This window comes from Pleurodeles waltl, chromosome 12, assembly GCF_031143425.1.
Source record: "Pleurodeles waltl isolate 20211129_DDA chromosome 12, aPleWal1.hap1.20221129, whole genome shotgun sequence".
NCBI lineage: Eukaryota > Metazoa > Chordata > Amphibia > Caudata > Salamandridae > Pleurodeles > Pleurodeles waltl.
The window spans coordinates 283,434,646-283,506,734 of NC_090451.1; positions in this window are offsets into that span (position 1 = coordinate 283,434,646).

The following is a 72,089-nucleotide window of genomic DNA, read 5'->3' on the forward strand; positions in this document are numbered from 1 at the left end:
CCTTTCCTTTCACATCCAATCATCATCTATTTCACTCTCGTTGTGTAACGGGAATTGGTGCACTGTGTTATTACTTTGATAAAGCCTCTGACCTGTGACCTGTTGGGAAAGCATCATCTATTGCTGTTCCATTGTGGCTTGAGGTATTTGAGTTTGCTGTCTAGGTACCATAGGAACGTCCTGTTGCATTGTAGGCATGGCATTTGCACCTGCTGCATGGGTGGACAATTGTGTATCTGATTCACATTATTTTAAAATTTTGGATTAGGACCTCTCACTCTTGGCACTCATGTTCTGGAACGAATTGATGTCATTACTTTGCTGAACGACACCTTCCTGCACCATCATTGGACACTCCCATTTCCAATGTCCAACGACTCCGCAACCATGACATGGCAGTTTCTTAATTCCCTGCTCATCATTCTGAACCCCTACAGTACTAAGTCTGGACCACGATTCACATTACCTCCACAACCTCTACCTCTCATCTGGGGCTGAAACATCATGTTTCCCTGCTGCTGCTGCTGTGGCGGAAAATTCATTTGCATTCCCGTTTGAGCTGCTTTAATCTTCATCACCATTGCATTCTCTTTCAGCTTTCTCTGCTTCAACTCAATCTCATCACTGCAGTATTTCGCATACTGCAACACCTCATCAGCTTTGCTTGCCAGCAAATCAAATGACTCTTAATCATTTGGCTAATTTCAGGTCTCAATCCTTCCACAAATCTGAACACAAAATTAATCATGTTTCCTGCCTCAATTGTCTCTGTACCACTGTAATGCTTGAACGCCTGCAACAATCTCTCATAATACGCATGTATCAACTCCTTTGCTTCCTGAGCTGTCTTGTCAATCCTCTGTCAATCAATATTCTTGGGTAAAATTCGCATTTTCAAAAACTCAATCACCTTATAGTAATATTTCATTACCTCAGGAGACAGTGCGCCTGTATTTTTGTCTCTCTCTGGTTCGCTTGTTGGCCAATGTACACTCCTCTTACACTCGATCCACAGATCAGCTGGAACCACTATCTCTAATAATGTGTTCAGGTTCTCCCACAGGCACTTCACAAGTTTCACAAACCTGTCTGTCTGCTGATACCACTCTACTGGCTTCTCTCTCAGTCTTGGATAATCATTTGTAAACAATAGAATGTCACTTCTGCTCCAAGGGACATGAACAAAATTCCCCCCTGGAATCTCTCTCATTGGTAAAATTTTCACTGGAACTTTATCCTGCTGCACATTTGCAGTCAGCTCCACAGAATCCCTTTTTCTTTTCTCTTTCATTTACCCATCTGCCTTCCCATTTATCTAAAGCTCCCCAAGTCTGGGTCCCTCTGAAGCAATTCCTTAAGGTGTGCCTTCATTCCAGCAGATCTCATGTGCTCAAAATCTTTAGCCTCAAAATCTTATCTGTAACTACTTTTCAAATGCTTCATTTTCTCTATTTCTATGCCGTACTTTTCTGCCAGGTCTGCTAGTTTCTGATGCACACTGCTCACTTCCCTCTTAATCTTCAGGCGCAAATATCTCAATTCTGCCTCTGTGTAGGATTCTAACCTATTCACCCCCATAGTTCCCTCAATGAGTTAATCCGCTTCCATGCTTAGTCTAGCATAATTCAAACACTCCTCTCCCTTAGGAACACTCTGTGGGGTATTCAACTTGTCTAACCAGTCAGTCAACCACTGAGCTGTCAATCCTTGTAGCGCAATGTTATTGGGTTGGACTGGTGGCACCTGCTGTGCAATTGCATTTGGGGTCTGCGGTGTGAATAATTTCAAACTCTGGCCAACATTTAACCCTACCATATTATCTGGAAGCGCTACAAATGGACTAAGGTCTAACAATGATCTTGATCCATCAAAAGTCTGTCCCACAGGAGAGACTCCATGAGCATTTTCGTTATGTCCTCCCCTCATTATTCTTTGGGGCATTGCTGCCTGTTCACCTACAGTAGGTTTCTTCTGTGCAAATAAGGGTACGGCTGGACCAACAGTAATAGGTAGTAATATAGCATCTGGGGTTGGTCTGGCACTTACGCTCTGTGGGAGAGTAACTCCCATGTTCTGATTCGTCATTGGATTCATAATCTGACAGTGTCCCTGTTATTGGAGTAAATCATGGCATTACCTGTGACTGCACTTGGGGGCAGTAAAAGTGGAGTTGGTTCAGTCTGAACCAACATCGGTCTCAGGAAAGTCTGTTCTGTAGGCACCATTAAGTTTGAAGTTGTTTCCGTGATGGGCACATCAGGATAAAATCTCTAAACCTGTGGCGGTTGCATCTGTTTTTACACTACAGGAGTAGTAGGCACATTATGACCACTCTGAGTCCAATGCAGGTTAATGCTAGCCTGACACAGAATGCGATGCATTGTCCCATTAAACTGTGTCAGAGCTGTCGGATCAGCACTGGTACTTGGACCACTCTTGTGCTGTATATGGTGGTGGGCACTTTATCAATAACTATGTAATAAACTCATCATCCTCTGATTCCTCCTCCACAGTTGAAGACTTTCTAGACTCCCTACTTTCGAGCAGACTTCTGTTAGTCTTCCTAATAGCTTTTCTTCCTTCCTTCTCATTGTACTGCTTAATTCCGTGCAAAGTCTCCATCCTCCAAACTCTCTGAACACTGTCCCACCTAGCCTCTGCTAAAGTCTTTTCTGCCTTTCTCATCCTCCTCTCGAATTTCTGTTGCTGTTGCTGTCTGGCTACTAGCTCCCAAATCGCTAATGATTCAAACTGTGATGGTCTCGGAAAGGGCTTTGATTCATATAGCACCATCCTTAAATGCACCAAAACCCTCAAATTGAACGCCCCATTTGTAGAAAATACTAAGTTCCCATCCTTCTGTCACTTTGCACCACTGCTTGAGCCAAAGACATGGTGCGACATCCTTCACTTCTATTACAATGTAAGCTGGTGTACCCTCTGGCAGTGTAGCCTTTCCTATACTCGTTGTAATATATGTATCTACCCTTAAGGCACTCTTTAAGGCTTTGAAAAATGTAATCGTTTCAACATTTTTGTTATTCAAAATCAAATGAGGAAGTGACTTTCAGAATACTTTTCACCTACTTTCTCAACCAATTGCCTCTCATGGACGGCTGCCAATCCGTGCGTGACCCTTCTCACCAACCGACCTATCAAAGCGCTGCTCCAATGACGTCACACTCACACGTACTGTGGCTGACAAAGTCTTGGGGCTTGTCCTCCCAAACTCCAGTTCACACAAACTAATGCAAAAATTGCGAGCGCTAATCAAAACCCAAAATTAAATCTGCTGGTTTACTACAGGAAAGGTAACACAATTGCTTCAGAAACCTTATGGATTTTGTTCACTGACGGCTCTTCCCGCACTTACAGCTACTCCATCTTTCTGGGTCTCCCAGATTCGCAAGCAAAATTCAACTCACAAATTTTACTCTCAATTGATCAGTGGGTTTGGCCTGGTGCACATAGGACTTGCCAAATCTCAGTTGAAATTTTCTTTCACTCACTTTGACTCACACTCTGACTTGTCGATCACGCCTGATCAACCTACTAAACAAGACAAATTACAACATAAACCAAGTGTCTCATAGACTCTTCAATATACTCCGGAGTCTTAGACCATGCAGGGTCCATACATCAACAACCACAAAGCGCCACACACATATGAAGTTTGATGACTTCCCACTCTCACACTGCAACATACGCACTCTCCTTCTACAACTTCATTTGGAGTACACAAACTCCCTAAACCTCACAAACCTCACCCTTCACCTGCGATTTGCATAAGCGCAACCTACTTCATTCACACTGTCACTAGAACGCCAAGAACATCCTCAAACAACCATTAGGAGGATCTGAGATTCTGGGAAAGTCATTTCTGGGCCTAAGGGAATATTTTCTTTCCAATTAGCAGCGTTGAAAAATAAAATCCAAATCTCAATAATAATGAACCTTCTCCTCTGTTACTATCTCTGGACATCTAGTATGGGCTCTTGAGGAGACTAACCATTACCTCTCTTTACCAAGACTGTTAACACCTGTTATTCTGTACCGACGTCTATGATAAGCTCTTAAGGAGATTAACCATCAGTCTGCTACCATCTCTGTTAGCGCGTCTGACCTTAATAAGTAAACTTACAAGGGGACGCGAATAGGTCAAAGAGCCTTTTCACTCGCAATTAAGGTGTTCTTACCATAACTCTAGTACATGCAGATCAATAATCAACAACCAATACACAATCAATAATCACCAATAATCAATAACATCAAGAGTCAGTAATTGTCACACACCATGACCTTTCAGTCATGAATAACCACACCTTTTAGTAAAAGTGAGAGTATTTATTTTCTATATTAACAATGTTAAAGTCATTTCGATTAATCTCAAAATCAAATGAAACACATACAGAAACAATACTGGCTGTCCAAAGTGGTGGAAGAAACGTAATCTAATCAAGGCTTGAACTACAACACATTCTAAGGTTATAGTGCAAATTAATAACAAAGTCAACTGCATCAGAGTGATTACATACATTTGAATTCAGCAGAGAAATTCATCGAGCAATTTTTTCTCTATTAGCAGATTTTCATTTGTGAGGATCCTTAACTAACACCAGATTAGCATCAGCATGTGGGGGCTTCATGCAAAACAATTTAGTAATACGAACTTGGAAAAACATCTAACTATGGCTCTATCAAAACAGTGCAGTTGGTACCTAGAAAGAAAGAACCAAAATGCATGACAATTAATATTCTAATTCATAATATCTGTCCTCAATATGGATCAGCAAGCAGAGTCAGCCTTTGTTGTCAGGCCATCAGCCGATCAGCAAGGCATCAGGATTCAGCATCAAAGTTCAGAAAATTCAAAGTCATTAAATAATAAAGTTAAGCATGTCTCTTGTCAAAATGCAAAAAGAGTAAGAATGAATTCCCCCTTCCCTGTGCAGTCTCGTTAAATTAAAACTACTAAAACTATGTCTCAAATCCCTATTGGTTAATGAATCGCATGTTCACACTTTGTCCAATAAAACAAAAACTCCAAATCTATGAATTCTACTATTACTCTGTTCACATGTTGTTGATTGATTGTCCTGCAATGTCTCATCATCTGGCTTGTCAGTTAACAATATTGTTGCAGCTTTCAACTCCAGTCCGTGTCTTCATTGTTCTTCTCCTGAGAAAGTCAGTCTCACACACATTATACACATAATGTTACATTTAGCAAGAACAGCATCTTCTAGCAGTCGATTCTCATGAGAACTTCTCCTCTATGAGCACATTTAAACAATGCAAATGGAAAATCACAGTTTAACTTTCTAGGACAGTAATTTATTAAACGTTAAGAAATACAGCTTTGACATGAGGCCTGGTAACTAGGCCTAGGCCTTCGCTAAATTAAGGCCTAAAATTAATAAAGCTAATACATAATGCATAACCTTTACTATGCCACATTACTACATGAGTCAAACATATACAACATTTCATAGTGTTAGAATATTAATAAGTACGCTTCCTGAACATTGGCGGCCACTCATCGTAATCACATTTTCAAATGCGTGCATTATTTTTCTACATTTTTATTTTCTACACAAACCCATTATTCAGAATACATGAACACTCATTAATAATTTTTATTAAAACACCTGCGCTAGCAACGCTCACATCAAAACCTCCCCAGATGTGCTCCAAAGAATCAGCCATTTGTACCTCCACAGAGCGCTCCTCCGTGCACCGCTTCACAGGTTCTTCTGGGTCCTTTTGTAAATGCTGAGCCAGGTACTTACCACTCAGATGCCTCCCCTATGCCCGGGAAGGTGTTACTGCCTGAAGTAGCAGCAAATGACATCCAGCCTGCATTCCGCATTATCCAGCACTGTCTATGAGCGCCGGATGCTGATTGGAATCTGAAAATTCTGTGACGTGGTCTGTGGCGGGTATGGGCACAGTGTTGTGCTGATGTGAACACAACCATGAGGGACGGAGCAAGCTCCACGAGTCGAGTGCTATCAACTGCCTTAACAGTTGAGGTTTTAGGCTTCATTATGTCACCCCAAAAGTTTCGAACAGTCAAAACGTTAATGCAATTTTGGGTTAGACAATACTTCAGACAGTATGTTACATTCAGTGCTTCCTGTGATTTTCCAATTTATCAGTGGCGGCTGCTAATAAATGGTGGGGGTGGGGGGTTTAAGAAAAAAAAAAAAAAAAAGAACACTTAGCTGTTACGTCAGGGGACTGGTTCCATTTCTCCTCCGTCTGCTTCCTGACTCACAGCAGCACATAGGCTTCTGGACTCCCATAAGCCAATCACGACGGTGCTGTCACCAGCATGACAGTAGCGTCTTGATTCATCTGAGTGGCCTGGTTTGGCACCCCACCAAGGAGTGGGAGCCTGTGCACGTTCTCCATCTGGCTGTGCAATACAGCTGGGTGGAGAAATGCTAAGTGTGCATGTCTGTTTCGCCTGCAAAACACGGCAGGCCAAACCGTCATGCACGCTCATGGTGCACATACCCCTCCTCCTTGTGATACAGCCCGGCAACGGTCCCCCTAACCTGGCTCCTCGTGAAAAATAAAATGATAATGTCATTGTGTTATTATCATTTTATTTTTCCTTTTTTGCACTGATCAGAGCAGTGGGGGGACGCGTCTCTGCCTCTTTATATTGTTATTTTATTCCTTCTAAATTAGTGAAGAAAGGAATTCTACTTAAATGGTCCATTGAGGCTGATGAAGCCTTTTGGACGCTAAAGAAATGTTCCCAACAGCAACAATATGCGTCATCCAGTGTCCCGTCAACTGTAGTTTATAGCAGCGGATGATTTTAATGTTACCATTAGAGCTATCAAGTCGCAATGTCATCCTGAAACAGGTCAGTGGCATCCTGTGGCCTGTAATTCTAACAAAATGTACATCTCGAGATAATCATAGCATTTCAGACAAGGAACTTTTAAATATCAAGCCAGCTTTTGAGGGATGGAGACCCTACATTTTTGCAGAAAAAAAATCCAGAAGCAGTGTATATTGATCATTGTAATCTTACATTTGTCAAATCTGAGAAAGCTTTAATGAAACGACAGTTGAGATAGATGGTCATTGTTTTTGCAGAGTACGATTTTGTCGTTACATTCAGAATGGGAACAGATACCCTCTCTTCTTTCTCTAAGGTAGTAACATTTTTTCCCATCATACTAGCTGTCAAAATAATAGGTGTGAATACCAGTGAAGTAAATCTATACATAATAAATCTGATCAAGAAAATGTTGATTCTAGCGAAAATGAAACAATAGATGTCAGGAGACATTCATAAAAACTTTAATGGCGGATTACTTTAGTACAAGGAGTGTATTTACACAGTTGAACTACATCATCAAGAGATTCATGAAGCTCATGACATCTGTCGCTGGTAATTTTGGCTCAAACAAGACTGAATAAACGATTAAAACACATTTCAGTGGGAAAATCTACAAAAGATGTGCTACGATATGTGACCATCTGTGCCACGTTTATAGTTAAAAATGACAAGATGCAACCTATAGCGTCTCTGTAACCTCTGTCTGTCTATTCCACTGTATTCATAGCATGCAGTATCTATTGATTTTCTGGCAATAGATTTTCCATAAACACAGTAGTGTTTGAATCATTCACCAAGCTATGCCACTGTAAAGCAGCAGGATCAGAAGTACATCTTTCTTCCCTTATCATCCACAGTCAGACAGTCGGGCTCTTTGAATAAATCAAGATTGAGAGAAGTATTTGTGAAGCTTTCTGCAAGAACAATCCTCCTGGGTACATCATCTTTGGTTGGAAGAATCTTGTCACAACAATTCAGCCCATGTTTCATTAGGTTTCTGTTCATGAAGAATATGAAATGCTGACTTTTTGTCAGGAAGCTGTGAAGTTTGATCTGCAAGAAGTAATGGCCATTATCAGAGCAATCATGTATTTTCAAATGCATTAAAAGGCTGATCTGAAAGTCCCTTAATTAATGAAACTATTCTATTATACCAAGTTTCTAAGGACAATAAGACTAAGCACTGATGATGAAGCCAGATTGCATAAATGTATTCAGTCATTGTCCTAGCGAATCATTTAGGTTTAGCAATATAAATATATTAAGCGTTGAAGAAGCAAATAACCAAATCCACAAAACATGTTTTGCTGACATATATCAGAAAAATAGCTGTTCTATGGATCAAAGGTACTTGGAAGACAATCATGAATATCTCCTGACCTTGGATTATAGGTTGTGGTGAAAACAACCCTTGTAGTTTACTCCTTCTACCTGATATAAATTGCTGTTCACAACTGATAAGCTTTATAGTCGGTGGAAATAGGAGACAGTTTGCTGAGTTAAGCGAGCCTTCTTTGTCTCATAGGACCGAATTATCTAACTGCAGCTTGAGAGAGGATCCATTGCACGTCCAGTTGAGGGAGCCACATAATACTTGTCATGTATATCACTTTCCAATCCACTTTCCAATCCTCTTTCCTCCTTAAGTGATGCTTTGAAATAGCAGAGCCTGAAGATAAAGGCCGGCAAGACGATGTAGCATGAGAGCCCTGATGTCCCTACACAGGAAATCTGAATCTGATAATGAAATATTTTGCACAGGAAGTGGAGTTCAACTCTGGAAAGACAGCATAATTAACGGGGCAAAAGGAGTATATACTAGGACTAACTGAAAATATTAAAAGTAAACAGACAAGAGGCTGGTGGGAGAGTTGTCACAGTCTCCCAATAGCTGTCGACTCTGAGGTGTGCCACCTTCAAGTACAGGACTCCTCTTTTACCAGCATCTATATATCTTGTGTGGTTTGTAATCTAACTGGTAGAGTTGAGCAGTGTGCAGGGGCATACCCATCACCAGCTGGATCAAGATGCTCTAGCCAGATTTCTGGCCTTTGAATGTAGCACCAGTGTTACACTGTCGCACCAACTACCTTTAAGAATGGGACTATGCCCAGATTTGGCCCTTGTGGCACCCAGCCCACTATGATTTTATGTAGGTCAGTGGAATGTGGTGCTCCGATGACACTCCTACGCTCCTGTCTTAATACTCAATCTAAAAAGGTGCCAGAGCCTTCAGCATCCTTAATGCAAAGCAGTCACAGGCTTATGTTGCCGCATCACACCACACTGATGCTACCATATATAAGTTGGTATATAATGTTGTTGGGCCTGGTGTTTTCAGGTGCAGTAAAATTGCTTAAATTAAAGATTGTCACAATCATGATGGAATGTATTCAACTGCATCACTTGATAGCACCACCTACTTTTGGGGACAAGCTGTGTGCTAAAGGGGTCCCGTATCAGGATAATGGTTTGTGAGGACACAGTCGACACAATAAGGATTTGGTTAGGAGTCAATGACCTACTAGTTTCCGCCTTTATGAAGTTAAGAGCCTGCATGTTTCCCGCCAGCTAGTTAAAGGCCATGTCTTTCTATTGCTAGCTTCAAAGTGACTGACGAGTGTACGTCTATTTCCAAGATCATGCTCTGTCCTATTTCGGTTTGTTCACTTTGTGTTTGACAGTGGCTCACCTGATTTGTAGATAAAAAGGTTACAATTAATTAATTAAATGTGATCAAACAAATACATTTTACCACATCACCAAAAATGAATTGAACAGTATTATCTAGAACTGTAAGTGTGGCTTCAGACAGTTTTGACACAATATTTCGAGTTTTTGGCTCTTTCCACAAACTTCACACTTTCGAGTTTGTTCCTGGTTGAACACATAGATGGATATGTTTGATAATGAAATGAGGTTATAGTTTCTGGTAAAGGTAGGATGCGGTAGCTCGGTACATACCATGATGTTGTCCCATCACATCAGACCATACGGACAATGGACGTCTTCCCTGTCACTAGGTATCAACATTTTGTTGCTTCAAACTTAAGTAGACTGAGCAGAATATCATGTTTGTGTGCTGTGTCATGAGAGCAAAAATACATGTCAACCCTTGGAGCGTGGGAGACGTACCCTCTATGTCCTCTGCACTACCTTTACAGTACCTAGGATGTAGAAGTCACATCCTCACACCCTGGGCAGATAATTCCCCTAGTCATCAAACTAGAGGGGCTTTCCCATACAGGCCCGTCTTAGGGAACAGGTTCCCCTGAAGACAACTGTTTTTATTGTGATTGACATGCAGTGTGCATAGCATGCTGATGTAATTACGAATTATTAATAAGGAATACGCCCACTCACACATGTAAGATTCCTTCTTTACTGGACGAAGTGTGGGAACACAGAATGGCAACACATATGTTATTATCAAAGGAATTTCTCTATATTTTGGGATTTAAATAACATCAGTGTGCACAAAATGCATATTGAAAAAATACCCTCAGAGTAATGTCATTGTGGCAAATCAAACCGCACAGTGGTATAAATTGCCCCACCCCTAAATTCAGAATCTTGAGTACATTACAAAAATGTATGGCTCTCATTCACTCTTATTATTCATTCATTAGATTTTCCCTTATGAAGTAATTAATGGTCGGTACTCAATGAAAAACTATTGTAAATCGTGGTTTGGTTACTGCCACAGAGTTTCAAATGTTTTTGGCCAACTGACAAAATCTGTATACCTCTGCGACTGGGAAGGTCTGATGGACATAACAGTCTATTACTTACATAGATTGGCCTTCAGTAGCAAAACTTATAAATTAAATCCTTGTCACCTCTTTCTCTTTGTTTGCTACTTGCTTTTATTATTTTTTCATTTGAAATATTTTGGGATGGTTTAGAGTGTGGCGGATGGAGGGTACTCCATCGGGATGGTGGAGGACATTGCCCTCGCAGTCCTAAGGACCTCCGCCTGCCAAATCTAGAGTTTTTCACCAGCCTACAGTGAATCACTGTCACATGCTTTCAGCCCGCCTGCCTCTGACAGGCATACAGTGAGTTTAGTGGATCGTGTAGTCCGTTGATGTTGCTACGGACTACCATCTCTGGCAAACTCTAAATCAGACCCTTAGTTTCTTTGGGAAAACCTTGAATGAACTACTCAAGTATCCCATTGCAGAAACATGCATTTTTGCCTAGTTTTCAGAAATATAAATCTTTCAGGGTACATCAAAAGTTTTCACACCTTATTTCCTTAAAAATTGATAGCAAATAGAACCACAAAAATAGGAAATATTGATCACTGTGTAGGAAATAGCCAAATCAACGCTGATAAAAAGGTCTTTTTCCCACTCTAACTAATTCTAAAAGCTGGGTAGATGGCGATCTTAGCACAGCAAAGCCTTTGGTAATTTTATTTTCAGAAAAAAAAAACATACACTTTCTTGCACAATACACAAACTCAGGGTACCTTTACAATCACCAACAGGGGGGAAACATGGTTACAAATTTGGCATCTGGAAGTCTATTGTCTAAAAAAGTTATGAAGGCTTAACCAGGAACCGACCTAAATGTCAAAATTGAGCTAAGCACTGGAGATGGGGAGGTGAGTCTTGTTGGTGACAGGCACCGGGGTGGGGCGTTTCCCTCAGCAGTTACAAGGGAACAAGAGCATGTTTGTGTTAACCAGTGAAGTGTGTGCAGTTGTAAATTTCACTATGTCACAGTGTGATGGTGAATGGGTAGACTTTCTTCTTAAAGAAAATGGTAGGCATTGAACAGTGTGCACACCCTGCACTACAGATGGGCTGTGTCCGCCTTGGTTATTCACATGAAAACAGAAATCGTGCATGAAATGTGTGCTCCTCAAACAACAACTTATTTGTGTAGTACTATCATGTTTTGTTTCACTTTAAATTTCTTAAATTTAAAAAAATAGTGTTTGTGGACCTGAAACGTGAAGCAAGGTTGCATGTTGAGCTGTTATTTCTTATGGACCTTAGAAAAGGAGTTCCTCTAACAACAAAATAATGGTTGTGATTATCAGTGGCTTAGAGTCTGCATTCTTCCTTCTCGAGATGTACGGTTTAGGAACATACTGGTTTATTATACCACTGCATACATCAATCAATTGACAAATGGTATTGCATTCTGTAGGTAGGGCTAATAACTCCTCTGCAGTTATGGTTGGAATTATGGTTCAGTGTGTGCCTGCTACACCTCTGTGACTAGAGTGATATGACCACTGACAAGTGGGCATACGTTTATGTATTGCTAGTTTAAGAAGATGTGTTTGTGTCCGTGTAGAAAGTGGTCTGCACACGTGAATCTGCAATTCACCTAACATGTTCCTCACTCTTTTTGCTGCAGCTTTCCAATCACTGGCGGTGGATGTCAGCCCTGAGGCAGTAGCAAGGATGCCAGCCTTCGAAGGAGTGAGAAACCATGACACTGTGTGACATCAAATGCGTTTTCGATAAGCCTTCACTGTCAATTGCATTAGCAAGTGTCTTGCAGCATCTGGTTTTGTTTTGTTTGTAGACAACTTCGAAAGTAAGAGATTTTAGGTTAAATCTACAGATTAGAAATAAAGATGGTGGCCAGGCTTTCTAATTCCTGGGTGAGTCAAAAACAGAGGCCATTGTGAAGACAAGGTTAGATTTAAAGGAATAACCAATCAGAGTTAGAAAGGGTTAGAAAGAGTTAAAAATCCAATGTGAAAGGTGAGAATTTAGCTAGACATAACGTTCCCAAAGAGTGAAGAGACGCAAAATGGACAGATCACCATATCTGTTTTATTTGCATTACGGGACTGTGATAAAAGCAAGAATATCCTGACCGCTGATGACTGCAGGACTTACAGCACATTTGAAGCCATCTACAAGTCCTTCGAAAAGAGGGGCCAGCTTTCTAATGAAGTTCAGTGAGTCCGAAGCAGGCTACTTAAAGAACCCCCTGATTACCAAGAACAAAAACGGTAAGAGCTGCTGAAATGAAGCAGGCTTTGTTTCAGGCAAACAAAATATTTCTGAAATGAGAGGCATCTATTTTTGCTCCTGCTGCGTTATCCGCCAATAACATTTCACGACAGTGTGTGACTCCACACACTAACTCATGACAGCCTGTCAATCTTAGTATAATGAGTTCCACAAATAAGATTATTTAAGAAAAAGTATTATTTCGTGTTATTGGAATCAACGTTTGCGTGGTGTCACTTCCTGTGATATTAAGTTCTGTAGGTATATGATGTTCCTTCCAGTACTCCTATGCTTTAGGTGAATTGACAGCTACAGTGACATATGAAGGCCACTTGTCAGAGCAAGGTCAGCTTGTTCTCCATCTTTCTTACAAATAAGATATGCTGCAACCCAGGTCATAGTTCATATTCGTTTGGAATTAGTCTCTCCACTCCTTTCATTTTAAGCTCATTGCATCCCCATGTGGCCTTCGCAAACTGTAGAAACGAGTCCAAATTTCAGGTTTAATGTACGAGCTGCTAGTACACATTGGAATATTTTCACAGACGTTTCTGGGCTAGTTTTGTGCTGTTACAGTGCCCTATCGATCCGCTAGCTTTGCACAATAATGTAAGAATCTCATTGGTATTTCTCATCTTACTTACACCCATGGCAGGTGTAGCTCTGTTTTATATTTAACTTTCTTTAAAGTTGATACAAAACCCACAGGAAACCGAGGGAAGGTGCTGTTGACCTATCTTGGTTTGTTCTTCATTCTCACAAGTATTCAAGCTTTTGTTATTTCCTTTCGCTGCCACAATTTTCCGCTCATGCTGGAAACTAACTTTCAGCAGTGTGGGCCTCTGCTAATAGGCTGAACGAATCCACCAGAAACATGGCCTCCCTGGCAGCACCTCTGGAGGAACCACACTACGCAAAATGTAAATATTTTCGAGAATGTACACGGCACAGCACAACATGCCAAGCTGCACAGCACAGTGAAGTTAAAGTGAGTCTACATATATACATATCACATTCTCGGAAATTTCAGACATATGGACAAAATGAAAACCAAAGTTGGTTTTGGTACTCCTTAGTCTGAAATTAAAAGACCACCGCTGTGGCTCTCCCTTTCTCTAGTCGTGTGACTGCTCACCAATCTTGGGAAATGGGAAGTGACAATATGGCAGCCAGGGACCCACCTAAATGGACAAGCTCCTGGTACTCCTACGCCTGATTGCATCAAGTCGGCATTGCTTCTTTCCCCATGTGCAGCTCCCCACTGGCATTCCAACCTCCATGCTGCCACATTCAGTTGCATGCACCGAGATGATGATTTGTAACACTCGCCCTCAGGCTGCATTCCTAAAAGGAGCTGAGATATGGTCTACCTCACTGGAGCAGTCCAGACCTAGGGATAAGGGTTTGCCTGGTCTTCAGCCCAGTTGCTTCCCGTACCTTAAATGAGTCATGCAATGTTTTTCATGTTATTTCACAAGATGCAAGGAAAGAGTTAGCTCACTAGAACGAACTTGCCTTTGGAATGCATTTACTCTGGTGACTCATAGCTGTTAGGAGCGAAATACGTTTTTTTTCTTTGTTTGTGTGAGGGCTTTGTCTTTAACTTCCCGTGAAAAGTATAGGACAGCCATTACTTGGACTGACAGAAAGCCAAAGCAGCCCTCACTACTGTGCATGGGCTTGTTGGAAGTGCATTCAGGGGGAGTTGCTGTGTAATGCATTTGTCCAGAGTAAAAACACATTGCTCATTCGAAGGTGACAGGCTTTATGATGTTTGATGCCTTCTGGAGAGCATTTGGAGAGTAGTGGATTGGTGTGTTATCATCAGAAATGAAGTGCGTGTTTTATTTTATCCGCTTTGAACTGCGTGCTGCTTGATTTACACACATACCAAATACAAATTCAGGGTACCAATTGAGCTCTTGCTGATATCTATGCAGCCAACTGCACCAGTAGCCCCATACTGGCTGGAATATTTTCTCATATTTAAAGTACTTCCAAGTTGTCATAGCCTTCATTACTTGTGCTGAATGTTCTGTCCTAAACTTTAATTGGAAATGCACTCTTCGTGAGGCCCGGATGGTATAGGAACACAATTTGAGAGTTTCAATAGCAACAGAAAAAAGCTTTCAAATATGTGAGTAGAATAGAGAAACTCAAACACCACTTTTTAAAGCAATGAAAAACTGGTAATTTTTCGAAAGAATTAAAAGCAATGTTGTTGCATGGGTTTCATTTTTTTTTTTAACGCCAATATGTGTCTAGTTCACCTCGACACCATGGGAAGGATTAGTTATCTGAGACCATGTAAGAAACTAGGCTATTGGTGAGGGGTTGAAAACCTTTCTCAAGCACCAACCACTATCGTTGCAAGAGTGAACCACAATAGTCACAAAATTAACGTGGGCTTAATCCTCTGCTAGCTTGGCTCAAAAGCATAGGGAATGTGAAATGTATTTATGCAGCAAACAGTAATAAAGTTAAAACACGGCATTTGCAGGGGCGTGGCTCCCGGCGTCAAGATGGCGGTCGCACTCTTAGAGTGTTCTGGACCCCTCCGTCATTCGCCCAAATATGTCACAATCTGATGGGTTAATGGCACTACCTCGAGCACTCCAATGGACTCCCTTCCCCTCGGGGAGCATGCAGAGGTGAAAAAAACGACTCAGAACGGCCCCCGTGGCCGCCTTGCAACCCGTCTATTTAAACAAAATGGCGGCCGGGCTCGGGCCGCCTCGCGAAGGCTGAGACCCGGAGCCCTGAACGCGACCGCCCCGGACCGGGGCCCCCGCTGAGGCTGGTGAAGAGAGTTGGAGGGGTGCTCCTGACACGGACACCAAGAGGTACCTGGATTATCACCGGCAGGTAGGGCGCCGGCTGAGGTGTGTTGCTGCCGCACCCCCGCCGGAGGTGAAGCGGTGTGACCGCGGCAGTCGGGGGGGAAGCAGTGGAGGTGCGGCAGACGGTGAGGAGCCCCTCGGAGGTAGGAGGACACGCCCTGTCGAACGAGGACCATGGCGCGCTGATCTGGGGACACAGCGCTCGGGGATCCTGGAGGAGCCGGAGGCGCGAGCGGCCCCTCAGAAGGCGGCCAGGCACAACGAGACCGCGTGGATACCTAGAGGAGGTCCGCAGCGCATGGAAACAAGCCTCCAGAACATATGCGGAACGGGGGCATACCCATTCCGGTAAGAGGAGGGGAGGTGTGAGGAGCCAGGCGGCCCGGGCAATCCCCCGAGGTGCTGAGCCTGCGAGCCACTTCCTCAACTCCCACGAGGATTAAAGCCGAACGGAAACCAAGCGAGGGGAGGAATGACTCCCTGGTCCCTCGCAAGTGCACAAGGCTGCAGCGCAGGCAGCGAACACCCACCGGCTCCGGGGATAGACACCAGCAACTGGGCTGAAATGAGCATAGGCCCACCGCAGAGACGCTGATGCCCGGAGGTACCGAGGATTGGCCTCCGGGGGCTGGGAGTTCCCCCTGGATCCCGAGGGGTCGCGACGGTGCTGGGAGAAGGGCCCCGACCTAGTGGCCCCGCAACACTCAGGCGTCCGTCGCCGGGACCCCCCCTCTTTCTTGTTGAGTTGGCCCGGCCGGTGGGGGAGACAGACACTGGACTGCTGAACCTCAAATAAAGAACAATACCCGCTCAATCCAACCCGCGTTGTTTGGGGCTCCTGCAAATCCGTGGGGGTGCTCCCTCTTGGTTCCTGGACACGGGGAGCTCCATGCATGTTTGAGACTCGAAAGAAAACTCCACATGAGATAATACAATCTGTTCCCTGCTTGAGCAACAAGATGGGAAGAGACAAAGCGAACAAATAACCTCCTGCCTCCCAGCAAAAGATTGACCAATTCACAGCGCCTGCGGGTCCGCGGAAAGACGGAGACACAGCCAGTGGAGGTCCGGCTCCTGATGGAGTGAATGCCATCCTCCAGGCGATTCAATCATCGCAGACCGCCGTGGAGACCAAGATCGGAGAGGTCCGGGCGGACATGGGATTAATTAGGCAGGACCTCAGAAATGCTGTGGGCCGTATTACTGAGGTAGAAAACCGAGTCTCTCAGACAGAAGACGAACTATCCGATCTCAGAACCAGGGTGGCCCAACTCCAAACTCGAACTAACGAATTGCACCGCCGTGCCGAAGATGCAGAAAATCGGTCGAGACGCAATAACCTGCGCTTTGTCGGATTTCCGGAAGGCGCGGAGGAGGATAAACCTTCCGACTTTATGGAGCAGTGGATCGAGAACTGGATCCCAGATCAAACCCTTTCGTCTTGGTTCGCGATCGAACGTGCTCACAGGGCCCTTGCTCTACGCCCACCACCAGGCGGCCCCAGGCGCCCTATGATTGCACGCTTCCTTAATTTCAAGGACAGAGACAATATCCTTAAGGAAGCCAGGTGTGCCGAGAACCTTCAATGGGAGAACCATAGGATCTTAATATTCCCTGACTGCACCCGTGAAGTGCAGATTCGCAGCCGTTCCTATGAGCATGTCAAACAAAAGCTTAGAGCAATGCAACTCTCATACATGCTATTATTCCCTGCCAGACTCAAGGTCCTAATGGCCGGAAAGGCCTACTTCTTCGAGTCCCCGGAGGAGGCATGGGACTGGCTGACTGAAGAGGGCACTGGGGCTCGGTGGGGTCCCCGGGGCCCGGTGGACGGCCCCTCCCATGGGGTGCCCCCCCCAGTGGGGGGGCCCCGGAGTAGCAGACGACGAACTAGATCCAGAAAGGGTAGACAGAAAGATTTGGACGCCACTGCGAACAATGGAACACCCTCGGGCTCTGGTGTGCAGGAGGGGGGGCCTCTGGCGGATCGCCGGGGCCTCGGGACGCGGCCCGAGCCACGGACGATATCGACCTGAGCCAGTCTCCGGTACTCGGCTGAGGCGGGACAGGCAACCTCTGATGGAGCGAGAGCGTACGGCAGAGGTGCCCACTCTGGACATGCGGCCAGGGGAGGTGACACCACGGAGGGCTCAACACCTCCTTAACACACGTTCCGTGTGATTTACTTAAAAGCCGTTAACTGCATCTGATCCGACTAAAGGGAGGGGTCCACCACTCCACTCCAATAGCAGTCCTTCTGGCTGTTTTGTTCCAGTTGGGTAATGGGGCGACAGATGCTTCCGGGGTGGGAGTATGGGGTAGGGGGTGGTTGGGGGGTAAAGAGTTTGACACAGGTTTAGATAGTAATGTGTTGATAAGCTCACCTTGTTATTTTACTATTTCACTGTTGCAATTGAAACGGTCATCCCAAGATTCACAGGCAGGCACCCAGCAAAATATAGCAAACACGCAGCTCACGGCTGGCCCTTACTGACTCAGGTCATCTCATGGAACGTAAATGGCATGCTAGATAAAATCAAGAGATCCGCTGTATTCAGCACTCTCCGCAGATACTCCCCCTCTGTGGTCCTATTACAAGAAACCAACCTCCTTGTAACTAGATGCCCCATGCTCTCACGGGGAGGTTACGATAGAGTCTACCACGCAGGCTTCTCCAGAGGTTCGAGAGGGGTGGCCATCCTGCTCCACCGCTCACTACCTATGGTAATTACAGCCACGCAATCGGACCCGCAGGGCAGATTTGTAGTGGTCAATGGAGTACTTCACGGATCACCACTAAACCTGGTGAGCATATACGCCCCTCCGGCAGGGCTCGACGCCTTTTTAACTTCTCTCCGCCAGGTAATTGCTGGGCTCCCTCAGGGAGCCACATTATTAGGAGGGGATTTCAATGCTGTCCCTGATCCAAACCTAGACGTATCAGGCGAGATTACTACTAGCAGATCCAACCGAGCATCGAGTCTCACGGGCTGGGCTGAAAGCCTGGGTCTCTGCGACATATGGAGAGTCTGGCACCCTAGGGAGCGTCAATACACACACACATCGGCCGCCCACCTGACACAATCCAGAATTGACCTTGTATTTATGCCCGCCCTTGACGTCACCAGCGTCACAGGAGCGGATATACTACCGCGTGGAGTCTCCGACCACGCACCAGTGAGGGTCTGTCTGGTGGGGGTGGATCCCTCCAGACGACCGGTGTGGCGCCTTAATGCATGGTACCTGCAAGACAACGACTACACCCTTGAGGTCAGGAACCATCTCACTCACTACTTTGAAATGAATCTGGGATCAGTCCGATCCCCAGGCACACTATGGGCCGTGTGTAAGGCCACTCTGAGAGGACACGCTAAGCATCTTCTTCGTGTCCGCGAACGCGCCCGAAACTCGCAAGTATCTGCTCTAGAGGCAAAGGCTTTAAGCCTGGAGCGACAATATGGGATCTCTAAATCAGCCTCTATTCTGAGGCACCTCAGCATGGAGAGAGATGAAATTAAACACCTAGTGCTAGAATCAGCAAAGCGTATTTGGAGGGCCTCAGCTGCCCGAGTGTATGGATGGGGAGATAAGAATGGGAAACTCTTACAATGGCTGGCTACTCGCCCTCTAGCCAAAAGAGTCATTCCCGAAATTATGGATGATTCAGGCTCCCTTTCTAAGACTCCCACCGAAATCGCACGAAGCTTTGCTTCCTATTATGCTCGCCTATATGCAGAACACCCTCGGCCCATTCCCGAGAAAGAGTCTCCTCTCCTAAACGAAATAACCCTCCCCAGAGTCTCCCCGGAGACAAGGAACAGACTGGATGAAGCCCTCAATCTTCCAGAGATTACTAACGCAATTGCCTGCCTGACATCAGGCAAAACCCCAGGGCCGGACGGGCTTCCGGCAGAGCTGTATAGCAAATGTGGCGACATCCTAAGCCCCCACCTGCTTGAAATGTACACAGAAGCTGAAAAGCAAGGCCGCTTTCCTGATGGGATTGACCAAGCCACAATTGTGGTAATCCCTAAGACGCAACCCCTGTCAAAATACTGCTCGGCATACTGGCCCATTTCTCTCCTGAATATGGATATCAAAGTACTGTCTTCAATCCTGGCCGCTAGACTGAAAGAAGCCATGCCCTCGTTGGTGCATCCTGACCAGTGTGGCTTTATGCCCACCCGTGGCACCAGGCACTGTATTAGACGGCTGCACCTGGCCCTAGCACATCGCGGGACTCTGTCACATAATCCCTTGGCATTACTCCTACTCGATTTCGAGAAAGCCTTTGACACAGTAGACTGGTCCTACCTGGACCAGATTCTGCAAAGAAATGGGCTTGGGGCTAAATTCCGTGGCCTGGTAAAACTGCTTTACTCCAACCCGACGGCCCGAGTACAAGTGAATGGAGTGGTTTCTGATCTGTTTCCCATCAGCCGTGGCACCCGACAGGGGTGCCCTCTATCCCCCCTGCTCTTTGCCTTAATGATTGAACCATTGGCGATATTGTTACGCGGGGATCCTCTGATTGAGGGTTGGTCCTGGCCCACATGCACAGAGGACCGAGTGGCACTTTATGCGGACGATGTCTTGTTATACATCTCCAACCCAGCCACGAGTGGTCCCCGCATTCTACACATACTGAACCTCTTCGCAGAGGCTTCCGGACTGACTCTAAACCATAGTAAATCCTTGCTGGTCCCTCTCCACCGCTCTCGAGACTGTGTGGATTGGCAACATACTATCCCAGTGAAAAGAAATAGCTTTAAATATCTAGGAATATACATCTCGCTACTCCCGGAACTAACCTGGGAACTCAACATTACACCCTCAATCAGGAGAATTAAGACTGACCTCCAACGTTGGAAAACACTTCCCCTCAACCTCCTAGGCAGAATAGCGCTTTTTAAGATGATGGTCCTCCCCAGACTTCTTTATCTATTACAGAACTTCCCACATCCCATCCCAAAGAGATAGTTTCGGGAGCTGGACAAATTAGCACGCCAGTTCATATGGAGTGGTGTTCATCCACGACTGGCGCTCGTCACCTGCAAGAGGGACGTCTACGATGGGGGATTGGGCATGTCCACCATTTACCAGTACCACCTCGCAATGCACCTACATGTGATTAATGATTGGATGGGGGGTGGATGGTTGGACCCGGCATACCGACTAGAACTTCACACATTGAGTTATCCGCAGATCTTCGATGCCCTATATGGGGGCCCGATCTCCCGAGATACCCCTGACATAACCAAGGTGGTCCTAATGGGATGGCGGGCGGCTCAAAGGGTGTCGGGATGGTGGGGACGCCTCACTCAACAGACCCCGCTGTGGCACGGGAAACAACTGGAAGAAGTTGCGGGCCTAGAGGGATTCCAGAAATGGGACAACATTGGCATATCCACACTAGGCGACATTTGGAACGGGACACACTTGCGGTCCTTTGAGGAGCTCCAGAATCTATTTTCACTAAACAAGACGCAATTCCATAAATATCTCCAGCTCCGCCATGCCCTACAATCACACGTACAAGCAGGGAACACAATACCAGAGTACAGCCCGATGGAGGCAAAGGCACTAATGGGGAATCTAGGCAAAGGAGGCGTCTCCCAGATATACCGCGCCCTGGTGTCCAACACAGCTCGCTCCCTAGAAGGGCTACGCCAGAAATGGGAGGGATGGGTGGGCCCCATAGAGGAGGTGGATTGGGGCGAGGCACTGATGGCACCCCGCTCCCTTACGATGGCCTCCCGATTCCGACAAATGCAGACCTATTACCTTCACGTAGCATACCTAACACCTACTAAACTACACAGAGCGGGCCTCCGAGCCACAGCTGACTGCCCTCGGTGTCTGGACCCCTCTGCCGACTTCTTTCATATGGTTTGGTCATGTCCGGTCATAGCGACATATTGGAGGGCGGTTCTAAATGATGTCTCTGAGGTCCTGCAAGAAGATGTAGGGAAAACACCGTTGTCTGCTCTACTGGGAATTATGGGAGACACTGGGTTGAGAAGACCAGATAGGACCTTCCTGGGGGTTGCATGTTTGGTGGCCAAGAGGGATATAATGGCGAATTGGAAAGCCAAGGGGGCCCCGGCCCTGACTAAGTGGAGACGTGGAATGGACTGGTGCGCGATATGGGAAAAATTGGTATATGAGACTAGAGGTTGCCCGAATAAATACAATAAGATATGGGGAAAGTGGGAAGCCGCTACAAGTGCCTCCCCTACATCACCGAAAGCTACCTCACCACAGAGGGTTAAAACAGCTCCCCCTCCTACTCCAACCTCACGGATCAACTCATAACTCACTAGGGCCTGTCTAGTAGACTTGCGTACAGTTTTCCTTCTTCTTTATAGCCTGAGAACGTGTCGCTGGAACAAGGGATCTGACCTATGTTGTGTGCCCATTGGCACCATATTTAAATGTTTGTATCACCTTATTTATTTGAGTTATGTGCAAAACAATAAAAATTACTTTATCAAAAAAATAAAATAAAGTTAAAACACAACAAAAGAAGAATCCCACACCCATTTAGAAAAACAGAATAAGAAATATAAAAAAATAAAATTATACCAGAATGAAAAAAAATCAAATCATTAGAACCGGAGATATGCAATTTCAAAGCTCTAGATCAATATTGGGTCAAAAAGCCTAAAGCACCGCTCGGTGTCACCTGGTTGTGGTAACCAGGGGAAAGTCACAAGTTCAGGTTGATGGGATGTCGGGACCAGCTTAGTCCCACTGAAAAAGTTACCTTCTCAAAAAGTCTAACGCAAAGTTTTCCATTTGTGGTGAGGAGACCGCAAGGAGAGTGTTGCAGATGCAGCATATTTCATCTTTCTGATCTGTTACTCTTGACACACTTGGGTAGTGGCGGCTCCTCCATTTGGGCGGAGGAGTGTCACCTGCTCACCAGCAGCGGCAGCTGCAACACCTTTTAAAGAAAATTATAATAAACTGTTTATCGTTTTCTTTGAAAGGGGCGGGCCACGGGGTTGACTTGCACTGAGGGGGAGTGCCCAGCACTGCCCCTTCACAGCGCATGTGTGTTTGGCCAACCGTCTTGGGCCGGCCACAGACACATGCACTGATGGGCTGGAGAGAGCCTGCACAGGGTCCTAGTCTGCCTGGGATCACCCTGGCTGGGCGCTCCCAGCAAATCCTGATGCTGCTCTGAGCAGCGTCAGGATTGGCGCAGGGCAGACTGGGAGCCTGTACCTGCAGCGAGGAGCGGTGGAGGAGGTGATTTAAAAAAAAAGATGTATTCCCTCCCTACTCCCTCTCCTGTGCCTCCCCGCCCCACCCCTTCTGCAGCCCGCGAGCTGCTACTGCACTTGGATGTTAGTCCCCCAACCTTCTGCCTTAAGCCCTCTTGTTTTCTGAACGCGTTTCTTGCTGGCTTGAGGACTCTGTGCGCTTTACCACTGCTGACCAGGACTAAAGTGCTGGTTACCCTTGCCCTAAAACATGGTACAATTTGCCTACACTGAACTGGCACATTTAATCTATGTGTAAGGTCCTCGTAAATGGTACTACATGTACCCAGGGTCTGCAAGTTAAATGCTACTAGTGAGCTTGCAGCACCCGCTAAAGTATCCTTTCAAAACATGTCTCAGGCCTGCCACTACAGTCTGTATTGCAGTTTTAAACTGTCATTTTGACCTGGTGACATAACCCTTTTGCCAGGACTAAACTTTCCTTTTCAATACATATGCCACCTCTAAGGTAGGCCCTAAAGGTTTTTAGGGCAGGGTGGGTTGTATTTAAAAAGTAGGACATGCTGGTTTAAGTTCAACATGTCCTGGTAGGTCAAAACTCCTAAAGCCATTTTCCACTATTGCAAGGCCTATTTCTCCCATAGGATAACATTGGGTTAACTCATTATGCTTAAGTTGGGAGCAGATAGTAAAATGATGTTTACACTCAAAGGAATTGTAATTTAAAACTCTGTTTAATGGTAGTCACAATTCTGAAAATGCTACTTTTAAAATGTTGGCATTTTCTTGCTCTAACCCTTGGGTGCCTACTGCCTGTTCCCTAAGTCACATTACTGTGAATAGCATGGCAGTTGGCCTAGGTGGATTCTTCCTAGACACTGAGACAAACAGGGACTAGGTGTCCGGGTGAGTGGGGTGGAGCTGTTTCTGCCCCATATACATCTCAAAGGGCTGCCTCCAGCCTGCTCAAAAAGGAACCTGACAGCAGCATTTTGTCATCATAGACCACCTGGAGCCTGGGCATGGCAAGGAAGGAACTTTTCAGAAACAGATGTGTGGGTAGTATAGGGATTCCCCCCACTTCAAAGGATAGCACCAGGCCTAAATATTGGACCTCCTGAGCCAATCACAAGGTCATTTTTGGCCCTGTGGAAGCCTCAAAAGGAGGAAGGCTGTGCAGTCCTGCTGCTGGAAAGACCATCCTGCTGCCCTGCTACCTGAAGAAGAAACACTGGAACTGCTGGTTGAACCCAGGACCACCAGAGTGACTCCCAAGGGCTAGTTAGCTGGCCTCATGTTCTGTGCTAAAGGGGCACAAGAGGCCTCTGCCTGCTGACCCCTTGGCTGGATTTGCAACTGGGTCTGCCTGAGCCCTGCTGGCCTCTGCTGAAGTGAGGTCCTGATCTCCAAGAGGTACCCTTCAGGTCCTAGAGCCATGAAGAGGAAAAATCCTGAGTTTCTGGGCTCTTCATGACTGCAACTGGGCCTGTTCATGCCAAGATCTTGCTGGCCACACCGACCACCAACTTGAAGCTTTGGTAAATCTGACTCTGCCCTACAGCATCGACAGCCTGCAGTGACAGCAAATATGAAATCACCAGCAATGACTGTCCATGACACCCAAATGGATCTTCGTGCTACGGTAATGACTATTCACAATGCTCTCCCTGTTCTTCACGACCTCCTCCACCATGAACGGAATTCTTCGTGCTAGACTTCAGGAGGTACCTTTTCAGGGGACTAAATGGGTCTGTATCGGGCCTACACACCATTGTGGTCAGCCTGAACTTGTGACTTTCACCCGATCCTGCATGACCAGATAGCCATGACTGGTGCTTTGTGCTTTTAGGCGCTATACTTACCTGAAACCTTTAAAATTGCATATCTCTAGTTCTACTGATTGGATATTTGTCGTCTCGGGTATCAATTCAATACATTTTACTCTATTTTTCTAAATTGGTGTGGTATTGTTTGTGTAGTGTTTACACTTTATTGTTTAAGTCATGCATAAATACTTTACACATTGCCCTTAAGTTATGCCTGAATGCTTTTGTGACAAGCTACCAGAGGGTTAAGCACAGGTTAATTTATTGACTTTTGTGGTTGACCCTGACAAGGATTGGAGCTGTTGCTTGAGAAGGGCTCACACCCCTCTCAACCAACATCCCAATTTCTCACATACTGAAATGAAAATATACTGCCCGCTCCTTAGTTATGAGTACATTTCATGAATCTCCCTATTAACGTATCCAATCAACCTCCTGGAGAAAGTTATAAGCAGGCAGATCTCACACTATCTTGAGGGCAAAATGTTTTTGGATGAAGTGCAATCAGGCTTCTATCCAGCTCATAATATGGAAACAGCATAGATTTCTGTACTGGATGAAATTTCGACTGCTAGTGGACCAGGGCAAATCATCAGCCTTTGTCCTTTAGCGGCATGCAATCTAGTCTCCAAAGACCTAATACTCCTTTGCCTTTTGGAAGCTGGAATTCAAGGCTAGGAGTTGGCTTGGTTGAAGTCCAAACTTGCATAACGCCCTCAAGCAGTTATGTTGTCTCGTTTCCAAAATCTTTGGAACAAGGGGTCATATGGGCCCATCTTAAAGTTCTACTTTATTTAATCTTTGTTTGCACCCTAGCCAAACCTATTTGATCATGTGGCCTATAGTCAATGAGCTCTGCAACCAAACGCAAAGACTTCTCTTTTGGTGAGGATTCTCCCTCTTGTTTCTTCAACAAAAAGACCTGCATGACTAAGGTAGTTGAATGGATGTCTCTACGCTTCCTCAAACTTATCATGGAAAAGACAGAGACTCTGCTCATCTCTTGCTATAACTTTCCCAGCAGATAACCTGTTAACTACTGGACCTCTCATTTAGGTCACGGCCCCACCTCGGTCTCCTCAGTACGTAACTTAGGTTTCCTACTTAATCAGGAGCTTTCTTTTAACAGCCTGGTTTATACGCTTATTGTCTGTCTTTTGTTATTATGCCTCTTTCTTATGGAAAACTCTTCTCTACGTTCCTCAGCAGCCTCTACCTGCTGCAGTCCAGGCCACAATGGTAAGTTACATGGACCACTGTATTTCAATTTTTGAGGCATCAAACTACACTATCAAACATTTCCAGCATATATAGAATGTGGGTGCTCGATTAGCATTGAATCATTCATTTAGGCTCCTGCTATTAAAACCTTGTATGCTCTGCACTGAGTTCCCAGTGCACAAAGAACTGCATTCAAATCTCTTTGTCTGCCATTCAAAGACATTCCATCTAGTGGGTCAACCTACTTACAAAATAAATTCAGGATTCATGTCTCATCTTGAGTTCTTGGCTCTTCTGCCTCCAGACAGCTGACTATCCCTAGATTTTGTCTGGCCATTGTCAGAGTTTGCACCTTTTCTAATAACTAATTTTTAAATATTTTTTCTTTAAACAGTACAGGTTTAGTGCATACAATTAGACAAGATTTAGAAGGTGAATACACATATTTCCAATTCATTGCATCTAAGTTTCTCACTTCTCCGGCTCGCTGCCCATCTGTGTCTCCCTTTTGATGTCTTGAAAGTGGCTGATGTCCCATATTCACTTATCTCCATACCACATATTTTCTAACATTTTCTCATTCATCCATGTGTCTTATAAGCAGATTTCTATGCCAGTGTACATTTGTCCATACGCGTATGCCATTCTGCCAGCGTGAGGTGGGGAACCCACTCCTCCATTTTCAAGCTGTATCTTTTTAGCCACTAGGTATCAAATTCCCATAAATATTTTAGAGCTTGCTGAATGTTCCTAGCTATCCATAATCCCCAAAATGATTAACTTAGGGTCAAGATCCACCAAGTGTCCCACCACCTGTTTATGCAGGATTTGTTGCTAGTACCTTGAATTTTCCTGGCATGTCCATATCGCGTGTAGCAATGTACTTTGTTCATTTGTGCATTATTGATTAGGATATGATGATCTACCCTTCTGCTATAGCCTGGTGAGGTAGTACACCCTATAAAGATACTTACATTGTACAAGACTCAGTGGAGAGGCAACAGCTAAAAAGCATCCTTGGCTCTGCCCATTCATCATTCTCAAGCTGCTCTAGATCTCGTTCCCATTTTCCTTTTCGTTGGAGGAGACAGTTGGTGCATTAAGTAGTAGTGATATATAGATCCTGGATATGTACCTCTTACTCAGCTACTCCATTGCTATTTTGACTTCTACTTGAATAAATGTGGGTAAGTTCCTTAATTTCTTTTAATAAGTCTCTAATGCATGGCAGAGGTGCCGATTCCCCCCCCCCCCCAAAAAAAAAGAAAGAGTTTTGCTGAGAGAAAACTAATTTACTCACAGGTCAAATGTTTTAATGTGGCCCTAGGACCACATATTCCCTAGTTTGGAGACAGAAATGGGGTCCCAGGAGCAAAAACACCTTAGAGCAATCCCGCTTCATGCCAAAATGGGATTTCATTTGTTAGTATGTCCTGCCATTAGATTTGCTTCAAGGCTGCATTTGAGCTCTTAAGTGGGGTTCTGCTGATGGCAGGTAGGGCATGGGGAATATGGCTTCCGTATAGCGGTTTATAAAGGTCGTTCCGCTCTAGGAAGTCGAAAATCAAACATCACCAGAGTCCGGTCGTCGTAAAAAAACAAAACAAAAAAATACAGTTGTTAATTACGATTGACTGCAAGACCCAGTGATATTGTTAAATGTGTAGTATTACCAACCCACCTTTATAAGTAAATCATACACATTTTGCAAATGAGGCCATTAGTGTTGCTTTCAGCCCTTAAAAGAATTCCTGAATAAGGACTGGAGGGGTTGGATAAATTGAGCTGTGAGTGAGTACAGATATTTTTAAATAATGTAGAATATTGGGGAAGCGTGGCCATCTTCAAACATCTTTTCCCTGATGGTAATTTTGAGTGGTTCTAGTTGTCTGAAGCTTTCCTGTTTGAGTGGAGCCAGTGTGTGCCTCCACCTGCTCCTCTAACTCCTGAGCCTCGTGCTCCTTCTTGCTACCCTTGCAACTGTAGGAGAACAGGCTCGCCTTCTCTCAACCTTTTTAAAATCCTTCCCTAAAGGGTACTTGCAAAGTAACCGCACCCTCATTCTGTTCGACACCTCCCACAATTGTATCTCTGAGCAGGACAGACAGCTGCTCATTATGCAGCCACTAGGCGTTCAGCCTTTGGAGCCTCTATCTGCTCCTTTGAGGCACAGCTCTACAGGTGAATGGCCAGCAAGTTCCTTTGAGAGACTATGCACCTGAGCAATTGCAGTGGATTTCACTGCTAGGACAAAAATGTAATTAATATCTCAGTATGAGAGCTAAGTATTCAAGTAACAAGTGAACCATATGACTTGTGCCGGCGACACCATTGAGCTATCAGACCCAGACTATGACACCCACCCTAATGCAGGGCTCACCACCACATTGCAATTTCCACCCACAATTGTTATTCCCAACGTTGTGTTTAGTAGTGCATTATAAATGAGAACAAGTGTGATCTCTTGTATACCTGGAGGTAAGTATATGGTTGTAAGTGTCCATTGATGCACTTCCATCCACCCTTGCACAAAAATGAATCGACCCAGTGGGTCCACCTGTGTGCCTATCAGAGTGAAGGGAAATATCAACCATAGGATAGCGATCCCTGTGAAATCCTGGGCAAAACTTGAATGCAACACACTTGTGTAGCCATATTTGCTAGGAAAACCACAACTATTACCCAATAAGTGCACCAAGAGGAGCAGAAAGACATTGGAGGCATATTGTTTGGCTTAAAGAAAAACTGTTCCTTGCTTTATTTTATTATTACATCCATTCATATTCCAGGAGAAAATACCATACTAGCCTTCAGTCAAGTTATGGGTGGAAGTATGTAATGCAAATAAACTATGAGGGGAAGTCAATGGTGCGTCTGGGCCCCCTGCTATTTGGTATTGTAACATCCGAGGGACAGAAGTGGTGACCTCTCACATACCTCTACCAGCGTCCTTGGTATTGGTAACCACTAGATGCTTGGAGTGTGAGGATACCAGCCTATCTGGCTTGTAGCACTATACACCTTTGGGAAAACAAACTAAAAAAATAACAAAGCTGCAACTAAATCACAGTATAGCCCCCAACTTGCCCATTGCCCCCAACTATCCTTTTCACCATATTTTCTCCCTGAAAGTATTTGTCACCCTGATCCAAACATTCAACACTTTAATGCATTAACCTAACCCCTAGGGAGTGTGTTGTTGCGTATTCATTCTGACGCTACCCCCACTATTCAATGGAATCTTAGCATTAAGCCCCTCATCCACACCTGTGTCCAAGGCTTGTGGTCATGTAAGCAGGGGATGTGGTGTAACCCCACTCCGAGTAGGCTGTACCCTGGTTCAGCACGATTGTGCCTGTGTGTCCTGTTGCTCCCTGATACTGCAGACAGGAACAATACTCACAGGTCTTGTAAAGAGTCTTTCAGCCCCTGTGCTGTCTCAGGGGTCAAAGGAATAATGTCTCAATTTGCACTTCATGGTTAGCCGAGTTGCTCACATCTCTGCTGTTGCTGTATCACATGGGGCTTTTCCTTGTGCATGCCTCCCTGTTGCAGTACCCATAGTCTGGGCTTCTGGACTAGTTGGTCACCATTGTAGCACTTCTCTATTCAACTCAGTCCCATGCCTCTTCAAGGGTGTCAAAGAAAAAAGACATAGAGCTGAAGGTAAGGCAGAGTTTCACACAGTACATACGTACATAGTGCAGCCCCCTGAGTTTTTACATTACTACAATAAGAGTGTTGCTGCTACTGTAACGTGTGTATAGTTAGGGAACACCATGATTTTATGGTTCTGGTATGTGACCATGCCCATCATCTGTGCCCTCCTCATGAATGCATCCCTGTCATAGTTTAGTAGGCACACAATTACTGGTTGTGTAGGGGCCACAGTATGTGGTTTTGCTGTCAGAGCTCAATGCACCCTTTCTACAGCAAATCAGTGCAATATGTATCCTGAGAGAAGCTAGGACTTCAGCCTGTGATGAAGCACTCCACAAATGTGTTCTTAACCCTCCGGTAGGCCCACCATTCTGATATTGTTTCTCCAGAATGTTCCCTCTAAGTCATCAGCTCTCTCTTCTAGGTGTCTAGTTACATCCAGTAACTTAGAGATTGTGGCTTGCATTTCATGAACCTGGTCCTCCAATACTACAATACAAATCTCTGTCTCTTTCGCTTGTTTTAATGTCTTACTACATCAGGCATACATCTGTTCCAATTTTCTCCGCCTTGACTTCTAAAGACAGCCTGGTGATAGTGATGGCTTGCAGTATGGCTTCAGATGAGGAGCACAAACTACAGTTGTGCACGGGCACTGCAACTGCTTCATTCTGGGGTGCCCTGGGAGAATGCTCCATCTTTACCTGTGATTAGTGACTGTCCCTATTTGTACAGTTGACCGGTTCCTCAGCGGACAGACCTCCTATTTGCAGCTTTGGAGTGATAGGAAAATCCGTGAGTCCAGGATTTGAGTGTCCTTGTCTGCCAAAGGTATGAGCAACCCCTTCTGGTAGCCACAAAGCCTCCAACAATGGACAGTTTAAGCAGATAGTGCCCTCCAGAAGATATCCATGAGAGGAAAAATCCTGAAGGGTAACAAACTCTGGTGACTGAAGATTTTCACAAGGCCAAGGAGGACCGGTACTGAAGGTTGAAGACCAGGAATGTAGCAAGGCACAGATAAGGCAAGTGGAAATGCCAAGAATCAGGAGAATAGAAAGGTTCAGTAATGGAAGTAACAGTAGCAAGAATCACCAGCAAGAGCAAGGAGACACCTGCAAGAGCCAGGACACACCAGCAGGAGCAAGGACAAACCAGCAGAAGCATGGACACACCAGCAGGAGTGAGGAGTGTTGCAACGTAAGGAGAAATAAATTCTGCTCCTTATATGCTCAGAAATGGGAAGTGTCATCAAGGAACAAGTGAGGCTGCCATGATGGATGGGAAAATGTTGGCATGAATGCATGATAGAGCCTCCATGATGTAAAAACACTTCTCCTTGCTTGTCAGGTGAGCTTGAGGCATTCCTTTCCTCAGGGGTCATATTCTTGCTCTCTGTAGGTTTTCCTTCCCAAAATTCCAGGGGAAGAGTGGCCCTCATCGACCCTCTGCAGGACTCCCCAGGCAGCAGGTAAGTGTTTAGGACATCCCGCTGTGTAACAACGGACACTAGGAAGCCAGTTGAGTGAGCCTTGACCTGTGGCATGACAGGGTGTCCCACTCCTGAGGCCCCGGGTCTAACCAGCAATGGCCAAAACAAAATTGCCGACACAGGACAGGAGCATTAACAGAGGTAGCATCTTCCCAAGCTCTCTCAGTAGAAGGATAACCCTTCCAATGAATCACAAAATGCAAATGGTTTCGAAAGAGCCAAGAGTCACAAATGTCCTGAACATCATACTCAGAAATATCAGCCACCGAGACTGAAGGAGCATGAAGAATAAACGGTGGAAGGGATCAGGAATTTAGGACTTCAATTGAGAGGTATGGAAGATAGGATGTACCGTCCATGAATGTGGCAACTGAAGTTGGAAGGCCACTGGGTTTATGATTTGCATTATCTTGGAGGGCCTGCAAAATTGTTTAAGTATTTGGAAGGTAGCCAAACCTTGTCACCTAATTGATAGGACAGGGTCTGTCTCTGGAGAGCGTCAGAGAAAGCCTTCATTATTTGCTTGGACTCCCGTAAATTAAGGAAGACATTTTTCTTTTCTTTTGAAGGTGTTGAGCAAAAGAAGCAGCTGACTGTACTAAAGTAGGGTCCTGTGGGCCTGATTGAAAGGTTCTCGGAAGATATCTGTATAAACAAAAGAAGGGTGTTGTTTTTAGCTATTACTGCATTGTTCTAAGAAAATTCAGTCAGACAAATTGGTAGGCCAGACATTTTGGGATGAATTACAAAAGCAACAAAGGTATTGTTCTAGACTTTGGTTTAGGTGTTCGATCTGAACATTGGTTAGCGGACGGAAGCCAGAAAATAGAGCTACGTCAATGTATAAGGACTTACAGAAATCTTTTCAGAAGTAGGATATGCACTGATGGCCCTGGTCTGAGATAATGGTTTGAGAAAGATTGTGGAGACGGAATACTTCATGTATGAAAATCTTCCCTAATTCTTTACCGAAGGCAACCTTCTTAGAGGGGTAACATGTGCCATATTAGAAAAGGAGTCTACAGTCACCATTATGACTCGATTACCTGTAGAAGGGAGTAAGGCTGAAATGAAATCAGTGGACACCATATGCCAGGGAGCAGGAGGAATACAACAGTCCAAAAGGCTGGGAATGACACGATTTGACAAGTGGTGACACATACTTCAGTACTGTCAATTTAGTAGTGCACTGACAACAATGTTCAAGATAATATCTTATGTTAGTAATGTATTGAAAAACATTTTAACTTTTCTGTGAAAGGACAGACATTACATGAACCACATTTATAAAATCCTTTAGGCGGTGGTAGACTTAGAGCGGTTGATCGTGGACTCAATTCTGTTTTGGAGTTACATGTTTTCTTGATGGATTAGGACATTGTGACTACTGTTGTATTCTTCACAATTGACTGAATTATCATCTGATGTCACTGACTGTTTATTACATAAGCACCTAATTACAAGATTATGTGTTCAGATCAATCTAGCATGATTGTTAATTGTGATTAGCTGAAATGTGACTTTCAGGCACCACTGTTGTCCCATTGATTATCTATAAAGTATCCTGTAGAATACAATACTATGTACAGACATTGAATGTATTTAAAACTCATGTCTTATACACAATATGTTAAGTATATATGGAATTATTGTTGTTGTATGTTATTGATTAGTAACTCACTTCTGATGACAGAACTTATGACCGCGAGGTAACAGATGTGGCAATACCTAACTTTAACACCTTAACTTCATGTTGCTTTCAACTCGGGCCTGTCACATGACTCATTTTCTACCTTCCTCTCTTTAATCTTCTAATTCACCTTCTTACAGATTTATGAAAATTATATTTTCTTAGTCTTTTAACGTATGGATGTGTTGGCGGTTGCTGGGTGACTAAGTTAGGAGGCACGCCCAAGCAGCTACAAAGACCGGTATGATAGTGGCTGGAAGGCTGCACAGCGCGCAGGATCGCAGAGCAGCCAGAACTGATAAATAGTGCTGCAGGTGGTGGGAGGTGCTGGTGTGGAGCAGCTATTGTGGCAATTATGGCTATGTTGCAGCAGAGGAACGAAGTAAGGTCTCATTAATACCCCTGGTGTACCAAGACTGCCCCTTTGGGTACTTGTACATTTCTAGAGTAAATAAGTACTAAGGGAAAGTAGACACTATTCTCTTTTGAGCCACGGCATCTGCTCATAATGTTTCTAAAGCCACATCCCTGGCCCGTGGCAATCCAAACATGCCACCTGCCAAGCACGCTCAGTTAGAGCAAAATAAATAATGCACATATCTAGGTGTTAGTGTTATAAAGAAATCACCCCATCAAACAACAGTCTCAATAAGAAATTGTTTAACTGTGACTAATTGTCAGTTATGGCAGACATACTTAGATGACACATATAAAGAAACGTGCAAACATTCACAGATGGCTTTTTCACATTTCTATTTATAATGGTCTTTCGAGTTGCATGTAAAGTGATAATTGTTAAAACAAAATGTAAAGGTGACATCTTACTCTTGGCATGGGAACCCTTTGAATGGACCTGAAGAAGATGGGAAATAAAACAGTCTGCACAACATCACACTGCATTATGAGTTTAAGTCAAGCTTTGAACACACCCCATTAAAATAAGCTAACAATTTTGCCTGTGAGGGAACACCCCTTCCAGTACTCAAAGTACAAGTAATCTTCTTTACAAAAGCACTAAATCACTATGAAAATTAATTTTCCATTGGTTAATGAGAATCTTTCCCAGAAGGCAGCTAATGCCTGCTGAACAAAAGTCATGCTGGATCGGATTTGTATAGTGCAGCTGTAAAAAGTATTTTGCATGCAGTGCCACCCTGGCGCATTACAACCACCAAGACTCCCAGGTAGTTGACTGGCGGCAACCTGGCGGTCAGACCGTGGTGGCTCCGCCAAGGTCCTAATGTGGCAGTCAGACCGCCACGTCCGTGGCGGCACAACCACTACCGCAAGTCTGGTGGTCTTAAGACGCCAGACTCACAATGAGGGCCACATAGTCCCTACAGCCTTTACTTGCTGTCCACTGGGCTCTGAGATTGGAGACTGTCAAACCAAGATCAAAGCTGCCCTGGGGAAATTGCAATACCCAATTTGGCTCACATTTACAGATTTTAAAAATCTTTCTGAACACCAGGAATTAAAAGAAGCCACTTATTGCACTAGGATCACTGAGTCACCTATGGTATTCTTGAACTGAGGCTGTTATAGAGGGGCAAAGATCTGATGGATGTGTCCAGCTAGAGCTCTGTACTAATGGGTTTGACATTGATTGGAATCCTGCGGCATCATGCACCATCCTTGCCCATGGGGGCGTTGGAGCGGTGACTGTGGTTGGGGTCAGTGCCGGAGAGGTCCTAGAGACTTTGTGCGGCACACCCGCTGCAAGGGAGCAGCACACAGCAGTGGTCATCCTGAGTCACACTGGCTGTGGGAGTAGACTGGCCCGTGGGCCAAGATCCGACCTGCAAAAAGTGGCCGGCATGCAAGTGGTTGGAGAGCATTCACTCGCCGGGGCCCTTCATTATAGCAGTGGGTCTGTCGCACATCTCTGGGATGCAGGATGCCATCCTTGCTCTGAGTAACAGATTAAGGGCTCCCCCTCCCTTCAGTAGCATTCCAACCCCTTCCTCCCTCTTTTTTCACCCCCCCCCCTTCTGGGATGGAGCTGAGACACACTGGGGAGGGGTGAAACTTTGGGCTTCACAAGACATTAGTCATCATTGAGGGGGCATGCCACCCCCCACCAGAGATGGAGAAGGACATAGTCAAGTGTAATTTTGGCAGTGTGGATTACCTGTGTCTTGACTCCCCCTGCACCACATCAGCAGCAACCATTTTGAGGGGTGAGCCTTGGGGTGTACTAGGAGGCTGCTTGTTCCTCCCCAGCACATATGAAAGATGCAGATGTTGCTGGACAATGCTGCAGGCCTTGACAATTGAGGGTCCACACCCCTAAACAGGCCACCATCACTTTCACCATAGCAAGGTGGTACGAAGGCATTAGGATAGATTGGATTCTCCCCATATCACCACCGGAGAGCACGGCCGTGAGTGACCCCCCCTCACGCAAATGAAGGAGCCATAGCATATGATGGTGAAGGCACCGTAGCCTCCTTTCCAACGGATAACAACTACTTCAGACCCTTTCTGACACCTATTCTTCATCAGAGCCAACACAGGCCGACGTACATTGCAAGTCTGCTTGTTTCTCCTTAGCTCCTTGGACTGGAGGAAAGGGCTGGGGGACGCTGCCGGTTCCAACCCCGCTTAATGTGGACATAAGAACTCTGCCCGTCACACTGAATGGTGCAGCAAAAAAGGGAAACACCATCCTGGGGGTGTCAGTCTCAGAGGGGTCCCCGGGATGGAGACTACTTCCACTGCCCCCTTTGGTGATCACAGGTTTATCCCCAAATGGGAAGGACCCCATGGCAATGAAGCTAGACAAAATCCAGCAAGCCATCACAGAAACCAGACTGGATCTTGGGGTAAGGTAGACACTGTGGCCCTTGAGATGTGGCTTCTAAGAGAAGATCTAAGAGACAATCAACATAAACTCTCAGAGTGAAGCAGGCAGAATCGGCTATCTAGACCCTGCAGCCTCAAATTAAAGCCCTTAATAACCAGGTTGAGTTTTTTTTAATCAATATGGTACAACTACTGACAGGGAAAGTGGATGATATAAAGGGGAGATCCTGACACAATAACATCTGTAATGTGAGGTTCCCAGAGGATGACAATCCCACTATCTTTTTTTGAAAATGGCTCTCCAAATGCATTGTGCCAGGAATCCTCTCTCCTCACTTTACAATGGAACAAGCCCACAGAGTGCCAACCAGGTGGCCTTTGCCTGGCTACCTGCTGAGGCCAGTGGTGGACAGAATCCTGAATTTTAGGGTTAGAGACGAAATACTGAATGCTACCAGATGATTGGCACATATCTTCGAAAATGTGTGGACTCTGCTTTTACTGGACTACACTATCGTGTGTGAGGATTGACTGCTCCTGGACGGGCTGTCTTCAACACTAAATCATCCTGAGATGGCCCCTTTTCCATACTCTCCCTCTTGTCAGCCAGTCAGGTTCCCACACACTTACTTAGTGTTTTTTGCTACACAAACCTGTTTGTAGATGTTGCTCTGCTGACCGTGGTTATGGCAGTTGGGAAGTTCAAGTTGTCCTATGCGGTTTCGGATGCCAGGGGTGGACAGGGCCTTTGCAGTATGGATGTCTCCCCCCGTCCAACCCCTGGACTCGTCCTCCAGCCACATCTAGTCATTGTACTGAATGGGTAAATTAACATTGTTGACTTCGAACATACGTAGCATGAGCACTGCAAATTGGTGTATCAGTATATAAAAAGATTGGGTGCACATAATACTTTCTTGTAAGAAACCCACTAAGCAAAGGGGGTAGATAAGAAACTTCAAAAGTGCTGGAGGGGACAATGCTGGGGCACTGGCTACTCAAGGGGGGTGCTCATCTAGATTCAACTGGCGGTCCACTTCTGCCAAGCTGTAGTAGAGATAGACCCGGACAGTTGTGACATTCTGGTGGAGAGAATATTGGATGGAGTGGCAATATTACTGGATAGTGTTTATCTACTGAACACTGGATAATCTCAGTTTTTGGTCACCTGTCAGCCCCCTGGTGTGCTGGTCCCATTTACTCTGGACCATAGGAAGAGACTTTAATTGTGTTCTTGACACACCTCTCCTCCTGAATTCACCTACGGCACATGCTGTGGCCTCCCTATCATAATGGGTTGTGCAATAGTTGCTAGTCAACAGCCGGAGAGCAATGCACCCTGATGCAAGAGAGCACTCATTTTATTCTCCTCCCCATGATTTACATGTTCGCCTTGACAGAATTCTTGGCCACCCGGCCATGCGACTATAAGTATCAGATTCCAAATATCTGGGCAAGACTCTTAGACCATAACTCCTTCCTCTTGTGACTCAATCGGAGCAGACAGGCTTTGCCAGTCCCCTCTTGGCACCTACAGCCCACAACACTAGATGACCAAGTGTTCTACCCCATCACATGTGACAGGCTCACAAATGCAGAAACAACCTCTACACAGTTGGTAGAATGGGATGCAATGAAGACAGTAATCAGATGGCACTGCATGCATGCACTCATTGGCACCTGGGGCACACAGAACTGAGACCTGGACCACCTTGAGTGTTCCCCAATAGGGCTTAGATCCAATGCTTTATCCAACAAAACAGCCAGAACCAACCTGTGGGAGGCACACTAGTGCCATGCCTACCTCCTGGAGTCTCTACGATGCTTGGACTACAAAGCATACCAGCAAAAATGCATGCAGAGGGAGATAAACCTGGTCCTTTGATGGCTTGGCTCCTCAAAAGAGACCGTGTGTTGCCCAGTAATGGCCATACACACTGGCCCCTCCTACTTTGCATACTCACAGAAAGACATCCACGAGGCATTTCTTAGCCACTACCAACTCATCTATAGCTTCAGGATAGAACCTTGACACCAGGACCAGAATAATATTTGACCACAATCGCATTCCCAGGTGTTACAGTGGAACACTGATCAGTCCTGAAATCCCCAATTTAAGAACAGGAGAGCAGATGTGCCATCCGTGATCCTTCATCATGCAAAACTCCGAGACTCGATGGCTGACAATAGAGTTCTACAAGACATACGCTGACCTGCTGATTTCAAAACTAGCACATTTGTACAGCTTGGCCCTGGCACCTAGTAGGTTACTGTACTCCATGCGTGAGGCCCTGTTGGTTCACTCCCCAAGGGGGGATTCTCTGGAGGGTGCCTCTTACCAGCCACTAGTCATGATGGTACGTGATTACAAAATACTTAGCAAAATTATTGCATCCTGCCTTCTAGAGTGCATGCCGCATTTAGTTCATGCTGACTTAAACAGGTTCATCCCAGGCAGGTCTACTTCCCATAACTTACAACGATTACATTGGATTATCAAAGAAACCCTGCAAAAAGGCCCCACTCAGTCTGCCTAGACCTCAAGAAAGCATTAAAGATGTTGAACTTGGACTATATGTTCACAGTGCTTCAACATGTGGGTATAGGTGATGAGATGATCAGCCTGGCCAAGCTGCTGTACATGGAGCCAGTAACCAGGGTAAAAACAGGTCAGCTGATCTCAGACACTTTCTCAGTGCGTCAGGGGTGCCCTCTATCTCAGCTGCTAGTTGCCATGACCATGGATTCTTTGGCGCAGTGACTACACCACTCCTGAAGGACCTGGATCATTCCTTTTTTAGGGGAAACACATGCAGTATCATTGTATGCTGATGATATTTTCATCTATATTCGGGACGTACAAGATGGTGTTAATTATATAACGAGCAAGCTGAAGATCTTCAAGACCGTCTCAGTCCTGGAGATTAACTGGTCAAACAGCCTTTTCCCATTGCACTGGGTTAGCTTTGCTTATCGTATCATGATAGATGGCCACCAGATCAAATGGGAGGCCCACACATTTCGATACTTGGGTATTAACATACAGCACTCCATTCCTGATCTCCTCGAGGACAAGTTAATGAAAGCTATCTCTGCCATCTGGCCACAAATCACAATTTGGAAGTTGCTTGCCCTCACTGTTCTGGACCAAGTCACGTTATCTAAAATGGTGATGCTACCAGGTTCCTCTACTACTTTGCGAAACTACCCATCAGCATTCTGCCCAAGGTATTCCACAGGCTGGACAAAATACCAAGTTACCTCATTTGGAATGCCTGTCTCTAATCTTTGAGTACTACTATCTTGTCAGATTGTGCCCCTCTCAGAAGTCTTGAGGGGCTGCAATCTGATAGAGGTATCTCCTGAGCTTGGTGGACATACGCTGAATAAAATATTCATCCCCAATTCTCCTACATCGAGTGGCACATGCCAGATTTGGGTGAGCCTTGTGGGTCTCGCCAGGTGTAATCCTTTTGCACCAGAAATCCCTCTTTAGTCAGCAGGGACGGAGCAGAATTGTGAGACACATTGTGTCAGGCAACATTGGGCGACCTATTCCAAGAGGGCAGTTAGAAAACCTTTGAACTCTTGTCAGAGCAGACTGACCTCCTAGCTGCACTGGTGATTGGTCTTAAAAATGAAATGCCTCTGGAGTGTTACAGCAACTGAACCCCTGAGCCCCAACACATCAACTCGCTTTCCCAAACACTCTTCCCATTCAGCACCGATAGGAAGCTAATATCCTGGATCACAACGGCCATCCCAGACAGAACCTTTGACTTTGTTGCTGCCCTTCACCAACAATGGGAACAGGACCTTAGGCACCCTATGACCCACAAAAAATGCCAAAGAACACTCCTTTATTAATGCAAGGTCTCTCACTATGCCCACTTCCAATATATAAAGCTTCATAGGGCTCATTTGACTCCATCTAGACTCCATAGAATGTACCCTATGGAGTCATCTCTTTGCCCTCACTGTCAAGTGCCTCAATCTAAATTCTTACAATTGTTCTTGGACTGCACAATGGCGAGAGCCTTCTGGGACGCCATCTGCATGACTCTAAGGCCCTCATTACAACCCTGGCGGTCGGTGTTAAAGCGGCAGTAAGACTACCAATAGGCCGGCGGGAAAAAAAATGGAATCACGACGTTGCTGAAACCGCCAACATAGACAGCCACTTTAACACTCCGACCGCCACGGTGGTACAAACAGCATGGCTGTCACCACCAACAGACAGGTGGAAGACAATGTACCACCCACACCATTATGACACACCAATCCACCACCTTTTCCGGGGCAGATTCAGTGCGAACAAAAACACGGCGGAAACAGGACTTGGAAGGGAAAACGCTCACCTCTACACACCCCACGAGGAACCAGGACACCATGGAGCCGGAACTCCAGATACTCCCTGCAACTGTCTTCCTGCTCCTCTACGAGGAGCATGACCGGCGGCGATGACCACGGTGAGTACCGCACCTACGACACAGGGGAGGGGGGAGGGAAAAGAGAGTGACACACACATGCAACACGCAACACCCCCACCCTCACACACAACAACACACACACACACACCAATACATGCTGAAACATCACATTTACATCGCCCAACACCCCCTGGAAGAATGCAAGGACAAAAGGAAATGAGTTGAACAAATGTAATCACGAAAAAGCCATTACTCAAAAATATATATACACTATTAACAAATATGTACACCAAGATTTCAAGTCCATGTACTGCACTATATAGTCCGTGAACCACTGGGCCCAAAAAGCATGGGCAAGACCCAGACAAGATACCCGATCCAAGCGGAGAGAACACTGCCGGGCCATCAGCTGGAAATAAAACAGGCACCTCAGGGGAAGGGAAGGGGGGCACCTCAGCCGGATGAGTGCACGACGCCAGCTCCACGAGGGGGCTGCATGCCCATTGATGTATCCTGGGGAGTGCAAAGGCACTGTCTCAAGTCTTTACAGTGGGTGGTTTGCCTACTGCTTCATCCTGGGGAGTGCAAAGCCACAGTCTCGCACGTCTTTACAGTGAGTGGTTTGCCCACTGATTCATCCTGGGGAGTGCAAAGCCACAGTCTCACAAGTCTTTACAGTGGGTGGTTTGCCCACTGTTTCATCCTGGGGAGTGCAAAGCCACAGTCTCACAAGTCTTTACAGTGGGTGGTTTGCCCCCTGCTCTATCCTGGGGAGTGCAAAGCCACAGTCTCACAAGTGGATGACTTTCTCCACTGGTTCTGGAGGGGGCATTGTGCCCAGAGTGCTTCATCCTGCCAAGGACTGAGGTAGTGGATGTGATTCTCCACTGGTTCCTGAGGGGGCATTGTGCCCAGAGTGCTTCATCCTGCCAAGGACTGAGGTAGTGGATGTGATTCTCCACTGGTTCTGGAGGGGGTTTTGTGCCTGGAGTGCTTCATCCTGCCAAGGACTGAGGTAGTGGATGTGACACTCCACCGACGGTGGTGCTACAGGCAAGCTGGTGTACAGACCGCTGGTGGACCTGTCGACAATGGAAGAGCGACATGTAATAGTCACCTACAGACTTGATCGTGCCACAATCCAGGAACTGTGTGCCCAGTTGGAGCCAGACCTGATGTCAGCAATCCGCCATCCCACAGGAATACCCCCTCTAGTGCAGGTGCTGTCAGTACTCCATTTCCTGGCAAGTGGGTCTTTTCAAACTACAGTGGCCATAGCATCAGGGATGTCCCAGCCTATGTTCTCAAACGTGTTGTCTAGAGTGTTGTCTGCCCTGCTGAAACACATGCGCAGCTTCATCGTTTTCCCTGAGGTGGAGGATTTGCCCACAGTGAAAGGTGACTTCTATGCCCTGGGACATATCATCATAGGTGCCACTGTTGGGACACATGTGGCCTTGGTACCCCCCGCAGGAGTGAACAGGTGTACAGAAACCACAAGAGCTACCATTCTATGAACGTGCAGATGGTGTGTTTGGCAGACCAGTACATCTCCCATGTGAATGCCAAGTTTCCTGGCTCAGTGCATGACGCTTACATTTTGAGGAATAGCAGCATCCCTATGTGATTGGGCAACTCCAGAGGCACCGTGTGTGGCAAATAGGTGAAGACAAGGACCCTATACCCTGTGAATAGTTGCCTGGGTCTGGGGTTGTGCCTAAGGGTTAGTGTGTATCTAACAGTTGTCCCTCGCCATTTGCAGGTGACTCTGGCTACCCCAACCTGTCATGGCTACTGACCCTAGTGAGGAATGCCAGGACAAGGGCAGAGGAATGCTACAATGAGGCCAGGGCGAACTAGGAGGGTTGTAGAGAGAACCTTCAGCCTCCTGAAGGCCAGGTTCAGGTGCCTCCATATGACAGGTGGACCCCTCTACTACTCACCAAAGAAGGTGTGCCAGATCATTGTGGCCTGCTGTATGCTGACAACTTGGCTTTGCGAAGACAGGTGCCTTTTCTGCAGGAGGATGGTCCAGAAGGAGGTCTTGTGGCAGCTGTGGAGCCTGTGGACAGTGAAGAAAAGGAGGCAGAAGAAGAGGACATAGACAGCAGAAACACCGTGATCCAGCAATATTTCCAGTGAGACATAGGTAACAAGACATCACTGCCTCCTACATCTCCTTTCCCTCAGTTATTGCAAATACACATTAGTGAAAGCACAGACTGACTCCAGATTGTTTTGTGATTCAAGGGTGTTTATTTAAGTGCAAACTAGTGGAGGGGTTTGTAAAATGGTCGGGGTGATGGTGGAGGAATGTCCATGGCAGAGTCCAAACTATTTGTCTCACAGGTGCATTGTCCAAAGGGGCATAGGAAGTGGAGCTAGGGCAGTTTAAGGTTGGACAGGGTGACAAAGTGGGACAGTAGGATGACATTCAGGGTGGTCTCATTTCTTGGCGGGGGTCTTGGCATTGTTCTCTGTCTTTGTCCTGGATCTCAGGGACCATTTGCGGGGTGGTTCTCCATCTGCAGGGAGTGGGGTGCTGGTGTCTGGTCCTGTGGCGGTGCCTCCTGTCCACTAGCACCGGCGGAGGTGGTGGGCAGTTCATCGTCCAGGCTAGTGTCATGGGCCCCTTGTTGTGCCACAATGTCCCTCCTGGTGTTCATAAGGTCCTTCAGCACCCCTACAATGGTGCCCAGGGTGGTGATTATGGATTTGAGTTCCTCCCTGAACCCCAAATACTGTTCTTCCTGCAGCCATTAGGTCTCCTGAAAGTTGGCCAGTACTGTTGCCATCATCTCCTGGGAATGATGGTACGCTCCCATGATGTTGGAGAGGGCCTTGTGGAGAGTGGGTTCCCTGGGCCTGTCCTCCCTCTGTCTCACAGCAGTCCTCCCAGTTCCCCTGTTTTTCCTGTGCCTCTGTCCCCTGAACCGTGTGCCCACTGCCCCCAGGTCCTTGCTGTGGTAGGGGTGGTGGGTTAGCCTGGGTTCCCTGTAGTGGTGAACACACTGCTGCTTGACGTGTCCTGGGGACAGAGGGATGGGCCCGCTGGGTGGGTGCTGTGCTGGTGTTTCCGGAGGGGGGAGGCTCTGTGGTGGCCTGTGACAGTGTCAGGGGAACCGACTGTCCCGAGGTACAAGATGGGCCGGGCTGGTCATCTAGATCCAGTTGGACAGAGCTGCTGTCATCACTGTGGGCCTCATCTGTGGGGAGAGTGGACATGTCTGGAACCTCCTGTCTGGTGACGTTGGGTAGGGGTCCTGCAGGGGTGTAATGGCATGAGTATTGCATCTGTGTATGCCGTCGTCTGCAATGGGTGGGTGACCCTGTACCCCAGTGCTAACATTCTTGTGTAGGAGCTTGTGTGATAATTGTTTAAGGGTCTGTGTGGGTATGTGTAGTGGACATGCATTGGCAATGGGTGCCATGCTTTGTTGTTGCATGCAGGGCTTGGTGTTGGAATGTGTGGTTTGTGATAGTGGGACATATGTGAGGAGTTGGAGTGATGGGGTGAGGGCGAGGGTGGGGGTATGTGATATCATGCAGGTAGGGTGGGGGATGAAGTTGTTAATGATTTAACTTACCAGAGTCCATTCCTCCAGCTACTTCTGCGAGGCCCTCAGGATGCAGTATAGCCAAGACCTGCTCCTCCCATGTTGTTAGTTGTGGGGGAGGAGGTGGGGGTCCGCCACCAGTCCTCTGAACCGCAATGTGGTGTCTTGAGACCACGGAACGCACCTTCCCCCGTAGGTCGTTCCACCTCTTCCTGATGTCATCCCGTGTTCTTGGGTGCTGTCCCACTGCGTTGACCCTGTCCACGATTCTGCACCACAGCTCCATCTTCCTAGCTATGGAGGTGTGCTGCACCTGTGAACAGCTGTGAATACCTGTGAATAGCTGTGGCTCTACCCAGACGATTTCCTCCACCATGACCCTGAGCTCCTCCTCAGAAAACCTGGGGTGTCTTTGCGGTGCCATGGGGTGGTGTGGGTGATATGTGAGGTGGTGTGTGTTGTGATGTGTGGGGTGATGTTTAGTGGTGTGAGGTGTTTTGTGCGTGGAAGGTGTATGAGTGATGGTGTTGTGTGCCTTTGTATGCTGGTGTGGTCTTTGCTTTGTTATCTCTCTGCTTCTCAAAAATTTTTAGACGTAAGGGATTGTGGGTAATGTGGGTGTGTGTTTTATATTGCATTGAGTGGGTGGGAGTGGTGTGTGTATGTGCATCAGGTGTGTGTATTTCGATTTGTCCAATGTGGTTGTGTTTTGTAAATGTGTGTGTATTTTGAGCTTGGCAGTGTGTACCGCCCATGGAATACCGCGGTTGAAAGAGCGCCGAGTGGATTCGTGGGCCGTAATAGTGTGGGCATATTCCTGTTGGCGTGACGGTGGAGGTTTTGTTATTGCCAGTTTATCACTGACCTTTGGTGTGGCGGACTTGTGTGGGTGTCTAGATTTTGGCGGATTCTGAACTGTGGGTCGTAATAGCTGTGGCAGAATTCCGCAGCCGCGGCGGTGTGTTGGCAGTCTTCTGCACAGCGGTAAGCGGGATTTACCGCCGATGTTGTAATGAGGGCTTAAGTCTTGTAGGCCTGTTATTCACAGTAAACAGCATGGACAGCTATGTATTGGGGCTTTATAAACGGAAGTAAGCAGGGGGACTCACACTGGCAAGCTGCAATGCTTCAGTCAGCATAGGCAGAATCTGAGGCGCTGCAGCGCAGGAAGTCCACAGTCTATGCACACGTCCCATAGCAGCAGCATGGGATGAGCTCACTTATGCAATACAGACTAACACTGACATTAATATCTTAACACCGTAATTCCGGGTGAGATCCCTCATATGGTGAATATTGGACTGAGTGACACACCGCATTTATGCCCCAGGGGCCAGACTAACACATTAATCATGAACCCAGTGCACCCACCCATGTCAGCAAAGAACATTCTGGATTTTAGGTTTGTGAAATCCGCATTAGGGACAACAACCCGACGTTTAGTTTTTGGTCTTTTTTTCCTGTTTTTTCCCTCAAATAGAGGTACCATACTGACTCTACACGTTGCAACGTGCCGCAAATACACTGCATGAGTACAGGATGTAATGTAATCAATCCTCTTTTGCCCCTGTGTACTCCATGCTATGTAATGCTAAAAAACTCAATAAAGATAGTTTAAATAAATAGACTCCTAAGCCCTCTCCTCTCAGCTTTCAAAGTGACACAGGTAGATGTTGATAGGACATCTGAAGAAAAAAAGATTACTCATTAATTGACAAGGAAGCTAGGTAGTATCTACTCTATAGCATGAAACATCTGGAGTCAGAGTGTCAAAGCTTTGAGAGAAAGTTGGCCTGCCTGTCTGGAGAAGATCACTGACCAGCTGACACAAGTGTAGATAGGCCCATGGCACCATAAAAAAACTAGACGCCTGCAGAAGAAGAAACACAGAACCCAAAACTGGTTATATTCCAACCAGCAAAGTGCTATATTCCCAGCCCCCCTAATGTCAGGTCTCCCCATATCACCCAGCACTCAAAGACTAATCCTGAGTACTGCCCTCTTCTGGCCCAACAGTTTGGATAGGTGAAGCCTCCGTTTGGATGATTTCAGGTGAGGTGGTACACTGGAAATAGACTCCAGTTGTTCTTCCCCAACCAATGGTGGCCCAACTCCAGGCCACTGCCATTGTCAAAGAGTGTAGTTGTAAAATTTGACAGTGCCCTCTGTGTCCACCCACAAGCTCTGCCAGTGGCAGGCATGTGCTTTAACCTAAACAAATCTTGAAAAACAAAAAGTAAATGATTCCCTTCTTCTGGCCACCGGGAAAACATATATCTTTGCTTTAATAACCTCCAGACTTGACTACTGCAATAGCCTTTGTGCAGGCAGCTCTAAATACCTGCTCCACAAACTACAGATGGTGCAACATGCATCCACTAGAAGGGTGCTGAAACGTCCTAAAAAGAGCTCAGCATCCACAGCCCTGAAAAGATTACATTGGCTACTAATCCATAAGAAGATCTATTAGACATGACAGCCTTAAGGTGGTCTTCCCTGAATTTGTTTGCCTCCATCACTCCATTTTTCTGCCTTCATTTTTGCTGGCTTTAGGACTCTTCACCACTGCAGACTTGTACTCTCTCCTCTAAACATGGTAATATTGGCTTAACCTCAATTAGCATTTGTGATTTACTTAAATTTCTCTAGTAAAGTGCACGAGTTGTGCCCAGGGCATGTAGATTACATGCTAATAATGGACCTGCAGCATTCATTGTGCCACCCACTTCAGTAGCCCTCTAACCGTGGCTCAGGCCTCCCATTGCAAAACTGATGTGTGCAGTCTTCCTGCCACTTTGACTTGCCATTTAAAACACTTTTCCAGGCCTTAAGCTACCAAGTTTTATACATATCACCCTTAAGGTAGGCCCTAGGTAGAACTTAGGGCAGGGTGCTGTGTAAGTAAAAGGTAGGACATGTGCTTGTAAATTTTGCATTTCCCAGTAGTGAAAACCACCTTCATTCGTTTTTCACTACTAGGAGGCATACTCCTCTCATAGGTTAACATTGGGAATTTGTTATTACACTTTTAAGCTGTAATTTCTGATTGAGAAGGAGTAGCTATACACCCTCTTCAAGTAGGGACCATAATCCTAGTCAAGGTAAGTCACAACACAACCTAGGTTATCCTGTGCGCACCCTAGGGTAGCTTGGCACAGAGTAGGCAGGCTTAACTTAGAAGGCAATGTGTAAAGTATTTTTTGCAATAACTCATACAGTAACACAGTAAAAACACCACAAAAAGAATCCACACCAAGTTAGTAAAATAGAGAATATTTATTTGAGGAAAACAAGACCACAACAACAAAAATCCATCCAGTGGAAGTAGAGATATGAATTTTTAAAGATTAAATGTGAAAACAGTACTTAGAAGTCACTAGCGGTCAAAAGGTTACTTGAGATCGCGAGGGACCAGTGCAACTCTAAACTCCAGGCCGACTGAGGTGGAGGGTAGGCCAGCTACAAAACGCACACAGGGCCTCCGAAACAGTACCTTTGGTGGAACGAAGTGGTGACGTGAGAGCATGATGCGTCAATATTTTCCATGCAGTCAGGTTGATGCTTCGGGCTCCATAAAGGTAAATATGATGGGTCGTTGTCAGAACGCACAGAGCATCATTGGTGAGTTGCGCAGGCTGTAACTCCACTGTCGTCAGGCAGCCTCTGTGTCATCATCGGAGATGCAATGCGCTGATTTTTACGCCGCACTCCAGGAAATGCATCGATTTTTGTAGAACTCAGCTGCTTGGAAGGGGCACCTCAGGCAAGGGTGAAACTCACAGAAGGCAGAGTCTAGCAGCACCAGGAGAGTTGCGGGCAGTCTTTGATGTCCTTGAGACTGCACGAGAACAGGCGACAAGCCAGTAAGCCCTTGGAAATCACTCTGGCAGCAGGGCAGTAAACAGAAAAGCGGTCCTTCCAGAAAAGCAGTCCAGTTGCACCCTTTGAGAAGCACAGCAGTTCTGAGAGATTCAGTTTCAGGTCCAGAAGTGTCTGATTTGATGGCGTCAGAGACTTGATACTTATACCCAAATGTGCCTTGGAAGTAGGGGAGACGTCAAATAGTGGTTTTGAAGTGCACAAGTTCCCCTTTCAGCCTGTTCATCTCTGTCAGGAGATCTGTGAGGGGTCATCAGTCCTTTGTGTGGGGTCAGGACACTACCCTTTGAAGTGTAATTGAGAGCCCCTCCACCCTTCCTGCCCAGTAGAATCCATCAGAATGCAGATGCAGTTGAGTGCCCTGTGTTTATGGCTGTCTGGATGGAATGCATAAGGAAAGTTGTCACCCAGCAAAGACCAGACGTGGATTGGAGACAGGCTGTAAGGCACATAGAGCAATAAGAGCAGAGAAATGTCTACTTTCTAAAAGTGGCATTTCTAAAATAGTATTGCCGAATCCAACTTTACCAGTAAGGAGGAATTATCATTACCATTCCAAAGATATGAAACATGACGTAGCTAATTCTTTATGATCAGAAATTACAGCTTAATAGTATATTAAGGAATTCCCAAAGCTGGCCTATGAGAAGAGCAGGCTTCCCTCTAGTAAAAAAACACCTTTGCGACTTTTTCACTTCCAGGATATGTAAACATTAAATGTATATATTCTGCCTTTTAAATGCATTGCACACTGCCCTGTGGGTCACATCAGGCCTACCTTAGGGGTGACCTGTAATAAGAGGAGTTTAAGGCTTGGCAAAGGGTTTTAAATGCCAAGTCGAGGTGGCAGTAAATCTGCACACACAAGCCTTGAAATGGCAGGCCTGAGACATGGTTAAGGGGCTACTTATGTGGGTGGCACAATCAGTGCTACAGGTCCATGAGTAGCATTTAATATATAGGTCCTGGGCACATATAGTACACTTTATTAGGGACCTATAGGCAAATTATATATGTTTCTTTATTAGAACATTCAACAATGTCAACAGCATTGTACAGCTAAATAATGGTATCTCGCATCATTGGCTAAACGCTAGTCTTCATACAGTTGTAGAGATGAAAACATACATTAATTGCATCACATGTCATAGCAATAAACCTCTAAATGGATATTGTCAGCAATCTTCACAGTTCTGAGGGTTGGTGGGGGAAAATGGTACACATAAGGAAAAGAGAGTGCCTAACATCACGTAATTATGCATATGTTTCCCATGTATATCAGCAAGATACATGCGAAGAATTAGGGGTGAAGAGGAAATTAGGGGTGTGGGGAACAAGGAATGTTGTTCTCGCTTGTGTGTGCTTGTAAAAGAATGTGTAAAAAAGGGGGGTCTAGAGAGCAGTTCAGGGGTCATTGGAAAATAGTATGCCAGTAAGAAGAGAGATGCCCAGAGGTGGTTGTCCTGTGACTTTTAGCGGAATAAGGAGTGAGGGCCGAACAATTGTAGAGCCCGCAACCTGGGCGGGTTGAAGCATGTATATTCAGCAGCATTGTATTAATGGGCTCCAGGTTCTCTGGAATTTTGCCTCTGATTGGGATAGTGCATGCGAGATTTGCCCCATTGCCAGTATATGCCATAGATGTACAAACCATTGGCGCTATAGCTGGAGGGGCTGTCTGTTTCCATGTCAGGGCAATGAGTTGTTTGGCTGCATAGAGCATGTAACTAATAAGTGTCCAGTCCAAGTGTGTCAGAGCAGTTAATACAGTTGGGCGGAGGCCCAGTATCACCATGATGTATGTGGAAGGGAGGGGGTAGCCTACCACACCTTTGATATGGCTTAGGACTTCATTCCAAATTGTTGTAATCAAGGAGCAAGGCCACCAGATATGGCAGAAGTCACCCCAGACGGTTTTTCATCACCAGAGTAGTGCAGACGTCCCTGGGTAAATATGCGCCAGCCATGTAGGGGTGTAATACCATTGATACATTATCTTGTACGCAGTCTCTTGGAAGTGACAGGCTGCGGAACATTCTGGGGACATCTCAACATAACGTTTCCCATTGCTTCGAAGGTATCTCCTTGGTTATGTCTGAGGTCTATATGGGGTGCAAACTTGTCGGGATGGAGTGTTGGAGTGCTCAATAGGTATTAGAGATTAGCTCTTTCGTTCCTGTGTAGGTACGCACCAGCATTTTAAATAAGGTAAGTGGTTGGATAGCTGCTTGGTATATTGAGGGGTGAAGAGCCCATGGTCTTAATTGCATGTACTGTAGATGGTGTGAATCAAGAAGGGCATATTCTACTTTACATTGGACAAAGGTTTTCATAGTGGGGCCCGGGAAAAGGTCTTGTAGCGTTTGACAGTCCCTTTCAGTCCAGACCTGCAATGCTTGTATAGAGAGAGCAAATGGGAAATCCGGATTACGGGCGATCGGAGTATTTCGGGAGGGAAAAGAAGCGAGGCTGCATCTCACAGCTATTCTATCCCAGACATCCAGCACCATTTTTGTGGGTGTAGCTAACTCTGCACTAGGCAGTCTAGCGTGTTTTGGGAGCCATGCTAGGTCCCAGGGGTCACCAGGCCACCACTCGGTCCATGTAGAACCAGTGGCATTTGCTTTTGCACACCATATGGGCAGATATAAAACAAGTGTGCTGCCCAGTAATACTCTAGTAGGTTGGGACATGCTAAGCATCCTCACTTGCATGGTTGCATCAAAAGTGCGTTAAACATTCTCGATTTCTTGTTGTTCCAGACAAAGGCGTTGATATACCGCTGTAGCCTAATGATATCATCCCATGGGATAGGTGTGGGTAGGACTTGTAACATGTAGAGGACCCTCAGTAGGATATTCATTTTTATGACATTGATCCACCCTAGCCATGAGATGTACAGAGGCCACCAATGGTAGATGTCCTCTAATAAGCCCTTTCGAAGAGGGGGCCAGTTTGCAGCTGTCCATGTGTCAAGGGTGGCCGTAAGGTTGAGGCCCTGGGATCGGATCATGTGTGTTTCCCATTTAAAGGGGGCCAGGCTTTGTAAGTTAGGGATGTCTGACCTCAGGATAGTGAGATTAAGACAGACGTTTTGGACATATTAACTTTAAAGCCAGAGGCAGTTGCAAACGTGTCAGGAGCCTGAACAACCACTGGAAGAGAGGTAGAGGGCTGTGTGAGAGTAAGTAGCAGATCCTCTGTAAAGAGACTGACTTTGTGTTCTCTGCCACCAAAGGGGATTCCCGCAATTGTGTTAGCCAGTCGTAGTATGATGGCAAGAGGTTCCATGGCCAGAGTAAAGAGCAAGGATGATAGTGGACACCCCTGCCTAGTGTCCCTCCCAATCTTAATTGGAGCCGTGCAAGTGCCAGTGACTCGGATCATGGCTGTTGGAACAGCATATAATGCCATTATCATGGTGAGTAGGTTAGGACCCACTCCTATCTTCAGAAGGACAGTGTTAAGGAAGGCCCAATGACCCTGTCTGAGGTCTTTTCCATGAGCAAGGACAGCAGAAAGGCCGGTAGTTGATGTCTGAGTCTTCTCTACAAGGGTGTAATTCGTTTTACATTGTCTGCCCTCTGTCTATCCCATGTAAACCCCACCTGATCAGGGTCTGAGGCCAGGCAGAAAGCACTCCCAGGGCATAGCCAATATTTTAGTGAAGAGCTTTGCGTCGGTGTTGAGAAAGGCAACTGGACGATACGATTGGCATTAGGAAGAGTCTTTGCCCGTTTTAGGGATTAGAGCAATCTCGGCCATTGCCATGGAGGAGGTACGGCTCGTGTCGTGGGTAAAAGAATTGAAGACCCAGATGAGTCTCCAAGTTCAGGCAAGAACATTTTAAAGAAGGTAACTGGGAGACGATCCAGTCCAGGGAATTTTCCTAATAGTAGTGCTTACAGGGCCTTCGTTATCTTGTCACGTGTAATTGGGGTATCAAGCTCAGCAGCGTATTGAGGGAGGAGTGGTTCCCATCCGCAGGCCTCTAAGTATTCATCGATTACTGTTTGCAGGATCTCCTCTCTTGTATAGAGCTGTTGTTAAAAGGTGTGAAAAGCCCAAAGTTTACCTTCCTCTCGATGTACCCACTTGCCATCAATAGATTGGACACAATTGATACATGCTTTATGCTGGGACTGGCTGTTGGAGGCTGGCCTGGTTTGTAGTGGGTACCCCTTGGGTACTTACACCTTATACCAGGTCCAGTTATCCCTTAGTAGTGAAATGTAGTAGTGTTCTAGCAGCTTAGGCTGATAGAGGTAGCTATAGCAGAGCAGCTTAGGCTGAACTAGGAGACATGCAAAGCTCCTGCAATACCACACAGTACGCACACACAAGTAAAGACAATACTCAGTGTTACCCAAAATAAAGGTATTTATTTGGGTGACACAGTAACAAAAATATCTTAGAGACAATACTCCTTCTGGAGGTATGTATTATACACAATATATACACTATATACCAAAATTAGACATAGAACAATGCAAACAATAGGAAATGTTATAGATTGCAATGGGAAAAAATAGATCTAGGGGGCAACACAAACCATATACAAAAAAAGTGGAATGTGAATCATGAGTTCCCCCTAGACAAGTGTAGTGTGTGCAGAATCACTGTGAGAGTAAGAATGCAGTAAAGGTAAGTAAATTACCCCACCCCAGAGCCCAGAAAAGCAGGAGTAAAGTACTACAAGTTTCCTTAGGACACACTACACCTCGTGATTGGAATTTTGCAGCAGCCAACCAAGTCTGCAAAGAACAACTGCTGGATTCCTGGACCTGAAGATCTGCAAAGGAAGGGGACCAAGTCCAGAAGTCAAAAGAAGTTCCAGGAAGGACAGGAGCCCCTGCTAACCCAGAAGAGGGTGCAAAAGAACAGTCCATGGTTAGTTGAAGACTGCAGATATGCACCCTAGGAAGATCCCAACGGGTTCTTGCATGAAGCAAAGGATGTCCCACGATGTGAAGATCGTTGCAGATGTGATTTCATGTTGGAAGTCACCAACAAGCCTTGGCTACGACAAAAGTGTGTTTTGCGTCCAAATGGCACTGGATGGACCCAGGAGGGACCTGGGGGCCTCAACTCTGTGTGAGGAGGAAGATGGGGCTCTCAGCACTTTAGAGAGCCCTCAGGATGCCAACCAGCACCCCAGGAGGTCCCAGGGCATGGGGACAAGGGAGGTGCAAAATGCAGTTGGTGCAGCACAACAAAGGAAGGTCCCATGCTGCCGGAGAACAACTCAGCGAGTTGAGCGTCACAGGATGGAGTGCTGGGGACCTGGGCCAGGCTGTTCACAAAGGAATTTTCCAAAGAGTGCACAGAGGCCTCAGGAGGTGAAGAAGATGCAGTACACAGGTATGCCATCGGTCTCAGGGAAGGCAAGGTCTTACCTCCTCCAAATTGCATCAGCAGGACCTCAGGACAGTCTATGTCGATGATGTCAACCCTCTATGTCCTTAGGAGCATGCTCGTTGCTGTGAGAGGAGTCCCAGGGTACCGGTCATCGTCTTGGAAGGTGCCTGCTTGGAGCAGGGGAGTGACTCCATCACTCCACAGGAGATTTTTTGGTCCTTCTCATGCAGGATGAAGACAGGGAGGCCCAGAGCGTGCACACCATGGAAATTGTTGCAGTTGCTGACTTGGAGCTGAGGTTGCTGAAGAAAAGTGTCTCTTGTAGACACTTTGTTGCAGTTACTGCGTTTCTTGGAGCAGGCTGCAGTTGATCTGAGGTCAGAAGAGTCTGAAGTTGTTGCAGAGGATTCCTGAAGGGAACTTGCAAGCAGAATCTGAAGAGAACCCACAGGAGAGACCCTAAATGGCCCTGAGAGGGGGATTGGCTACTTTATCAGCTAAGGACCTATCAGGCGGGGTCTCTGACATCACCTGCTGGCACATTTCCAGAGTAGCTCCTTATCCTCCGATCTGGTATTTACTGCGCGTTCAAGGTTGTCTACTCGGCTCCCGATCTCTGTCACTTCACGTCGTACACCTTTAATAGACAATTTGAGATATTCCTTGACCAATCCTATTTCTGAGCAAATTTCCTGAAGGAAGTGTGTTAGGATATCCTGTATGATGGTCATTGGAGCAAGGGAGTCATCCCGGGAAGCCAAGGCCTCTTCAGGTTTCTCAATTTCTACTATTTTAGGCTTATTCAATAGGGAGGAGATTGGGTCTCCTTAGCGTGTCTGTTATGTGGCATTATGAGGGTCCCAGCCTATGCTCCAGGAGGAATAATTTGTGGGACCCTAGAGGTTAGATCACCAAGCTCCAGGGAAGGCAGGATCAACAGGTGATATCTTCTTGGAGATTTTGCTCCCTGTTTCCTTTTTTGTCTTGGTTGATGCTCCAGGAGGGTGATTTTTGCTTTTTTGTCGCATCCCTGTGGGAACCCGGGCCCCCTGCCACAGCACTCGTCCAAGCTAGAACCCCACACGGGAGTCAGCCCGTGTTTGCAGACCCCCAGGGCCTTCCCCAATGATTAAGTCAATTAGAGCCTAGAGGAAGATCTTACAGTCCAATTGTCAAGGCCTGTGGCCCCAGGGTGCACCAGATGTGTGCCACCCAGGATTGTAGGGCCGTGAGTGGAGAGAGGGACAGTCCTTACCCTGCATTTGGAGATCGTCAATGTTATCGCAGGCTCCAGGAAGTGCGGCAGGAGCAGTATCTTGGGGAGAGGGCTTGCCCCTCCAGCCTATTGCCACTGTCCAGGGCCCAGGGGCTTCAGCCTGAACCCTAGGTGGGTGGTGCCCGCAGCAGATTGCCTGGTGCCCAGGCCAACAGCAGCCACGGGAGAGGCAACACTGCCCAGGGGCCCGCAGCACCCGGGCAGCACCCCCCCCCCCCCACTCTTGTCGCCCGAGGCGCCAGAGGTCCCAACAAGCCCTTCTGCTTAGTCCCAGTGCTGTCCACGACCAGGACCACCTCGGTGTGCTCTGATGCATCCATGGAGGACAGGGGGCCTGGAGGCACAGTGGCGAAGATCCCCCAGCGGCAATCCTTCCACTCTGCAATTACCCAAAACCAGTACTCTCCCTGATGTTGTAGCTCCGCGGCCACGTCACCCCTGAATTCCGGACCCCCCCCAGTCACTCCTTGCACCGGGTGCGGCGGTCCATCCTGCCCTGGCGTGATCAGGTTAGGGCCGAGAGCTCTTGCCTTGCAGGCCATGGTAAGCAGGATAAAATGGCAGCCGCTGCTCGGGGAGTCACAACTGCTTGGCCCCGGTATGCCCCGGAGGGAGGTAAGTCTGCCGCTTTCTGCACTGTGTCTCATGTGGAGCCACAATCCAGGGGTGTTTGGCCACTCCTGCAATCCCGTTTTGCTTTAGATGGCCGCAGATTCCGTGTGCGAGGCCGGAGAGCTCAAGTTTTGCATCTCACGCCATCTTGCGCTTGGCCATGCCCCTCCCTATAGATAAATTAAATATGCCATCTGGGTAGGAGCCAACCATGTTTAGAGGAGTGAGCACAACCACTTTAGCAGAAAGTGTGCAGAGTCCTGAAACCAGCAAAAAACAGAGGAAGGGAGGTAGGCAAAAAGTTGGGGGATGACCACCCTAAGTCTGTCAGGCCTAACACGAAGGCTGATACTTACAGCTGAAAAGACATGCCTGCACCCCCACAAAGGTTTGATTACACCTGGATTACTCTGGAGCCAGGGCTGGAAAGAAGGGCCTCTGTGCACTTCAAAACCCCATCTTTGAAGTCTCCCACACTTCAAAGCCACAACTGGGTATAAGTACTGCGCCCCAAACCCAAAGAACTCAGTACACGTCTGGGCCTGTGGTGCTCCTGCTAGGAAGAAGAATTGATGTGCTGCTGAAAGGACTGCCACTCTCCTAAACTGCTTCTTTGCTGAATTCTGCCTTGCTGTTCTCTTGCCTTGCTGAGAAGCCCTGCTGCCTACTGTTCTCCTGCCTGGATGAGAAGGGCTGGACCTGTATGACTTGAACCTAGATTGACTCCAAGGGCTTGCTAGCTTGCCTCCAGTTACCTAAGTCTCAGGGATACAAAAGACTTAGAACCCTCTTGTTCCAATCCTTGGGCACATCTGCTTGCGAGTCTGTCCTACCAAATGGTGTCATCCCAGTCTTGGACGTTTGGAAGTTGACGTAGGGTCTTGCTCCAGTGAACCCGACGCATCCTCTGCTGCGAGAGCAGAATCAACGCATCAATGTTGTTGCATGAACGGGAATGGCACATCTCACTCAAAATTTTCACATCACATCTAGAACAATGGCCTTGGAACCAACGCATCCTCGCCATGGCGTGGAGAAGATTGACCCATCATCACTCCAGCATGGCCTATTCTGGTGCATCACCTTTGGAACTGCTGCACTCAGGAAGCGCTGCTTCTGTCACGGGACCCAGCGCATTGCTGCAGTTGCATGAAAAACTCCGGTGCAACACCCCAAGTGCTTGGGGATCATCAATGCATATCATGCTGCAACAAGGATTAAGGTACTTTTCCTCAATAGGTTCTACATGGGTCCTGTAGCCAACCTACACTCCATCACAACAGCCTGAACTCTTGACTTTATCCCAGTCGAGTAAGTCCCCCAATCTTCTAGAGTGCAGGGAAGTTTGGAACAGTACCTACTACATGGAAGATGGAAAGCCTCTACCGGTTTAGACTGGGGTTTGAAAGCCTGAGTGTTCTTCTGGTATTTCAAAGGTTGCCACAGAAGTTCCTCCAGCTCCAACTGAATCCTACAGGCTTGTGTTCCATGAAAAGGTAATTATAAAAGACCTTGGGCCAGATGTATGCTGGCCTTGTGCCGTTCTAACGCCACATTAGCGTATTTTTTTTTTTACGTTAATGTGGCATTGGAAGGGGTTAAATGCTGCGCCATATTTACAAAGTGGAGCAATGCTTGCATTGTGCCACTTTGTAACCCCTTGCACCACATTATGCCTGTGCCAGGCATAACGTATGCCAGAGGGGTGTTCGGGCGTTAGGAGGGCTGTAAAAAATGGAGCAAAGAAATCTGAGATTCCTTTGTGCCATTTTTATCGGCCTTTTTTAATGCCTGTTAAGTGCAGACGTTAAACAGAGGCTCCCATTGATTAAAATGGGCCTCTGGGAGTTTGCAGGATTAGAGTCATAGGCGTCATTTCAACATTGCCGGTTTAGACCGCCTACCGCCACGGCGACAGCCTCCAACATACCGCCTCCGTGGCTACCAGACGTTTACCAGTATCATGACCGCCAACTGTATTCTGCCAGAATGCTGGTTGGAACACCGCTGACGAACAGCGGTGAGGAGACACTCCTGACAGCAGCACTGCCACGCCAGCAAAACACCACCGACCGTGTCAGGAGCAAGGATACGGCCTGGCAGTGTTTTGCTGGTGGATGCTGCTGCTGACAGCAGCGCCGCGGGCCGTCTCCAGCCGGAGGGCCCCCTGCAAGCAGGTAAGTCGGGTTCTCTGACCGGAGAGGGGGGCGGGGGGTGTTGTGTGTGTGTGTGTATGTATTGGTATGCGTGCATGCGGGTGTGAGTCGCGTAGGATGCATGCGTGAATGAGTGATTGTGAGTGTTCTGTGTTGTGAATGCATGTGTGTGACAAGGTATGTTGGTGTGTGTTGCAGTGTGTTGGTATGTATGTGTGCATGCATGGGTGGTGGTGGGTATGAGTGTGTGCATGTGTGTATATGAGTGCACGTGTGGATGTCTATATGTGCGGGGGCAGGAGCGGGAGGGGGAGGGTGGGGGACGGCTCTGGGGAAGGGGAGAGGGGGCTGGGGGAGACCCCTATCAGTGCCAGGGAAGGGATTCCCTGGCACTGATAGTGCCTACTGCCATGGTTTTCGTGGAGGTATGTTTGGCACAAAAACCATGGCGGTAGGCCGGGTCATAATCCTGAGGGTGGGATTGTGGCGGCCGACAGGCTGGAGACTGAAGTCTCCAGCCCAGTAGCCATTACCACACTGGCGGTCGGTGTGTTAAAGTGGCGGTTATGGATGGTGGTAACTGCCATGGTCCAAATCCCTTTTTTTTTTTACCACCGGCCTGTTGGCGGTATTACCGCCACTTTAACACCGATCACCAGGGTTGTAATGAGGGCCATCATTTTTTATGCTAATCCTGAAAAGCGCCGGACTAGCGACAAAAATTATGACGCTAGTCTCCCTAACTACTGCCATGGTGCACCGTATTTTAAATACAACGCTACCATGGTGGCATTATGGGGGCCCCAAGAAAAGTGGTGCAGCACTAGGTGCAGCGCCGCTTTTCATAAATCTGGGCCCTTGTTTCTAGATCCTTTCTGACTCTTGATCTCTGTGATGACTCTGCCATTGAGCTGCAATATGTCTGAGTAGGTAATCGTTAACATTCACATAAATCTAAAATAATGAACAGTAGAAAAATAATTTGTGATAAATAGAACTGAAAACAATAATTAGGTTTGATGTGAATGGTTTAAATTAACAGCTTCAAAGAAAATTTCAAACAAGTGTTCTGTGCTCATGTGATCACACAGTGAGTAATGCCAAATCAGTGAAATGTCTGTATGGGACAAGAACCAATGAACAACAATAAGGGTTTCGGAGGTCTGCCCAAATCTCTGGTCCTAGGTTTTAAGGGTGTTTGATATGGGGTCTCTAGTTGGAAGAGGTATTCACCCTTGTCCAAGTAGGGACCACAATTCTAGTCAGCGTAAGTCACACACTATCCAAATTATCCTGTGCCTAGCCTCTGGTAGCTTGGCACGGAGCAGTCAGGCTTAACTTAGAAGGCAATGTGTAAAGTATTTGTACTATAAATCATACAGGAACACAGTGAAAGCACCACAAAAATACACCACACGTGTTTAGAAAAATAGATATTTATCTGAATAAAATAAGTTAATAACAACAAAGATCCAATAAGCACAAATTGAAATATCACTTTTGCAAGATTTAAAACAGTCTTAATCTTTTGAAATAAACAGTTGTCTCTTTATTACACGCAGTAACTGGTATGCATAAAAAATAACGACGCGCAGAGACCGCAGAGGATAAGGCATGTTTTGGACTTTCTGGTGCAACACAGACGATGCGTCATTTCTTTCCACTCTACAAGGGGCGAGCGTTGTTTTTCGGCACATAGTTTTGGTTCCTCACTGCAATGTGGGGATATTTGGACGCCCAGAGTTGATGTGGGGAAAATCCTTGATGCGCTAGAAGAAGGCACGGGTGCAGTGTTGAATTTTCCATTGCAAGGCAGGCGCTGTGTTGAATTTCCACTCAGGGAGTCGGGCTGCGTCGTTCTGGTCGGCTGTGCAGCGATTCCTCAGTTGCAAGGCAGGCTTTGCATAATTTCCAGCAGGTGTTGCGACGATTTTTGACGCACAAGGAAGTTCTTTGTAGAGTTAAATCTTTTAGGCCCTGAGAAGTCGGAAAACAGGTGGCAAGCTCAATCAAAGCCCTTGAAGAGCACGTTTGAGGAAGGCAGGGTCCTCAGCAAAGTCAGAGGGCAGTAGGGCAACAGCAGGGCAGCAGTCCTTCACAGGAAAGCAGTCCAGATGAGTCCTTTGGGTAGCCAGGCAGTTCCTCTTGACAGGATGCAGGTGTAGGTCCAGAAGTGTCTAAGTTGGTGGGGTCAGACACCCAGTTTATATACCCAAAATGCCTTTGAAGTGGGGAGACGTCAAAGAGTGGTTTTGAAGTGCACAAGTTCCCCGTTCAGTACAGTCCTACCTGCCAGGGTCCCAGTAGGGTGTTTGGCAGTACATTGTTTGAGGGCAGGCAAGTAGCCTTTGAAATGTAAGTGTCAGGCCCTCCACCTTTCAAACCCAGGAAGACTCATTCAATATGCAAATGAGTGCAGGTGTGACTGAGTGTCCTGTGTTTGTGGTTGTCTGGGTGAAATGCACAAGGGAGCTGTCAACCAGCCCAGCCCAGACGTTGATTGGAAGCAGGCTGTAAGGCACAGATGGTTTTTAAGTGCATTTACTTTACTGCCCTGTACCCAACTATTCAGTGTATTACTAGAAAAGGGAAAAAAGTCTACCCAGGTTTGGTTGGGGAGCTTGGTACTATCCCTGGATCTTTGACAATAGTTTTCAGGGGTCAGTCCAAATTTCCAAAATGGCTTTCATAGGGGCATACTTGTTCAGATCCCCAACCTCTAGTGTAAGAAGTGTCTCTCCCAAGTATTGGCATGTGTTTCTACAAGCTCACCCCCTTGCTCTTCAGAAACCCCCTGAGCCCTTAGTGCAACTTCATATGAAGTAAACCACTTATCAGTGTCATCTCCCACCACATAACTTGGCACCACATCCTTGGGTATACAAACCTTTTTGTCTCCAGCAGGTCCTGTATGTATGCTGCCACCATCACTGCTGGACTCAGACTGCCTAGACTTGAGCTCCAGCTCTTTCAGACTCAGTTCATGAGCCAAGATAAATCTCCTTTCAGCCAAGGCCCTTTCAGCCTCAGCTTGTTTGGCTTCTCTCTCAACTTTCCTCTTCTCTGCCTCCATGTTTAATCTTGCCAACTGCAGCCTGAATTCTCTCTCCTCCCTCCTTTCCTCTGCAGTTAGGCCGTGACTTGAGACAGTGCTCCCTGGTGTGGCAGGGGACACAAATTGAGGGGTTTCACCCCCCACTACTGTTGGCAAATCCTCGGGAGAGCCATCCACTTGCTCTCCCAACTCAACATGCTCTTGTGAACAGGCTTCTCCCCAGAGCCTCAGTGCCTTTTGGCACTCCTTCTTGGAGGCTTCCCGGGTAGGTACTCCCATCCCCTTGCAGAACCCTTTCAGCTGGCTGACAGTGTATGCCTAGAGCTTGGCTAAGTCAAACTCTCCAGCTCCTCCTTGAGATGCAGCCAGAGACATGTTGTATACAATACTAATTAAAGAATGTCAAGCAGAGAAACTGTAGCAAAAAGAGAACAAATCAAATTGACCTTTAACTGTGGGCAGGTAGTGTACACATAGCTATCGTGTGTCACTGCACAAACACCAGGCCTATCCTCACTGCTGATCACCAATGTTAGAAATGGGGTCTTTAGTTGGTAGACATATACACCCTTGTCCAAGCAGGGACCACAATCCTAGTCTGGTAAGTCACACAGTCCAAATTATCCTGTGCCCACTCGCTAGTCTGGTAGCTTGGCACTGAGCAGTCAAGCTTAACTTAGAAGGTGATGTGTAAAGTATTTGTGCAATAAATCATACAAGATCACACTGAAAACATCACAAAAATACACAATACAGGTTTAGAAAAATAGATCTCTATCTAAATAAAATAAGGTCAAAACTACAAATATCCAATAAGCACAAATTGAAATATCACTTTTGTTAGATTTGAAATAGTCTTAATCCTTTGAAATAAACAGTTGTCTCTTTATTACACACAGTACCTGGTATGGGTAAAAAATAACAACGTGCAGAGACCACAGAGGAGATGATGCGTGGAAAAATAGTGAGTCGGATTTTCCCGTGTGACACAGACAATGCATACTTTCTTTCCATGCTACAAGGGGCTTGCGTTGTTTTTCTGCACACAGTCTTGGTTTTAATTTAGGATGAATTTTCAGAATCACTCTATGATCTTTAAAGTGTAGATAGGCTTCAATAACCCTAAAAGCTTGGATTTCACTTATTCGTCTAGCTGAGGGCCATTTTCCAAGATATAGATTTCAGTTCCGCCTTATGAATAGGTTCAAACAGACTTCTCATCAGCAGTGACAGAACCGTATTCAACTGCAGGGTCACTGGAGGACTCTTTAATGGAGGACAGGCTTGCAAGAGATCTGTCATGAATTCCTTGATTAGTCTGTTAGACCAGAGAAAGACTTTACCACTTTGTTTCCCAAATCTCGATACAGCCACCAAATTAATTTTTATTTAATTGTGAGCTAGACCTGACCTTGCCAAGTAGAGTAGATAAGGTAAAATCTGTTCTGGAGAGGATGTTAATGATAGTTGCACACCAATAATTAATCCCTTACATTTCTCTTTATAGGATTTACTTGTGGAATCTGCTTCAGATTGCTCCAGAATTGCCTTACACTCCTGTGGAATGTTCAGTGATCCAAATTCACAGTTTGTGAGGAGCCAAGAGGATAAGTTGAGTGACTGAATCTGTGAATGAACAATCTGATTTTTGTTCATGGAGATTACATTTTTTGTTGTTTTTAGCTGAATATGTGGACATTCTGATAGGAGAAGAAGCGCTGTGAAACAATATTGTCTTGGCCACGCTGGAGCTCTCAGAATGATACAGCACGGTTCTTGTTTCACTTTTTGAGAAACCTTGTGAACTAGAGGAAAAGAAATAAAGGCATAAGTGAACATTCCTGTCCAGGCACATTAGAAATGTGTTTCCCCATGGCTTCCTCTGAGATAATCTGCTTGCTAACATTTTGCATTTTGTGTTCTGAAAAGTTTTAAAGAGATCCAAATTTGGAGTCCACCCATGGTTGGAAAATATGTAGTAACTGTTGATGATTTAGTTTCCATCATGACACTGCTTCAAAGTTCTGCTCAGAGAATCTGCCCATTCATTCTCCTCTCCTGGAACATGTTCCACTTGTAAGAAAATGTGATGAAGCAACCATTTCCAAATTTTCTGGGCCTGAGAAGACAAAAAAACTTAGATTTCATTCCTCCTTGTCTGATGAGATAGAATATGGTTGTGGTATTGTCTGTTCGTAGCAAGGCAGAGGAATTGCGTATTCCGGGAACAAACGATTGGAGACCTAAGAAAACACCTCCAACTATAGGAGGTTGATGTGCATTCCTGCATCTCAAGACCATTTGCCATGAATCTCTAGGTCTTGATGATGAGCCCCCCAATACACCAGGCTTTCTATGGCATCTTGCTGAGTGATTGCAGAGCTCAACAGAGCGGTTTATCATGGCTTCAGAAATAGGAATTGAACTGCAGTGCCCTGATGAAGTTCACGCATGGTGGATGAAACACATTGGCTGTTGTCCTTTGGTATATTGAAGCAAATGAAAGCTGCATTGGAGCAACGTACTTGGATGATTCTACATTTTCTTGAAATTTCGTTGGTGCCCCTCCATTTGTAATATATGCTCCAGGCAAGCGTCTGTTGTCATTATAAAGTAAGGATGTGATAGGGATGAACGATGGGCCCATAGAGATATTTTCTTTTCTTACCCAACATGCCATCGCTAGACTCTTAGTTGGCTTAATGGTGATTATGGCCCTCATTTTGACCATGGCAGTAGGCGATGATATGGTGGTAAGTACTGCCAACAGGCTGGAGGTATTTACTGCCATATTATGACATTGTGGGGTTGGCTGAAGCCAGCCCCCCAATGTACCACTCCAACCGCCACAGCGGTAACAGCCGCTGGGATGGAGATATCCAGTCCGGCGGCAGTCACTGTTCCACCTTTGGGATTATGACCCCGTCTACCGCCATGGTTTTCGTGTCTTCCTTAACGCCACAAAAACCATGGCGGTAGGCACTATCAGTGACAGGGAATTCCTTCCCTGTCATTGAAAGGGGTCTTTCCCCTCCCCCTACCTCTCCACAGCCCCCTCCACCCCCCAACATTCATGCTCCCTTCACAGACATACATATGCATACAAACACCCATTCCCACATGCATTCACGCATGCATACATCCCATTCACACACACATCCACACACTCCTACAAACATACACCCAGACACGCATTCACATCACACAATATACACACACTCACACCTCCATACATGCCCACATGCATTCCAACACGTAACACACACCCGCATTCACGCACACACAAACATTCACACACAAAACACCCCCCACCCCCTCACCTGTCAGAGACCCGACTTACCTGGATCCAGGGGGTCCTCCAGCAGGAGACGGAACGGGGGCTGCTCATAATATGGCTGGTGGTGGTCTACTTACCGCCATCCGCTGGCATGGCCACAGCCGTATTTCCGCCATTCTTGTGGCAGTAATCTGGCTGTGGTCATAATACGGTAGACAGTTGGTAGCCGTGGTGAAGGTCTTTTGTCGGCCATCGCCACGGCGGTAGGCGGTTTCTACCGCCAATGTCATTATGAGGGCCTATATCTTCGAAAGTTCCTTTGGTCTGAATACACTGCACATCCAATTGTTACTGCAACAATCTCATCCTGAGTCGGCAATTTGGAATTAACAGAATGCAAGAAGACATTACTCCCAATATTGATCTGAACATTCAAACAGAAATTAAATATATTTTTGCTAGGTAAGTTGTTAAGGCCACTATGCGTTGAATTTTCTCTAATGTTGGATAAGCTTTGGAAGCTTTTGTATCTAGACTTGCTCTCAAGAACAATTACTATCTGAATGGTGCTAGGGATGACGTTTCTCTGTTTAATTTGAATCCTAAATTTTTGAACAAGTGAAGACAGGCTACAGTAGATCTTTTTCTGAGCGGAATGAGGGGCCTTTGATAAGCCAGTTGTCCTCGTATGGAACATCTGATTAACCTTTTTCTCCAGAATGCCACCACCGGGCCATGCATTTTGTGAAAATTCTGGGGGCCAGCTAGAGCCAAAAGGGAAGAACTTTGAATTGGTAATGGCACCCTGCCACCTTGAACCTTCAGTACTTCCAATGCTTTACATCCAAGGGGATGTGGAAGTACACGTCCAGGAGATCTAGTGATGTCATGCAATCTTCTAAGTTGAGTAGATGTACAATCTCCTGTAATGACTGCATTCTGAAAGGATGTTTCTTTACGTATTTGATAAAAAATCTCAGATCAATAACTTGCCTCCATTTCCTAGACAATTTCTTGATGAGGAAGAAGTTGGAGTAGAAACCTTTGTTCTGATGTGCGAGTGGAACTTTCTCTATTGCACCCTTGGAGAGCTAGAATTTGTTGAGACCGCTTGCAAGGAGGGTGACTGTGAAGCTTTGTAACAAATTTTAGGGGGTGACCCTGCTGTATTACATCTAACACCCACTTGTCTGAAGAGATGATCTTCCAACGATTGTAAAAGGTCTTTGTTGAGATGCTGCTGTCAAGAGACTGAGGTGACTAGTGCCTGCAAATTGTCACTGATGCCTCGTGGCCTTTTCCCCCAGCTAGAGGTCATCTACAAACAGGTTTGTCACTACTGAGTTGTTCTATATCATAGCTGCTCGGTGTATTGTGGACGAAACCCCTGTTGAAACTGGGGATAAAGTTGCTATCTATAAGTTTGGTAAAGAGCTTTGGGCATAAATAGGCCTCTTTCTCTGCCACCCTGAAAAGGCTGAAAACAACATTGTTGTAATGCTCAACCTCTGCCTTAATAGACTGGAAGGTATCATCAACATGCTTTCCAAAAAGGTTTTCTCTGTCAAAAGGTATGTCTAATATTTTGGCTTGCACTTCCAGACAAACGGCCATGGCCATCCTTGCTGGCATAAAACTGCTGCTCCGGCCATCTGTCTGAAAGCTATCGAGAACATATCCTTTGCTGTACCTATTATTTTTTATGAAGCCCTCTCATCTTCCTGTAATATCCGACCACATCTGCTTGTCATACCTTCCTATTATAGTCAACACGTTAGATGATCTGATGGATGTTTCCGCCATTGCTGAAAATCACTTACCAATGTTATCCAGACTTCGGTCTTCTTTGTCCGATGGAGTGAAACACATGGTAGAAGGATTTCGGGCCCTTCTTTGGCCTGCCTGCCTCACCATTGAATCTGTAGTGGGTGGCCTATCAAACGTGTAGGTGAATTTTTGGGGTGCTTTATATTTTTTAGAAAGCTGAGGTCGACTGCTGCTACAGAATACACTTTAATCCTTCCTCCTTGGGGCATGGCCAAAAAAGATGGCCAACAGGATGTGCCCATAAGGAGCTCCAGCTCCCTGCTACAGAATCCTGACAAATCTTGTCATGCACACTTCCACATGAGGCGCTGGCTGCCTGCGGATGCCACCAACACCTGCTGAACCTAACAGGGGGCCCTCTGGTGCCCTGTGGCCTCTCCTGATATACTCTGGGGCCTAGAGGCCTTGTGGGCAGCCTGGAGCAGCAGGGTGTTTGAGCACTGTCACGCTGCAGAACCTGTGTCCTGCGGTCTACCAGCGGTGAGGGTGGAGACAGATGAGCAGGGCACACGGAGTGGTTGAGTATGGACTCTGCTCCCCATGCCGTTGCAGTATCCCTCCTGCAGCATCCTAGAGGCCCCAAAGTGGGAGTGCCGAGGTAGTGATCTGCTAAGCGAGGGCCAGAAGTTTGGCGATGAGTGACCGGGGGGGGGGGCAGACCAGCCCTATTGGGCCTGCCTTACAACCATATTAGTAGACCCTGGTGCTCCCCAGGGTCGTGAACACTCACAGGCCCATGCCTGCAGCCCTGCATCAGTAGTGGTGGCCCTGTGCAGCCCTTTCCTCGATCAGATGGGGCCTATTGGAGGCCTCTGTCTTCAGAGGCCCCAATGTGGCAATGTTTACTGCCGCAGGGGTACTCCACGTGCCCTGCCTGACTCCTGAAGGCTCCTGGCAGTGATGGAGGTGAAGGAGGGCCTGCTGGGTCCTGTGGCCACATGAAGGATCGTCCTCATGGGGCCTGGGGACCAACGCAGCACCACAAAACAACTAGTCTCGGCCCGAGACCCAGTAGGTCTGTCCGCAGAATGACTGCTGTGGGGGTGCCCTGGGAGACATACTGAACATTGGATGGTCTGGAAGCGGTTTTTGGTGCAGGGGAGGTGGCCTTTATACCCAGTGGTCTTCTGTGGAAATGTTGGGACATTGAACTGCCCTTCTCCTTGGCGTCTGCTGCCCTGTGGTCCAAATGTGATAGCAGGGTCTGGTTGCCTTCTGCACTGTTGGACTAGTGACATCCATGGTGGCAACTCCTTGGTATTTTTCTTCTACTCTACTGCAAGTACTGGTGGCTTTCCTACCTGCCAGCAGAACCCGATTGGAGCTTATTGCTCTGCAGTAGCTGCCTCTGGCAGGATCCTTTAGGACATACTCATTTTGTTGTGGCCCCTGGTGCACTTGCAGCTGTCCCATCCTTCCATCAGTTTCTAACTGTAGGCCTATGTGTGCTGCCCTCTCAAACTCACCAGTGAATCGGGACAGCTTCCAAAGCCAGCTTGTGCTCTCCTATCGGCATCATGGGAAGGATAGGCACCCCCAGGAAATGCTATTACTCCATACACTATCACCCGTCAGCCAACTCATCGACTCTCACACTGGGAGGTCTCGCGAACCCCAGAGTGCTCACTTGAGCGGCAGGAGGAACTTTTAGGAGCAAGAGTCTCCATTGAAGTAAACCTGTTGCAGGCAGAACTTCATAAAGTTGCTGATAAAGTTGACATGACAGAAACTAATAGCACAATGCTTCAGAGCACGGTGTGACTCTTAAAACGACAGGTCTCCCAACTGTCAGTGGTCTCTCACACCCTGGAGGACAGTATGGAGGACGCAGAAGGACTGCCATGCCTGAATAATGGGCATCTGTTGGGCTTTCTGGAAAGAATGGAGGGCTGACTGGCGGAGCGATTCCTTGAGAACTGTATAAGACCTGCCTTATGCCCTAGAGATTTATCTCACCTCTTTGTCAACGAGAGGGCCCATAGGGCGTTGGCTCCTGTACCCTTCTGTGGTCACCACCATGGGCCATTATTGCCAAAATCCTTAATTATAGAGATTGAGATGGTATCCTGATGACTGCCAGAGAGACAGCTGTTTCCCCTTTGAGAACCATAATATTGCAATTTATCCAAATTACACTCAAAAAGTGTAAACGCAATATAAATCTTTTTTGGAGGTAAGGAAAAGGTTGTGGGAGATGGATTTCAGGCACATGCTCCTTTACCCCGCAAAACTGTCATTGCGGCAGGGAAATCTCACTTCTTCGAGCGATCGCACTCTGTGGTGGACCTCTTCCATACTCGCAAACAGTGCCGGGGGGATGCAGATGGCCTGGATCTGAGAGTGGGGACCCTCCGTAGTCCCAAAGTGCTTCTGGCATTGTGGACAAGGAGGACAGAACCATGTACACTAGCACTGCTGAAGTGTTGCTGGTGCCTGAGACTCTTGTAACTGCCACCACTGCAATGGCGTGTGCCACAAATTCTCTTTCCCCAGGGGATGATATTGTTCCTGACACTGAGACCTCCTAAAGGGGTATTAATAATCTAAATGTGTTTTGATGCATGGGAGCTCTCTCTTTACATGAGGCTGTGCCAGCTGCCACCCCTGGTGGATGTAGTGCAGTTGGAGCCCTCCTGTGGCATATATGCTTCTGAGTGATTTGTGGAGGGGGAGTCTCTACTATGTATGGGAAATCAGTTTTTCTGATTCTGTTTCTTGGTATGCATGTTATAGATCAGCGGAGGAGAGGGCCTTCTTTGTCTTGTGTTGACACCTGTTGGTGTCTTGAGGGAGGTGGCATTCCAATGATGCATGTCCTGGCAAATCGAATCTTATGGGCTTAGTGTGATGAAGTTGGTATGTTATACTGTCTGAGGGGAGGGGGTCTCAGTTTGGAGTTTTTTCTATAGCTGACTCCGTGGATCATTGCCATCAGGTTTATCCCTGGTCGTAAGACTTCAATGAACCTCCAATGGTTTACATGTCTTACATAAGGTAGAGGATCGCAACAAGGAGCTTGCCTCTACCGACATTGCTAAGGCCTTTGACACAGTGGATTGGCAGTAACTCATGCAGGTGCTGGAGGCAATGGAAATTGGAACTTAGTTCCAAGCTTGGGTCTGGCTGCTGTAAGTGGGCCACAGAGCCAGGGTGCACATTGATAAACTCTGATCAGACAGTTGGCTGTTTGGCAGAGATGCAAGACATGGTTGCCCTCTCTCCCGCTCCTTTTCTTCACTGCTATAGAACCATTGGCTGCTTTTGATATGAGAGGCAATGGGGCAGTGGGAAATTAGGGTGGGTGATGTTATCTACTTAGCATCCCAGTATGCCTATGATACTCGTGTTACGGCACCTCAATACCTTAGGGGAAGTCTCTGGCCTCCAAATTAATTGCAAGAAATCTCTGGTGTTTTCACTGGGGACTTTCATGTCTTGACATCCAGAGACCCTACCACGCCTACTGATTCAATGGGGAAACTGATTGTTTTTGGTACTAGGGGATGATGGGGGCGCTTACAAAACCACAGCTTCTGCAGCCTAATCTAGGAAGGGTCATGAAGGGTTTTCGATCTTCCATTAACTTCTGGATTGCTCTCCTGCTCTCCATGAGGGGCAGAGTGGCCATCTCAAAAATGGTGCTTATGCTGCACTGTCTCTATTCCATTAATACTTCGTTTGACAGACTTCCTGGGGGTGTTCAGACAGTTGTATTCCCTGCTTACCTCCTTAGTAGGGGTGGGAAACCGCACAAGAGTGGCAAGGGATTTCCTATTTCTGCCATTAGAGGAGGGGGCTTGGCGGTCCTGAATGTGGAACAATATTGTTTGGCTTCCTAAATACAACATGCAGCACATTGGCTGATGGTGGGGGACAACTGGTACTCAATCCATCCCTCGGAAACTAATGACGGAGGTGGAAGAGACACTGGTCAGGTGTCATACCTCATTAAACATAAAGTATCCTTGTGGTAATATACAATAAAAGGGCCCCCTTTGCTAGGGAGTTTGTGTCCTTGGACCTTCCGGCCTTTAGGGTACTGGTTTTATCCACAGATGTGTCCGCCTGGCAAGAGGGGTCTGTGAGACCCAAGAGGATCTTTACCCCAATGCGGAATTTATCTTCGCTGATGTGTAGAACAGTTTCATCATGGGTGCAGGGCAGTTCCTACGTTATGGTAGTATTGAAGCTATAACTATAGATATATGGCCCTCGTTCCCCGGGTCCCTGAGAGGGTCTCACACTTTCTGTGCCTGGGAAAGCATTGTCACTTGATTTACTCTCTATACAAAGCTGTGATAGCTGATAAGCCTGACACTCTCTTCACTGTCCGGGCGGACTTGCACAGTGCCAGGGAATGCACCTCGAGGACGTGCAGTGGGAGAGGTTGTGTGCACTGGTGAAATCTGTTTCATCTAATGCTCAGTTTAAACTCAGCCATTTTCATTTTCTACACTGTACAAACAAAACACCTGTGGTATTTAATCAAATGGATTTATCAAGCCGACCAACTGCCCCCACTGCCATCAACAGCAGGCTTCTTTTTTGCATCTGGCCTGGGAGTGCACCTCGGTACAGGCATTTTGGGTGAAGGTGATATCCCGGATACAGTCGGTGATGCCCATCTCATGTTCCCTGGAACCTACCGTTTGCTTACTGGGTCACGTTTGACGGCCCAAGGCTCAGAAGATGGTTTTTACAGTTATTGATGCTGGCTAAAAGACGAGTTCCGATCACAGGAGTGAGGCATGCGGGCCCCAGTTTTGAACGTTGGGTGAGTGATGTGACTGAATGGGTGGTGGCAGAGGATGTACGATTGAGGGAGTGCAGACATTATGAAAAGGCCGAGGAAGACATTGAGGACAAGGAAAAATTACTTCCTGAGTTTCTGGTTCCTCAGAATTCTCAGTCACCTTCTGATGTAGGGGAGGCAGATTCTTCCACCTTGAGCAGTACTTAAACATGGGTGAGGTATTTGCCTCCATTCTAATTGGTTCACATGTGTCATCTGATGCCCTGCACCAGTTTATCTGATTATTAACTTGCTTGTCATATGCTACTACGAATACATGTGACCTAAGTTTATGACATCTCTATTGATGACCCTTGTTTACATGATCATTGTTCTTCGGATTCCTACCTGATAATACTCAATAAAGAATATCTATGAAACATCCTTCCTCCCAAATGTGATCTACAATGGGAATTGATCTAACAGATTTTCTAGCAGAATCCTTGAACCCATAAAGAAAGCATACTGGCAAAGGCAGGTCAAAACGCCTAGAAGCCTGTTCCAAGAGTTCATGAAAACCTCCTATGTCATCTGGTTTAGAGTTAGCATGGGTGATATGGGAGATGCAAACAGAGAGGCGACATAATCATCCTGCCCGACTGGAACCTAATTGACCCTGAGGAATCTTTCCTTCTTCCGACTGGTCATCTGCATCATTTAATCATCGCGGGTTGTAATCAGAGGCAAAACTCTTCTCTCTTTTTGTGCCTGTAAGCCCAGTGGGCTTTTAGGAAGCGGTACAACACCATGAGTAGAGCATCAGAGTGCACTGGATTATGTGTGCCAGTGTATTAGCCTCAGGGAACCTCTTGTAATAGTCACTTAACATCTGCCATGAATCCTTTACCAACAAAGTGGGAACAGGAGCTGTATCATCCTGCAAGCCATGTTGCTCTTCATAAGTTTCACCATATGGATATAGTTTCCGGAAAGCGTCATAATGATGTGAGGCATATCGCTATCTATATTGAAAGGAGTAATCTCCTTCAATGAAGGTTAAACTGTCTTTTCCAGATTCGTCATGATCTGTATCTTGTCAATTGAGGTGAAGTTTTGTAAGACTAAAAGCTGGCCCAAATGGTCCTTCATTAACAGAGCCTTTCATCTCCAGGAGGCAGGGGTGACACCTTACTTGGAGATGTCCGATCTGGGTATAAAGTCATTGGAATCCTCCTGCTGTAATTGAAACTGTCTCCTGTGCCATCGACAGGCTCGCTGATGGTGCCAACGATGAGAAAACAATTATTATCTTCAGAACTGTCTGCGACTATCATGCTGCTTTCATTGCTGGTAAAGTCTCTGTCGACACAATCCCCGCTGATGGCTTCGTCGACAAAGGGGTTTTCATCAGCTTTATTAAAGTCATTAACACTGTAGTCATCACTGCTAAGGTGGCTGACGTTATCTTTGATTTCCTCGTCAATGTGCCACCCGTTGACAACTTGACCGTCAACAGCAGATCCATTGACAAACAAATTTTCCCGATGAGGAATCCTTAAAGGGAATTACAGGCACTGAAGTAGATTTGGAGGGCCTTTTATGAAAGAGAGGTGATCCAGAATCTTCCTTACTCACTGACATTGCCGTACCAGATTCCTTGCTGTGAGACTTTATTTTCTTTGATGCCCCTTCATATGAGGTTGAGCCCTCAATTTTACACTTTCTCACTGGTGACAACTGACTCTGCCCCTAATCTTAAGAAGCCACGTATCTTTTTCTTTTGAAACCACAAGGAGTAGAGTGGCTATCTGGTCTTTTAGAGTTTTAGCAGAAAAAGTTCTGCAATGCTTACATTCTTTTGGTTTATGGTGAAGACGTAAGTGATAAAGACATTCCTTATCAGGATCCTCAGAAAAAAATCTTTGTTTCCTACAGGATTTACAAGGTCTGAAAAAACTATTTTTTTTTTATCACTCTGTCATGATGCCAGTAGGAAACAACACAATGGGTGTTACCTCTGAGCTGCTTGAGGGGTCAAATAACTCAATTCTGAGTGAAAAAAGTCAAAAGTTGACTGAAGCACTGTAGACTGACCAGAGCTCAGGGAGACTCCGTCATACACGACGTGTATTTAGAAATGTGAGTTTATGGTGGCACAGCAGGGGAAGAGTGCTTCAGGAGCTGTGCTCTGGTTGGTTGCAATGTGGCAGAAAGTCCCTATATCTATGTATATTAATACATATTTTAGTAAAATCAAAAGATATTGGCTAACGCCAGACTTAAATACCTATGTTTGCTTGTCTTTCTCAGCAGACGGTGGGTAGCAT